The 72,089-nt window shown below is 31.8% G+C and overlaps 2 long non-coding RNA genes across 6 annotated transcripts; one reads left to right on the forward strand and one right to left on the reverse strand.

Annotated features, from left to right (window-relative positions):
* Positions 1–30,505: 30,505 nt before the first annotated feature.
* LOC123916940 lies at positions 30,506–39,462 on the forward strand. Of its 5 annotated transcripts, none has more exons than XR_006812336.1 (10): positions 30,507–30,829; positions 30,971–31,158; positions 31,264–31,415; positions 32,311–35,796; positions 35,938–36,125; positions 36,231–36,382; positions 37,569–37,683; positions 37,821–37,876; positions 38,472–38,549; positions 38,799–38,817. It is a non-coding gene; the product is annotated as an uncharacterized LOC123916940 (long non-coding RNA). The 5 variants fall into 5 exon arrangements; XR_006812332.1 differs by lacking the exon at positions 38,799–38,817 and adding an exon at positions 38,953–39,462 and having other exon boundaries at positions 30,508–30,829; XR_006812335.1 differs by lacking the exon at positions 38,799–38,817 and adding an exon at positions 38,953–39,462 and having other exon boundaries at positions 30,508–30,829; positions 37,569–37,618.
* A 17,121-nt stretch (positions 39,463–56,583) lies between these two features.
* On the reverse strand, positions 56,584–57,399 carry LOC123916941. The gene is made up of 2 exons (XR_006812337.1): positions 57,239–57,399; positions 56,584–56,917 (listed from the first exon to the last, which is right to left on the reverse strand). It is a non-coding gene; the product is annotated as an uncharacterized LOC123916941 (long non-coding RNA).
* Positions 57,400–72,089: the final 14,690 nt, after the last annotated feature.

Here is a 72,089-nt window from a genome sequence, read left to right on the forward strand (position 1 = left end):
GGCGAACCTCACCAGGAAGTCACCTGCTCATGGCGAGCTTTGGCGAGCTTCAGCGAACATGTTCGCTACAGCGAACTCCTGGTCGCTTAGCGAACTACACCAGAAAAATATCTATTCTTGAGTTTCAATAAGGCGGTTTAACACTCAAATCCATCCAAAATACATTATAACATGTTATAAATGCATAACAAGTGATCAATCATGTATATACCATACATATATACATGTATTAACATTCACAAACACCAAAACACATCACACATACAAAATCATGCCAATTTCTTGCAAAATAAGCAAAGTTGCATAAACATGCAAAACCATCACCAAACATATACATATTCCCTCCTAGATGTTCATTAAGCATACTAAGATGAAAAGACATGTTTATGATAAAGAAACTTCACCCAAAACCCAAAGAAATTGGGTGAGAGAGTTCAGGAATGGAGGCTAGACACCTCCCCTCTCTTGGATCACCCAAGCTTATGCTTAACCACTCTAACCTTAGATTGAATGATGATTCTTGACCTCTAAATCTCTTCTCCTTGCTCGTGTTCTTCTCCTTGCTCTCCTAGGGTTTGCTCTTGCTTCTAAGCTCACAAACTCTAACTTCTCATGAAAACAAATTGTGATACTATTCCTTAGTTTGACTTGCTACTTATACCACTCTCTATTGTCATGAACCAAGCCCAATGGCTTAGGCCCATTAAGCCCTATCACACGCCCCAAGCCCACTAACATGGCAAAGGTTTCGCTCACAAACTTATGTTCGCGATAAATAATTATACGTCGCGTAAATAAATATTTAACACTAACCCAAAATATATGCAAATATATAAAATATCGATTTACTAAAAATCGGGTCGTTACATGATCCACTGGTGTGGTTCGATTTGGCTTGCTGAGCCTTCGCTCAGCGAATAGCTCGTTGATGCTCGCTACTGCTCGCCATGAGTCAGTGACTTCCTGGCGTTGTTCGCTTTGGCTCGCTCGCTTTGGCTCGCTGAGCCTTCGCTCAGCGAAGGCCACTAGGACAGCAATTTTTGTTGATGATTGTAAGTGTAATTAGACACTTGTAACATGGTTCAATGGTATTCTTACATGATTGTTGATGCTTGTTGATGCTTATAATGATTTTTAATCATGTATGAAGTTGTAAATGAAGAATATTAAGGTTTTGTTAATCTTAATGATGACGTATGTTGGATAGTGTTCCACATAGTAAATGTCGAGCTTTATGCTAAATAATTGTGAGTGAATTCATGAAAAACATATACATGCATTCATGAATTGTTGTTGTATATTGGATATTCCAATAAAGACGGATATCGGATTATATTTATCCGATAAAGACGAATATTAGAGGTGAGATACTCTAATAAAGACGAAACGGTATCACATGCATTAGATATGTCTAGGGTGACATTGCATGAAGTTGAAGCATTAGAGTGCATTAGGTTATGAGTACATTTATGTGATAAGTGATATGTGACACATGTTTGGATAATTGATAATTGATTGTTGAGTATTCGATTATATGTGTTTTTAAGAACTTATAATTGAATGGTAGATGTTGATGAATATGAATAAATGTATGATATATGCATGATTATTGAAGAAGTGTTTAAGTACCCTTTTACTTGCACTTGTATTTTGATTATGTGATCTAACTCTCATGCTTTGTGTTATGTGCTGGACCGTTGGGGGTTCAGATTCTCAGGTTAAGGATCCCGATCAGAGTTAGAGGGCTTGCTCGTGCTTGTGATAGTGCGCTTTTTGGTGAGGAGTTTAGCGTAGACTACTCCTTAGATATATTTTGTATATCTTTTTGATTGGGTTGTATAGAATTGCTCGGATTAGGTATTTACCGGGTCAGGTTATTCGATTGAATTGTATTAAGCCCGTGATGGTATATTTAACTTTGCTAATCCTATCTTTTATTGTAAACATAATATCCTTGTTGTTGATAATTGTGCTATATATGAGCAATTCTATGCATAATAAAAGGATATTATGTATAACATATGAGCATCATATGTTGTCTGATAAATTTAGCTAGACATAATTATGACAATTAGCAACATAGAGAATAAAATAAAACCAGATAACATATGATGCTCCTACTTGTTGCGCTATTGCCGTTCTCCAATTCCGTTCTTGATGTGTGCGTGATGCCCTGCTCCTTTTGGGCGTCATCTCCTGCGCAGCTGCCCCCTTCTCATTGTGGTGTTGCCTTTAATATATGTCCAACCAATGAAACCTAAACACCTCACTTTTTGGATCCGGGTCAACAAGACTTAAAAGCCCATCATTCCTTTTAATTTGTCCATGATATTAAAATAGTGTACTTCACTTTGGTCAAACACAATTTTTTTTTCTTTGGTCAAACACAATATCTCAATAGCTTCAACAAATAAAAACTACATAAAATATCATATTATTCGATAAAATGCTTAATTGACTTGATAAATCAAAAATCACAATTTATTTAAAAGACTCTAAATTAAACACTAAATTAATAAAATGATATTAAAACTTCATTAAAAAGACTCTAAAAATAACGACGGATGAAGATTCATCACAACCCCAAACTTAATCTGTTGGTTGTCCTCAAGGAACAATGCTTTCTGTAACGACCCAATTTTCATATTATTATTTTTATGTGTTAAAATATTTTATTTAACGTGGCATTTTAATTAAGTTAATAACTAGAGTTATTTATCGAGTACTTTAGTTATTAAGCGAATAGTGAGAGTTAGCGTGTTATTGGGCCAAGCCAATTGGGCTTGAGGCCCAATGGGCCTTGAGTGTGTGTGAGGGGGCGCCCATTAAGGGCAAGGAAGAGAAAGAGAAATTCATTTCTCATGTTCTTTGTGTTCTTGAAGAGAGGAGGAGAGAGAGCTTGAGGAGCTAGGGCGAGAAGAAGAGCTAGGGATTCGAGAGCTTCGTCGTGTTTTCTTCGAATCCAGGTAAGAGAGTAGATTTCATATTCGTGGGTGACTCGAGGAAGGGGAGAATGTCGATTTCTCCTCACCCGAACTTCCTCCACCCCATTTTCGTTTTAGTTTGAATGGATTTTTCGTAATGGAAATCGATTCGTAGGTTCATAACATGTTGTATATGCTTTTACCATGATGTATGAACGATTTAAATAAGTAAAAACGAATTTGTGAGTGTTTGACTCAAGAACTTGTGTTTTTATGTGAGTTTTGTATAAAAGTGACAAATTCTTACTTTTTCGATGATAACGATGTAGATCGGGAAAACTAGCCATCCTTTTATGCTTAAACGATGTAGATCGAATATAAACTTATTTGGGGTTTATAACATGAAAAATGGGATTTTTGGGTGATTTGGTGTAGAAATCGCAAGTTTTGAACTGTCCTGACAGGAGGCATTCGCTACGCCTTCGCTCAGCGAACGTGTGGCGAACAGCTCGCTACATGCTCGCCATGAGCAGGTGATCCTCTGGTGAGCTTCGCTAAGCCTTCGCTACGCCTTCGCTAAGCCTTCGCTATGCCTTCGCTTAGCGAACAGCACTGGACCTGCAACTTTTTGATAGTTGTTTATAAGTGTAATTAGGCACTTGTAACATGGATTTAAGGTATCCTAACATGCAATTAGGTGTTTATAACCATGATTAATTGTATTGTGATGATAGTTATTGATTATATATGTGGAATATGATTGTGTTGATGATGTTTATTTAAATGTCAAAGAAGTATATTAAGGTGTTAATCAACTTAATAAAGAGGGATATTAGAATTATGTTATTCTAATAAAGACGTATATTAAGGTATAGTGTTATCTTAATAAAGAAGTAATGTTGGATAGTGTTCCACATTAGTAAAGGAAGAGCTTAATGCTAATTAAAATGATTGTGAGTGAATTCATGAAAAACATATACATGCATTTATGAATATATGTGATATTGGATATTCCAATAAAGAAGGATATCGGATTATATTTATCCGATAAAGAAGGATATTAGAGGTGAGATACTCTAATAAAGAAGATGGTACCACATGCATTAGAGGTGTCTAGAGGACATAGCATGAATGTGAAGCATTAGATTGCATTAGGGATTATGTGTGCATTTTATTATAAATGATGTTTGACACATACTTGGTAAATGTTGATTGTTAATCCGTATGTCAGGAGCAGAGTCCGTCATGACTATAAAAAGAACAACGCAGGGTCCGTCATGACCATAATCTGAACAGTGTATTTGTGGTGTTATATTACATTAGGAACTTTATGTATATCCCTATTGTATTTGAGTTATGTGATATTTTGTTGATGTGTGTCCGAGATGACGTGAAACTATATGTTTGGTATATAATTGTGGATGATTGATTATGTGATAAATGAAGTATATGCATGATATATGAATATGCATGAATGATGGTGATGTATATGTATAATGTATGATTATGCATGTTTTTATGAAGAAGTGTTTAAGTACCATTTACTTACACTTATATTTTGAGTATGTTATCTAACTCTCTTTTATGTGTTATGTGCTGGACCGTTGGGGGTCCAGATTTTACAGGATTTTGTGTGATCAGTGCATTTTGGCACATATTTTCTAGTATTATAATTTAGCATATTAGTAGTCTTTCTACAATAATATCGAGTTTTTATTATGTTTCTAAGTTTTGGGTCACAATTGAGCCTTAATGAATTTATTTGACCAATTTTCGTATTTAATGACATATTGATCCTTCTCAGTCTGCAGGTCATAACTTGAGCTACGAGTATCGGATTGAGGTGTGCGAATATGCGTTGGAAATACAAGAGAAAGAGCTACAACTTTCATGTTAAGGCCAGAACCCAGTTCGGAGCGCAACGCAGTCAAATATTTACGTTTATGTTCCAGACTTTATGAAAATAATGTAATTTCGGGTCAAACTTATGTTTTTCGACCCGTAGCTTTTTAAGCCCAATTTTCTATGAGTACTTAAGCAAAAACATAGCTAGGGTTTGATTATTCTGATTTCACGCAAAAAAATAAAAAAGAAAGGCTGCTACATTCTCATGGAGAACTAGCAACCCTAGGTTGATCCATTGGTATACGGGAACATCGTTCATGACTTCTTGAGGTTCAATTCTTAATAGTAATTCAGTTTATTTATTTATTGTCTTCTCTTATCAATTCATGCTCTTTATTTATTTATGAAACTCGAATATAGTGATGCTTAATCTCTATTTTGAGTTATATATTGTGAGACTTTTCGGATTGATTCATCGCTTGTATGACTAGTTCGAATAGGAATTGATATAGGTTTTTTCGCGCTCAGCAAAAAAGGGTTGGTCGAAATCTGTCATGATACAAACCGTGTTCTAAGTGACGCTTGTTCACTACTCATGGTTAGTTGAACACATTCTTTGCTTAATCGAATGAATTCGTATAAACTGTTTATCGCTTGTATAATCGGTCTTATAAACCAACCAAGGCATGAATATATAAACAATATTTTATGTGAACCGAGGATAGAATCATAACGAAGTTTTCCTAAAACCAATGGATTGATCGTCTTTTTATCAATTGAATTTCTAATACTACTCTTTCGATCTAAACAAACCCAAAACCCCATATTTAATTGTGTTATTCATTGTTCTTATTTTTACTAATTATTAAATTAGAGGTCCTTGTGAGACGACCAAGGTTAACTACCTTGTTACTACTTTTCTTAATTAAAACTTATTTTGATCACGAAACGACAGTGATCAAATTGGCGCCGTTGCCGGGGATCTCTGATTAGGATTAGTAAAATTTAGAACTAACTAACGTTACTAACACTTTTTGTTTTGTGAGTTTTTGTTGTGTTTCAGGTTCTGACGTTGAATTTTGCAGTGAAGCTGAAAAATAATTAATTTTCGGTTGATATCTTAGATTCTTGCGAAATTTGGTCCACAAATCCGAAAAAAATCAAGGAACAAAACTTTCGTATCTTTGATACGAAAATTGAGGCTGCAATTGCGAAATTCCTTCGTTTAGACCACTTTTTATTTTATTTGAATTTTCCATACATTTAAAAAAATCCCAAAAAATTATATTTAGATTTGTTTGATTTTTAGAAATTTTAGGTGTTATTTTTAATTTTTTTTAGATTTTTTTGATTCGTTTTGTTTATTTTTCTCTTCATTTTATTTAGACAAAAAAAAAACCAATAAAAAAATGGGAGATTCATCGGACCAGTTGGCTTACATCATAAATTGCTTGGATGCAAGAAAACAACAATCTTGCTATCAAAATTATATTCCAACTGTGATGTGTAATATTTGTTCTTCGAGTTTTCATATTAGTGATGATTGTCCTATATTTTTAGATACTTTTTGTGGTGAGACGCAATTTGTAGGTAATTTTCAAGGACAATACTATCAAGAACAAAATTCATATCCTGCTGAGCAGCCTATTTGGTCATATCCACAGTTTCAGCAAATTGATTCATTGGTGGTTGAGCCACAACCTAGTTTGGAAGAATTGATAAAGCAGATGGCTGAACATAATAAGCAAATGGATGAATGGATGCAATCCTCCCTTCAAAGTTTAGCGGTCCAAGTTGAGCAAATAGTCTCCAATGCCCATCTAATTCAAGAGAAGAAGATGTTGCATGATGATGTACAACCTGCTGCACTCTTAGAGGTAATGCAATGTGATACAAGTGTTGATGAAACTCCAGGTGAGCCCATTGAAACAATACTTGTTTCTGTTGATGAACACAAAATAAGCAACATAAATTCAAGTGAATGCATGGAAGAGATCACACCACAAAATTCCTTTGAATATGATATAGATGAATTACATACTTCGCTTGAAGTAGATAAATCTTTTGAAATTTTTTCTTGTGAATGTGGTGTTTGTAATGCTTGTCTTGAGATCAATGCAGCTATTTTAAGTGAAGATATTTTGATGCCGACAACCACTTGTGCAGAAATTCAAGCAAATACAATAACTCTTGTAGTTGGCAGCAAAAATGTGGATTTTAGTCGGAAGAAACCATTGACTATAGAAAAAAAATTGTTGGTGGAGCCTCGGATTAAGCCACGCAACATGCAGTCGTCCTTCACCATTTATGCATCTCTTCCACCTATTTTACCTGACTCACTAGCTAACCGTGGATTGTCTGATTTCCATGCTTTTGTTATTGCAGGTGTACCATATGTGCTGGCTATTCCTCCCAAGCCACCAGATTTTTTACTAATATCTAAGTTCATCTGCTATTTGCTTTTTCCCGTTTCATGTATTCGAAGTGCAGAAAGGCCTCCTCCAAAACCACCAGACATGAAAGCTACACCTTAGCCATCGGGTGTGTTCCTTCCTTTTCTTTATGCTTAATGTTATACATTGCGGACAATGTCTGTTTTAAGTGTGGGGGGGACATTTATTTATTTTATTTTCCTGTCAATTAAAAAAAAATATAATAATAATAAATAAATAAATTTAGCATGCATGCAATTGTTATGAGTAGTTACATGTTTTAGGACTAGAGCAATATAGCTGTAGGATTGGTGAAATTTTTGGAAATTCTCATTTTCATACTTGATATGATGATCTTTGCACCTTAATGCACAATTGCTGAAAAACTTGCAAACTTAGTAGTGGCTTAATAAATCTTTAAAATACACAGTCATCAGCTAAGTTGTCTGAGTATAGAATACGATAAAGAGGTATGATTAGGACTAAGTTTGGGGGAAAATTGAATTACTTGATTGTAGGATCATGGCTAGATTAAATGATGGGATACTACACAATAAAAAAAAAAAATAGAATAAGTTCCTGTGCCCGAAACTGGAGGAACAATAATGAATATGTTGAGTTCCTGTGCCTAAAACTGGAGGAACAAATGCTGTGTAGGGTGCTCTATTCGGAGTAACAGGTTGGACTCATTACAAGTGAGATCCCGTCAGGTGAAAAGGTAGAGTAGCACCTAAAGCATAACTAAAATGAACTTAAGTGGTATCCCTGCGTATAAAAATCAAAAAGCCTGTGAGAACAAGAAAAGAATAGCTTCCCCTCAAGCTGAAATCTAAACTCAAACTCTGAGTTGTAGGAAAGAAAAGGTAGCTTAGTATCCTGACTGTGTATTTTCGAGAAGGATCATGTCATGACTCTGGTTGAAAAGTAATAGGCAGTACACACACACGCAGGGTTGTCGTTGACAGCTGATATACAAGAGTTATGTCAATCTGTGAAATACAGTCCACGGTTGGAAAGCTTGAATCCTAGAATTTGTTGATTGCTTGTGATGATTGTAGCATGCTTTGTTCTAGAGTTTTGCTCAGGAGAGCAAAAGAATAAGTGTGGGGGAATTTGATCAGTGCATTTTGGCACATATTTTCTAGTATTATAATTTAGCATATTAGTAGTCTTTCTACAATAATATCGAGTTTTTATTATGTTTCTAAGTTTTGGGTCACAATTGAGCCTTAATGAATTTATTTGACCAATTTTCGTATTTAATGACATATTGATCCTTCTCAGTCTGCAGGTCATAACTTGAGCTACGAGTATCGGATTGAGGTGTGCGAATATGCGTTGGAAATACAAGAGAAAGAGCTACAACTTTCATGTTAAGGCCAGAACCCAGTTCGGAGCGCAACGCAGTCAAATATTTACGTTTATGTTCCAGACTTTATGAAAATAATGTAATTTCGGGTCAAACTTATGTTTTTCGACCCGTAGCTTTTTAAGCCCAATTTTCTATGAGTACTTAAGCAAAAACATAGCTAGGGTTTGATTATTCTGATTTCACGCAAAAAAATAAAAAAGAAAGGCTGCTACATTCTCATGGAGAACTAGCAACCCTAGGTTGATCCATTGGTATACGGGAACATCGTTCATGACTTCTTGAGGTTCAATTCTTAATAGTAATTCAGTTTATTTATTTATTGTCTTCTCTTATCAATTCATGCTCTTTATTTATTTATGAAACTCGAATATAGTGATGCTTAATCTCTATTTTGAGTTATATATTGTGAGACTTTTCGGATTGATTCATCGCTTGTATGACTAGTTCGAATAGGAATTGATATAGGTTTTTTCGCGCTCAGCAAAAAAGGGTTGGTCGAAATCTGTCATGATACAAACCGTGTTCTAAGTGACGCTTGTTCACTACTCATGGTTAGTTGAACACATTCTTTGCTTAATCGAATGAATTCGTATAAACTGTTTATCGCTTGTATAATCGGTCTTATAAACCAACCAAGGCATGAATATATAAACAATATTTTATGTGAACCGAGGATAGAATCATAACGAAGTTTTCCTAAAACCAATGGATTGATCGTCTTTTTATCAATTGAATTTCTAATACTACTCTTTCGATCTAAACAAACCCAAAACCCCATATTTAATTGTGTTATTCATTGTTCTTATTTTTACTAATTATTAAATTAGAGGTCCTTGTGAGACGACCAAGGTTAACTACCTTGTTACTACTTTTCTTAATTAAAACTTATTTTGATCACGAAACGACAGTGATCATTGTGGTATTCGATGTCGAGTCCTCGGTGAAGCTCCGCTCTGATTGTGACACGGGAAAGGGGTTTTATATATATATAGAGTCTCCTTATCTAGGTTGTTTTGTATAGCTAATAAATACATTAGTTGATTTAACATTTGTATAAACAAGTATTTTTACTAATTAACTACATTAGTATTATTTTGGTAGAGGAGTGTAATACTCGAACCGATATTCAATAAATTAAATGTGATTTTCCGTTGCGTATTTTGAAAAAGATTTCACTAAGGTAGAAATATATAAATAATGGGTTTGGGTGTTACAATTGGTATCAGAGCCCCGTTGTCTTCGGACTGTGTGGGTTATGTGTCGATCAGAGCAGGTCTGTGCAGTCAGACCAAGTGAGTATTGTGAGTCAGTCGTGTTTGTCTAACGATTTTGTTGTGTTTGTTTTGTGAAATCACTTATGTTGTTCATTTAGGAACTATGAGTGGTGTGAATTGGATTAATCGATCCATTGTTTTGTTGAGTAATGGTGTGAGTGCTATACTTCTATGTTTATAATAGTTGTATATGCGTAGAGTTTAACCTTTTTGTGTAGTTTAAACTTGGTTGATTGATGCTTGTTTGCTAATTGTTGACGATCCGGCATGATGTAAAACTGCATGTGATGATCCGGCATGATGTAAAACTGCATGTGACGATCCGGCATGATATAAAACTGCATGTGGTAATGATTTGAAATAATTTTAAAAAAAAACTAATATTATTTCTTGAAGATTTTGGTGAAAATATAGAGTTATTTTCTTTTGAGTAAGTGAAAAATTAAATTTTCAAAATGGTGAGAAGAGTAGGATATTAATGTGTCCTGGTATGTGTTTGTTATATGTTTGTTTATAACATGTGCTAGATGATTACTAGGCATTTGAATTGCTATGCGTTTTATGAGTAAAACATGAAGATCTCATAATTCTATGTCGTGATTGTTGATGCATGATTCTAATTGTGCTTTCAAGTTTATAATGTGTTATATGCTTGAAGTTTTGGATTTTGTGGATTAGTGAGTCGAGAAAACGAGAGTTTAGTGAGCGTAAGTTCAAAACCGTAGCAGAGCACCCAGATTTTTGGATGTGCTCGCTAGGCGAAGAATGAACCTCGCTGAGTCTCGCTAAGTCTTGCTAAGTCCTGTGAATGTTTTTGACTTGTCTCGCCGGGAGCTCGCTAGCTTTTGCTAAGCGAGGGATCCAGACAAGAAATTTATTTTGTTGACGTCTTGTTCTGAGTTGATTGAATGTGAGTATGAATTGTTTCTATGCAATGTTCATTTTTCTTGTGTTGTTGTGATTTCCTAACTTTGAGAAGTGAGGAAAGTATAGGTTACTTGAATGCTTGCATGAAATTGTGTTAGTGTTTAGGTATCGTGGGTTAGGTTTTGTCCCTTGTATGCGACATGCGTGTAAACGATGTCGATACTAGTTTCTTCTTAGGAAGAATATGTTTAGAGACGATAGAACCGTTAGGTGTGAGCATCGGAAGTTCTAGTAGAAGAGTGAGAGTGGGTTTGAGATAAGTGGGGGAGAAGGTTATATCCCTCCGAGATGTTTCGAACGTGAGAAGATTGGATGAGTAGAGATGTTCTTGAAGCGGAATATTCAGGAAGTGGTGACGTTGTTCGAAGTGGAATGGATGGGAACAACAAGTTGTGAGAAACTATTAGAAGAGGAGTTGTCGGACCAAGTGTTTCGCCGTGAGGCGTTAGTGAGATTGGTTAAGTGAGATGAAGAGTATTCGGAATGATTGGAGATCGTGTGTTGCACTAAAAGTATGGAGGCGTGTTTTGTGGACCAAAGTTGAAGTATCTGTTTGATCGAAATGAGTCGAATATGAGGGAGAGGGAGTGATTAAGATTCTTGAGGAGGTGATGATTTTGAAGTAAGTTGTCATCCAAGTGGATCGGATGTTGTACCGGATTCTTGAGTAAGAAGCTTTATGTGAGTCGTGCATATGGTGGTAGGTTGAATTGGTTGAACAATTTGGAGTTCTAAGTCTAGTGTGTGGAATGACTTTCGGAAGCGATTTGAGAAGCTTAGAGAAAGAGATGTGAAGATTAGTGAACCGTTGGTGTTAATTAATCGATGAAGGGAAGTAGGTTTTAAAGTAAATGAGAATGGAATTGAGAAATATCATAATAGGATTGGTATGTTTGTTGAATCGTTGGAAGTAAGGATTGTATGAGTAGTCGAGTTTATTCGAAGGTGGAAGTAGGATAACGATTCAAAGGATTTTGTAAGAGGCTTGTCGAAGAGTGATTGGATTTGGATAATGACCGGACAATTGGTGTCACATGTTGAATGAGAACGTAGAGTCTTGGAAGTTGAGATGAAGCTAAAAGAGAGGTATCATTTTTGAATGATGAAGAATAAGAATGTTAGCCGTTGGAGAACGTGTTGAGAATGAGTAGTAGGAGGTCATGTTGGAAGTGACTTGTGTTAGGTGAGAATTTGCGAAAAGGATTACCGCACTTGTGATAAGTGCCCAATTTTAGTTATAATGTATCATGAATTATGAGCACTTACCAATACTTTTATGAAGAAATCTTGATTAAAACCCCTTTTGGTGTAAAAATAACATTAAATCAAAGAGGAATTGATCCCAAGGCATTTTTGTTAGGAATGGCTAGAAAAGCAGGTTTTGAAGCCTTCGCTCAGCGAAGCCATGGCGAGCTACAGCGAACAAAACCAGTGGGTTAAGGGTCCATGGCGAGCTTCAGCGAGATTCAGCGAGCAGAATAGCAAAATAAACGTTCGCTCAGCGAAAGATAGCGAGAGATGGCGAGCACAACCCGGGAGGAAGGGTCTGTTAGCGAGACATAGCGAGCATTGGCGAACAAAGTGATGAGTCAAGCCTTTTGCTACGTGTCAAGAAACCCCTTGCTTAAGTAACTAGTTCGCTCAGCGAACGTAATTTCGCTTAGCGAACTCCACTGTCCTGAAAATCTATAAATAGAGCTCAGAAGCCATTTTCTTAGATATAGAGTTTTGTAATACTTAAAAAAACAGAAGTAACATTAGTTCTTAGAGTTCTTGAAGGTGGAATCATCATTTTACTTGAGAAATCAAGAGATGTTCTTCATCCCTTGTTCTTGTAAGTTTACTTTTATCATGTCTAGCTAAATTCCTTTGTTGTTGGGATTAGATGTAGTTATTTTGTGAACATGTAGTCAATTTAATCTTAATATATATGTTTTCTTTATCAATCATTATAAGTGTTATCTTGTTTTAATCATCTATTTTTAAAAGAGTTGAACGACATAGACATATATTGTTTGAATCAAGAGTAAAAGATAATCACTTATTAAACTTCAATGTTTAGACATAGATGTCGAGTTTAATAATCACGTCAAATATCAGATCTTAATGCTATTATGTCGATTAATGATTCGAAACATCGAACGTTGATAGATATAATAGATTTCACGGCGTAATCCGGACACGGATACGTTCGATGTGTGATATGTGATAATAATGATTGGTAAATGAAATATATATAGTGAGGTTGATTGATACATGCTAACGAGATAATGAATCTAGTTCCGACAACCTTTTGTTATCAAAAAGTTTAAAAATCCTTTTAACCAATCGCACTTTTATGTTTTCAAAACAAATCTTACAAAAACCCGCACTTAAAATCATGGAAATTGCAAATCAACGTTTGATATCACACTTGTCCCTGTGGATACGATATAACGAAAATACTTGCTTTTGTGCTTTCATCAAATGGCGCCGTTGCCGGGGACTGGCGTTTAGATATTGAAGCATTTCAACAATTTGTATTCTTTTAAGTATTTGTATATATTTGTTTATATTGTATAGTTTTTCTTGTGCTAATCCTTCTTTGCTAGACAAAGAAAATTGTTTTTCTTGTTTGTTGAATCCTTTTTCAGATTCCCTATTAAAAGTAAAACCATGACTGATCGTGGTTATTACAACTTCTATACTCCGGATGAGTATGAATCATATCAACAGTTTCCTCCTTATAATTATGGGCAAACTTCAGAGGCTAAATTGGAGGAGACCATGATTAAATTCATGGAAATGCAGCAACAACAAATGCAACAGATGCAAGACCAGAACCAACAATATCTGAAAAACAGTCTTGCACGGGCCAAAAATTTGGAAAATCAGCTTGTTCAGTTGGCTAAACAGTTAGCCAATAACAATAACCAAGGAGAAACATTTCAAACCAACACACAAACCACTCCTGACGAGAAAGATAATAATCCAATGAAAAATGAGGAAAGTGGAGAGAGTGTGAAAGGTGTTGAAAACAATGAGGAAGAAAGAATGCGCGATGAATGTGGTGAAGAGAAAATAGTGATAGAAATAGAGACACCACACGAGGTAGAACTTCCTCAAGAGTTGCCATGTATTAAGAAGACTAGCACTGTTGATAATAAAGAAGTGATGATGGGTACAGAAGAAATTAAGAGATTACTTGACAAGGAAATATCAATTGAGCAAAAGAGGGAGATGGAGAACAAGGCGGAGATTGACCGGGTCATAAACGGGATATGTGCCTTGTTCAATATGAAGCAATTGGGGAGGATATGGACTCCACAATATCTATATCTAAAGTTCATGGAGTTCCTCCCTAACCGAAGGAAAAAGACGGAGGATGTGCTTTCCGTCTCATTTTGGCCACCCTAACCAAAAAGGCGTCAAGCTAATGACGTAAAAGAAGCGCTTGTTGGGAGGCAACCCAATTTTCTTTCCTTTACTTTTATTTAAAGCATTTTTAGTTTCTTATATGTTATAATAGTTTTTGAACATGTTGTCCAATCACTTTTGAAAACAAAGTCTTTGAATTGGTGTGAATTTCATCTGAAATTCTGTTTTCTGCTATAGTCGCTGAGCGAGACCCTTGCTCGCTAAGCGAACCTATCAGAGCTTTTGGAAATTCTGACAAAAGCCTAGGATTGTATGTTTTACCTTGTTGTAAATGCAGGCATAACTTCATTTTCATGACCTGAGGACAGTCTACACTTGTTGAAGAGGGAGAATAGCAAAAGCAGAAGATGAAAGCACGCCATATACAGTGACATTTTATTATCTCAGTCATTAAATTCATGTTTTATGTTTATTGCAAATGTTGACTGAAATTTTTGTAAACATACATGGTTTAAACTTTTGTGATTGTTACATGTGCATATGAATTGAAGAGTTTAAGTTTGTGATTGATCAAATTCAAATGCATGATTAGAATGACTTTTCGTTTAAATTGCATTGCTTGAGGTCAAATCTTTGTGATTATCTTTGAATGTTAGGATGAATTTGAACTAAGTAGCTTTATTCAATTTGATTTCATTCATTCCTTCTTAACATGATTGATTGATTATGAATCACGTAGACCTAGCCGGGTGAGATTGTGTGAACCTTCCATTATTTATATATTTGAGAGCCGACAATTGTGTTTAACTCTGTTGATTTTAACTGAATCTTGCTATTACTTGATGTATTTGAAGTCATGGAAATGATCAAGGCCTTGTTTATTTTTGAGTGGTAACTACTTAAGCCAAAATAACCTACCTTGTGAGTTAGTGTGATCCTTTGCTACCCCCTTTGAGCTAAAAATTTTGAAAATTTATTTGTTTTGTGAACCCTGAAACCAAGAGAAAAGAAAAACAACTACTCTACACTTGTCTTAGGATAGCAGAGCAAGTGTATTTCAATGAAGGTTTTGTCAAGATTCAAGTTGGGGAGAAGTAGGTTGAAAAATAAATAATGGTTTGAAAAGTAGTGTTGTGGTGATTGAAAATGAAAAGAAAAAAATTTGTGAAAAAAAAAAAAATGAATAAAAGAATTGCATGACACAAATGAAATTCAAAAGAAAAGAGAAAAGAAAGAAATTCTTTGTAAAAAAGTGTCAAAATAAAAGAATCACCACAAATGGAAATATGGGGAAAGTGAAAGGGAGTGAATAAATTTTTGAAAAGTTTATGCTCTCTTATCCTTAAGGCTTTTTGAATCCAAAGAAAAACAATTATTTTTTGTAGCCTAGCCCCATTACAAGCTTAAGAAAGACCTTAGTGATCCATGATTGATAACATGTCTTGTGATTATGTTGAGATGTATGTTTGAATTGATTTGTGTGAACACATTGCTTGGATTGAGAGAAACACTACACCCTTGAGTTGAAACACTTGTGAGAATTGTGATTCTAGTTGATTGTCTTGTTGATTTGGAAAGTTTGAAATCTTACTTGAATTTTGAAACTATTTCACATTCATGCTTTGATTCTTTGATGATTATGAAGGTTTGATTTTGAACTTGCAATAAATTGAATCATGCAAACTTGAAATGATTTAAATCCAAAGTTTTTGATTGATTACAAAGCTTGAATGAACTATGCACAAATGATGTTTGAACCAATGTTTTGAGAGTTTATATTTTGGACTTTTGTTTGAGGACAAACAAAGTTCTAAGTTGGGGAGAGTTGATAAGTGCCAAAAATTGGTAATTTTACATATATATTTTAAGCACTTATCGACTTATTTTAAAAGTAATTTCTTATAAAAAACCAACTAATTGTAAATATTAGTTTTAATGAGAAAATTAGTTATTTTTGCTATTTCTATCTAATTCCAACACTTTTTGTAGGAAAATTTGGATTTAATGGAATTTGGAATGAAGAGATCAAAATTTTGAGTATGAGTTGTTGGCTAAGCGACGTCAAAGCGACAGACAAAAGGACGCAAGCTGTCAGAAGGAGGAACTGTAGCGAGAGATAGCGAGGGATAGCGAGAGATGGTCGCTGAGCGAGCTGTAGCGAGAGCCAGCGAAGCTGTGGCGGTTTAAGAGTACTTCAGAGTGAAGAAACTTGCGTCGCTAAGCGAACAGTTCCGTCGCTAAGCGAAGATCCACTTTTCTGTCACTTATAAAAAGCCACTAGACTTCATTTTTTCTTATCCCATTCACATCCAACCACTCTAAACACTCAAAAACACGTCTAGAAGCAGAGAGAGATCCAAGGAGGCAGATTTAAAGGGATTTGAGGGTGGATCTACAACTTTTGTTGGGAAATCATCATTGATGTTTGTTCATCTCTCTTTTCTTCTTATCTTTTATGAAACTATCATGAAAATGAATAGTTAATCTCTCTTTTGTTGGGATTAGATGTAATTTACTCTATTAGTATGTATTTATCTTGATCATGGTGTTATGTATGATTTTAGATTATCTATTAATGTTGATATTATCTTTGATTTCAATGCTTTACCCTTGGATTTGAATTGTTATAGACATATACCTTTTGAATCCAAAGAACTAGGATGATATCTTTTGAACACTAAATTCTAGTGATAGATTTAGGTTTAATATTCACTTTTTGTATCGGATCTTAATGCTATTGTATTGATTGATCATCCGAGACATCGGAGGTTAATAGGTACAATAGATATCTCGGCGTTATCCGGACACGGAAACGTATGACGAGCGATACGTGATAATATTGGTAGATGACTAAAATCTATATAACTGATTAGGGAAATACAAATGAATGAGTTAATGAAATCTAATCCCAGCAAACTTATCTCTCTGTGATTTTCATCATTTCTCCACCATCACCATATTCTCGTACTTTCTCATAAACAAACTCCGTCAACCACTTTACTTGAAATTATATTAATTGTTGAACGGCATCGATATCGCATCAGTCCCTGTGGAGACGATATAAAAACATACTTACTTTTGTACCTCATCACTTTGTCATTTTAATGTTAATGTCAATTCCTAATGTAAGGACCGGTTGATAGTAAGTGTGGAAAAGTAAGTGTGGAAAAGTGAAGAACTTAAAATTTAAATCCCGATCCCTCCATAAGTTAATGCCTACAACTACTAATTGAGTTGTATTAACACGACAATAAATAAATATATAATAGTTAAATATATTCAATAACAAATAATTAAATACAATATTATATTAATAAAATAAAAAAAAATTAAATACAATATTACATTGTTTATCTTAATAGTAAACGTCTAACTTCATCTCATAAAATTCATCTTAAATTTGGACTTTAGCAAACTAGTATAATAAATATATATAATCAAAATATTAATTAAATCTGGTAGTTCTTTGAAAGTGATGGTGGCTATTAGGCCTTTACTAATTCAACAATGTACAAATATGATAAGTTGATAACTATACTAATCTATCAATATATTAATATGATAATTATATGGATGAGGGAGGGGCCTCAGCCCCTACTTGCCACCCTCTATGTCCGTCCCTGCTCATAGTTATATGTATGTGTGTTAACGTTGCATGGAAATGGTTAGATTTAAAGTTTCATGATTTTTTAAGGAGATTCAATAGAAAAGGAAAACATCATAATAATTTGATCAAACAAAAGTAAAGTTTGACTATAAATGAATTGAAGAATGAATCATTGTAGAAAAATGAGTACAAGTGCTAGCTCACTATAATTTTCACCATGTATCTTAAGTTAAGGCAATAAATGCTATCATGCTGTATTTTGGTGTAAACGTGACATAGACAGAATCTCTGCATCCATTGCTCTTGGATTAGAAATGAGAAACCAAACATAGTGTAAATATCTCTACTACTTATTAGATTCTTTATATTGGAAAAATATTGGAGAATTATGTGTTTCAATATTTATTTCTCTAAATCACAGTAAGTAGGATCTTTCACCCTCAATAGGTACTTTAAATATCTCCACTACTTAGACTCTTTATACAGTATATGCTATAAGACCAATTCTTTTCTTTTTTTTGACAAACTATAAGACCAATTCTTAAAATGACATTTTAGACAAAAAAAACTATTTAAATTAAATTTTTAATTAAATTTTTTATATAAAATATTCCTGTATAAAAAAAACTAACACAAAAACAATGAATATATACACTATAACTTATAAGTTGGTGTGTATCCATCTTTTCCTTAATTATGCGATAAACATCTGTTTAGTGTATTTTCAAATGTTTGGGTAATGTTGATTGAGACTTCCATTCCATGTAACAAAAGCATCCAATTCAAAATTTGGTCAATAAAATCTATTTAAATAAAATCTATGTGGACGTGGTTGATTCTCAAAATATGATAAACAACATCTATTTAAATAAAATTTGTTTAGCGCTTTATGGCAAACAAAGCATAACATTCATTCCAAGAAATAATAGCACATTGTAATTTAATTTTATTTGTTTGCTTATTCTGTTACTTTTTTTATTACTCACATTAACACTAACAAAATACAAAGTATTCTCCATCATCTATACACACACATGATTTTGTGTTCGTGACCTGCATATGAAAGCAAAAGCCTTTTAGCCTCTTGGGATTTCTTCCTCGTTCATTCATCATTCTTGCAAATTTTTTATTTTATATTTCAGTTGGTTTGTTTTACCAAGTTGGACTAATAAAAAGATTTTTCCATCTTAAATCAATCCATTCATATTTTTCAAAGCATGTTTAAAATCCATATACTTGACACAAAGAATATGATTTTGGAGCACTGTAGATTGCAATGAAGTATGCCACGTTGGATCAGATTTGGTGGGCCATGGTGGTATATTTTTGAATTGTATAATTTTTTTATTTTTTTTTGCTAGCTGTATCTTGAAGAAGCTGCGTACGCGTAGACTGGTGCTGCTAGGGTTGGGATTCAGAAAATGCAATGAATCTGGTCGAATCCCATCGTTGTCTTCTTGACTCGTCGAATAGGTTCATATGGGGTGGTTACATCTGGTGGAGGTAGAATCGCGGCTTATTATTTTCCCCCCTAACAACCTTAGAGTGTTTTGAATTTTGAATTCTCTATAATTTTCCCTCCTAATTGAATTTCTATCGATCCACTTGCCTATAAATTGAGGATGGGGAAGGGTTGCGATGCACAGATTGAGAGCAACATGGTTTTGTAGTTTTTTTTTTTTGACAATCAGCAACAGGGTGTAGTTAGGTTTGACGGGATCGTGTATAACTATAAACTAACGGTAGATGGTAAGTTCGATGATGTTGCTGATATATTGCCCGTAATGAAAGTGGTCGTATTAAGGTTAGGGTGCTTCGTCTGTGGAAAATACCTACTTTCCTTAATCCAATTGAATCCAACTCTGTTGAGATGGTTTTGGGGTGATGAGAAGGTAAGTGAATTTTGTTTACTGGATATGATTTGTGTTGATTTTGTGTTATGTATAGATTATGACTTATTGGTTGATTAATTTTTAGGGTGGAAAAATTCATGCCACTGTTAGGAAGTTTCCTGCCTTCCTCAATCCATGTGAGTCTAGCTCTCTTGAGATGGTTTTAGTTGATGAGAAGGTCAGTGTTTTATTACCACTTTTGGAGGAGCCAAAATAGATTCCAGAAGTGTAGAGTTGATTTTGACATATAGAATTGATTCTAATAGAGTTAAGTTGGTGTCTAGAATTTAATCTTCAAATTTCAACTCACTTTTAGCAATAATCTATTTTATACGATCAATTTTAGCAAAATCAATGTTTGCCACCACAGTTCCAAATATACATGTGTTATTGAGTGCTCTGTTGTGTTTTGAATGGTTTTTGAGAAGTGTTCTGTGGCTATATAGAATGTCTATTTTTGGAGGATTTTTGAAGTGATTATTTATATTAGGATGAATTCTTTTAAAGTTGAATGTCGATGTTTCTTTGTTATTAAAAACTAAAAAGTGTTGTTGTTGAGTGTGTTATGTTATGGAGGTTTTTGAGATGTGTTTTGTGTTTATGGTAGAATGATTCCACACAAGACCAAGCGTGGAGAAGCTGCACTTGCTAGATTGAAGGTTTATGAGGGAAATCCTCCTCCATATGGCAAGATCAAGAGGGTGGTTGTTCTTGATGCTTTTAAGTAAAATCCATTTTATTATTTGATTTAAAGTTTTTGATTTTTGTTTCTGTTGTTTAACTCAAATGATTTTATATTGAATTTGAATACTGAATGAGTGAATGAATTTAGGGTGTTGAGGCTTCAAAAGAGACACGAATACTGCTTGCTTGGTTAATTGTCCTCAGAGGTTGGATGGAACTATTATACCATTAAGGTGGGCTTTTATTGTTTTGTTTGAAGTTTTTGTTGGTGTAAGCCCTAGAGGCCAATTATTTATAATTGCATGATACTTGTATTGGATAATTTACTTATTAAATAAAGGCTTTTCTTTATGAGAATTGTAACACCCCAAATTTTATAAACAAATATTTTCTTTATATTATTAATTTAAGTATTTTTATAAAATAAATTTGATGATTTAGTTATATTTTCACAATAGTATACAATATCATGTTAGTCCTAGTTACGTGTCTAAAGTGTGAGAATGTTTAAATAATTATTTTCTTGGAAATGAACTTTGGATAAAGAAAACCTACAGATCTAATCTATTAATTTAATGTAAGCTATGGTTGAAATTTTAGAACTGAGAGTGTAAAAGTATACACCGTTAAAAATAAATAGTTTATAAAAATATGTCGGAAATAAATAGTTTATTCCCGAATTATTTTATGTGTGCTTTGATAGTATATTTATCTTGTGTAGGCTGCTAATTAATATTTTCTCTAGACTATGAATTTAAGAAAAATATTTTTGAGATCACAAAAATATGTAAGTTTGGATAATGTCCTTAATTTTATCATTTCTATTAAAAATAAAAATGAAAAATAAAATAAAATGAACGATTAAAATAAGAGTAATTAAGAGATAAGCATGCATTTAATTTTATGATAAGAACTACACCTATGAAATCAATGTGGCCCCTTTGTTCCTCACAAAATGAAAGTGAAAACGTGGATCTAATATTTACCATGGAGAGGTAGAAGCATGAACCTATAAATAGAACATTAACCTTTTATCAAACCCACACAACTATCACTCTCAAAAGAAGGCAGGAATGTTAAGGTCCGAAACTCTTCCTTCTTCTTAAATTCTTTTATTTTGTTTGTTTGTCCTTTTAAAAAATTAGTCTTTTTCATTCACTTTAAAACTTTCTATTACTTTAATTTCAATAACTTTCAAGTTTAGGTTCTTTTGTTCCTTCTTTCTAAAACTTCTAAAACATTCATGTCACTTATTCACATGTTGGTTATGTCATTAGTGTTCTATTTCTAGCAGTTTTTAGCTTAGACAATTAAATCAATGAAGCTAAAAGTCATTTTCTTTCAAAAACAGGGTGTACTTATTCAATATACTAGTTAGTTACTGGTTGTTTATCTTTATTTGGCTTTGTTTTGATATTGGGCTCGGTCACTACTCTATAATAATTCCCTAAGTTTTAACTAAACAACATTCATTTACTTAATTGTTTAGAAATAAAATAAAATCAAAGATAGAAATCGAAAACATGGTAACAGCACCATATCCTTCTAAACATTTAGATTAGTATTATGATGGGTGGAAAGTGTTTGTTTAAATGATCTGAAGCCATATACATGATTAGAAATGCCATGCGATTTTCTTGTCATGCAATATTGTTCTTGTTAATATTACAATGTCGGCTTCTTGTTCTTGAATAATTTACTTTAACACTTTAATGATGTTAGACTTGTAATTACAATTATAGTTAGTTAAGAGACACTTGTTTCTATAAGTGAATAGGTATCATAGAAGAAGGTGATCGCTGAAGCTAATTTGGAAAGCTTCGAGGTAAGGGGAATCGCTAATAATAAGTTTCGATGAGCACAAGAAATGTGTTACTTGTATATATATTATTAGTTATAACTAGGGGTGTTGTGTACTTTATATAGTAATTTATATTCATTAAGGTATATGCAAAATGTTAAATGATGAGTGATTGATTTTAGTTTGAATATATGCGTGAATAAATCCTCTGCAATATATGATTTTAAAATGTTCATGTGCTTGAGTGTTTATGGTGAAAGTTTGAGGTGATCTCATAAGTTGTATGGTGAGTTTTGAGGATTAATATGTCTAAGTTAGATATTGACAAAGACAAATTAAGTTGAAGAGTTAAATAATTAATCACCTTTGATAGGTGAAGAGCAAAACAGGGTGTTTCTTACAGTACTATAATGTATGTAAGACTGAGGATAGGTTCGGCGTGGTCGCCTCAAGACCTAATGGGGATCACCGGCGTTTTGAACTCCTACCAATAGTCAGAGATAGCCACTCTGACTGGAGGAAATCATATAACCCGACGTGGTGAAACCTGACTGTGCAGGACTATCTATAATAAGGTGTAGCGCTCGGGCCAGAATGGTTGAGACATATTTGATATATGTTGATTTGCAAACGACCATGTTATGGCAGTTGAAACGGCCTTACGCTCATAATAGAGGTCTCCATGGAGTAGGTTGAATAAAGATAATACTAACCAAGTTAGAAGACTAACTTTGAGTGAAGAATTATGATTGGATTTTATATACATTTTAAATGATTAAATTTCGATGTTTGATATATTTGATATATTGGATATATTTGATTATCTTTGTTTTTGACTAATTGTTGAATTGTGATATTGATATAATGTTTTGTGCAATTCATATTTTTGTGACTATTTGACTATACGTGACTATTTGACTACTTGATTCTATTTGATGTAAATACATGATTAGATACTCAGGTATGTATATATACTAGTTAAATAAATGTATATACTTGTATAATATTATCTGTAGCCTTGTGACATCATCACGATGGTAACTTGTGTACGAGTGATTCACCCCTTACAATAGTTAGTGCAGGATATTAAGACCTCAAGTTGAAGTTCATTGAGGAAAGGAAAATGGCATTGTGAGAGACATTAAAATAATGAACGTGAGGTATCTGATTGGTGGTCTAGTTTTATTTTTGCATTCCGAAGAGAAAGATCTCTTTGATATGTATTGATGACGTCATTGGGGTACTCTCTAGATGACATGCATCTTTAGTGTTTGACCAGCTCATGATTGTTTGTGGGTTAGAGTCTTTTGTAGGAATTTATCTTTTATTATTTCATATTGAAAAATTGTAAGACACTTATGTGAAATGGAAATGTTTTATATTTGAAAATTCTTTGAGCAAAATTACTTGATGATTGTTTGATATAAGTGATGCATATTATTTAGGGGCTTACCTTCGATTTAAATAAAGTGTATTTTGAAATTACTTAAAGAAACAAAAAAATAATACTCATATATTAGAGTACATTTCTCACTTATTACTTTCTTTTTAAGAAAAATAAACCAGCATAATTTTATTTGCTTGTATTTAAGCATTTAAATTTGGGTAGAGAACTGTGACGCTCTTCTTTTCAGTCTCTGAAAAGGGGGTGTTACAATTAGTGGTATCAGAGCTGGTCGAGTCTTTCGGGAGTCTTTGGGGAATAGGTTCATTATGCTTTTGTTGTGTCATCTATGTTTGCTTTTGTTATGTGATCTTTGTTTGCTTTTGTGGTGTGATCTATGTTCGAACTTGTTGGATTAATTGTAGTTAAGATAAAAGTGTTTTCATTCTAAGTTTGTATATGGGGTATAAGGATGGTCTAATCGTAATGGAAATTTTGTGAGTCATTTTAGTGCAGATGATGACAACATGGATATATGTCGGAATGATTAGAACTCCTAATGGTTAGTCAATTTTCTTTTTCTAACTAGACTAAGGAACTACATTGAAAGATTTATATACTTTAAATTATTGAGAATATAGTTGGTTGACTAGTATAGATAAATAGATAATAATGAAATCTCATGATTTTATATGCATAACTAGTTCATAGAGAATGAGTAATAATAGAGAATCATAGAAATATCTTAGAATGTTTAGGGAAACATTAGTTTTATATGACTAATAATTATGATAATGTTATGATAGACTTAGAGTAAAGTAATTAAGTCTTGCTTGTTTGAGAATCTTATTGATTGAAATTTTACTTCACTAAGAGAATCAATGGTCATATATGTAGGTAATTATGTAGTTCAGGAATATGTAACATTGTGTTAGCTTATGGCTAGTTGAATAATATGTGAGCATGGAATTTAGTAGACTTTAGCGCGGATGCCAATTTTTAGAAATGGTATTACGATAAGAAAAAAAAAATCATAGTAAATCCTAAAGAAATTTAAGTAATAGTTTGTTAAGGTAAAATTTTAGGGACATGAGATTTTGCTTTGCTAGTCTTTGTTTTGATGGTATAGGATTCCTTATGTTTTTTTTTTTTTAGTTATTAGGCTAACTGCCGCGTTGCTGCATTTTTGTGGTTAGGTAAGTACAAATTGATTGTTTTGGTTTCTAGTATGGTGTATTGGTTTTGCTATGTTTTGTTTGTCATGCTATACTTGCACAATTTTTGTTTCTTGTTGTGTTTCCCCTATTATAGGCACTTATTGTAGTTATGTAGGAATTATTATAAATAAAATTGTGTTGTTTCAAAATTTTAAGAAAATAAATAAATTAAGACTCATAGTTAAAGTTAATTATGTTAAAATTGGAAGAGTGTGTCTATGATCAATTTTACTTTGGAGTAAGTTATGTGAAACAAACTAGTTCTATAGAATGAACCAATACAAGACTATTAGAGTAAATTTTAGAATTGATGAAATATGATTATTTTGATAAGTGAAAATAAAATATATTTTACCATGAGTTTGAGGTATTTGATTGTGGTTTATTTTAGAAAGTTTAATTTTAGTTATTAAGAATATGATTGAATACTTTTAGTTGGAAAATATAGCACACACTTGCTGCAAATATAAATAGATTATCTTTCAAAAGAAAAAGTATGAGTAGATTTTATTTTTTTAGAAAAGAAAAAGTGAGTAGATTTAGGGTTAGTTGTAAGAACTATAGTTGACAAAAGAATTTCTATTGGATAGTATGGTTAAGGGATGATATCTAAGTAAGTATGAAGACTTGAGCTTCAAGTAATGAATTAGTAAATAATAAGTTTTGAGGAGAGTGAAACAATATAAGTGGAGGTTTTAATATCGAAATGGTGTTGTGGTTTAAGTTGAGTGGTTCACTTTGGAATAGTGGAGAATATATAGTAGGTATATATTAATCCTATGAACTTCTTAGAAGAAGAATCTTTATTTTAGTTTTGGATGAAACTTTAGTTTCTACCAAGATAGAATTATAGTATAAGCATGACTAATCTTTTGATATAATTTTAATGGTATAGAAACAGTTTGTGTGGTATATAGAAAAAAAAACATATTAGCCTATACATAAATTGTCCCACCTTGAGTTGGATTTCTACTAGTGTAAGTAAGATTGATTTTTTGGATTTATCGATTCTTAGATTATATACCGAGTTTAGGAAGAAAAAAAAAAGTTGGAGACTGAAAAATATTGATCGGATTATGAATTTTGATTTAGATATTAGAAATTTTCAATACATAGAATTGTGATTAATTTTGCAAGTGTAGAATGAACTTGTGTGGCATCTAAGTTTGAAACTTTAGCTTTATATAACAAAGATAAGAAAGTTTAAAGTATAGTGATTGGATTAGGAATTTTATTTGTAGATTAGAAAATTGCAAGACTTAGAAACGTAGTTAGGATAAGATATGAATAGATATTTTGCGCGGATAAATATGAACCCAAAATTAATTATGGAAATTGAACTTATGAGAATGAATTTTATAAGTAGTATAGACAATAGTTATAGTTAAGTTTTGATTACAATATATGTATTAGGTTTGAAGGACCTATATCTAATGCTAAGAATAATAAATAGTACTATGGTCGCTGATATTCAATGTCAAGAAAGGTAATGGTAATATGATTTTAGTGTTAAGATAAATGATTTTTTAAAGATTATTAATAGTAGACTAGAAATAGTGAAGTCAAATTTTTTATGATAAGTTTACTAGGTAGGTATGGTCGTACTTGAAGTTGGATCTTTTTGGGGTAAGTTTAGATTTTAAATGTGTATAAAAGAAAATTTTTAAGTTTTGATTGTAACTCTAGCAAGGCTATAGAAAATCAAAGGAACATGATATATTAAAAGTTAAGTCTATTATAATTATCAAATGAATTCTTAGAGAAGTATCTATCTTTATTATTATTATTTTTGGGTAAGGAGATTATGTACATACGCTCTTAATTATATAATTTGAAGTAACTAAATTTCTCTAACTATAAGATAGTTGTCATAAATTTCTTTCATACAAATTTCGAGGACGAAATTTTTTTAAGAGGGGTAGTAATGTAACACCCCAAATTTTATAAACAAATATTTTCTTTATATTATTAATTTAAGTATTTTTATAAAATAAATTTGATGATTTAGTTATATTTTCACAATAGTATACAATATCATGTTAGTCCTAGTTACGTGTCTAAAGTGTGAGAATGTTTAAATAATTATTTTCTTGGAAATGAACTTTAGATAAAGAAAACCTACAGATCTAATCTATTAATTTAATGTAAGCTATGGTTGAAATTTTAGAACTGAGAGTGTAAAAGTATACACCGTTAAAAATAAATAGTTTATAAAAATATGTCGGAAATAAATAGTTTATTCCCGAATTATTTTATGTGTGCTTTGATAGTATATTTATCTTGTGTAGGCTGCTAATTAATATTTTCTCTAGACTATGAATTTAAGAAAAATATTTTTGAGATCACAAAAATATGTAAGTTTGGATAATGTCCTTAATTTTATCATTTCTATTAAAAATAAAAATGAAAAATAAAATAAAATGAACGATTAAAATAAGAGTAATTAAGAGATAAGCATGCATTTAATTTTATGATAAGAACTACACCTATGAAATCAATGTGGCCCCTTTGTTCCTCACAAAATGAAAGTGAAAACGTGGATCTAATATTTACCATGGAGAGGTAGAAGCATGAACCTATAAATAGAACATTAACCTTTTATCAAACCCACACAACTATCACTCTCAAAAGAAGGCAGGAATGTTAAGGTCCGAAACTCTTCCTTCTTCTTAAATTCTTTTATTTTGTTTGTTTGTCCTTTTAAAAAATTAGTCTTTTTCATTCACTTTAAAACTTTCTATTACTTTAATTTCAATAACTTTCAAGTTTAGGTTCTTTTGTTCCTTCTTTCTAAAACTTCTAAAACATTCATGTCACTTATTCACATGTTGGTTATGTCATTAGTGTTCTATTTCTAGCAGTTTTTAGCTTAGACAATTAAATCAATGAAGCTAAAAGTCATTTTCTTTCAAAAACAGGGTGTACTTATTCAATATACTAGTTAGTTACTGGTTGTTTATCTTTATTTGGCTTTGTTTTGATATTGGGCTCGGTCACTACTCTATAATAATTCCCTAAGTTTTAACTAAACAACATTCATTTACTTAATTGTTTAGAAATAAAATAAAATCAAAGATAGAAATCGAAAACATGGTAACAGCACCATATCCTTCTAAACATTTAGATTAGTATTATGATGGGTGGAAAGTGTTTGTTTAAATGATCTGAAGCCATATACATGATTAGAAATGCCATGCGATTTTCTTGTCATGCAATATTGTTCTTGTTAATATTACAATGTCGGCTTCTTGTTCTTGAATAATTTACTTTAACACTTTAATGATGTTAGACTTGTAATTACAATTATAGTTAGTTAAGAGACACTTGTTTCTATAAGTGAATAGGTATCATAGAAGAAGGTGATCGCTGAAGCTAATTTGGAAAGCTTCGAGGTAAGGGGAATCGCTAATAATAAGTTTCGATGAGCACAAGAAATGTGTTACTTGTATATATATTATTAGTTATAACTAGGGGTGTTGTGTACTTTATATAGTAATTTATATTCATTAAGGTATATGCAAAATGTTAAATGATGAGTGATTGATTTTAGTTTGAATATATGCGTGAATAAATCCTCTGCAATATATGATTTTAAAATGTTCATGTGCTTGAGTGTTTATGGTGAAAGTTTGAGGTGATCTCATAAGTTGTATGGTGAGTTTTGAGGATTAATATGTCTAAGTTAGATATTGACAAAGACAAATTAAGTTGAAGAGTTAAATAATTAATCACCTTTGATAGGTGAAGAGCAAAACAGGGTGTTTCTTACAGTACTATAATGTATGTAAGACTGAGGATAGGTTCGGCGTGGTCGCCTCAAGACCTAATGGGGATCACCGGCGTTTTGAACTCCTACCAATAGTCAGAGATAGCCACTCTGACTGGAGGAAATCATATAACCCGACGTGGTGAAACCTGACTGTGCAGGACTATCTATAATAAGGTGTAGCGCTCGGGCCAGAATGGTTGAGACATATTTGATATATGTTGATTTGCAAACGACCATGTTATGGCAGTTGAAACGGCCTTACGCTCATAATAGAGGTCTCCATGGAGTAGGTTGAATAAAGATAATACTAACCAAGTTAATTAGAAGACTAACTTTGAGTGAAGAATTATGATTGGATTTTATATACATTTTAAATGATTAAATTTCGATGTTTGATATATTTGATATATTGGATATATTTGATTATCTTTGTTTTTGACTAATTGTTGAATTGTGATATTGATATAATGTTTTGTGCAATTCATATTTTTGTGACTATTTGACTATACGTGACTATTTGACTACTTGATTCTATTTGATGTAAATACATAATTAGATACTCAGGTATGTATATATACTAGTTAAATAAATGTATATACTTGTATAATATTATCTGTAGCCTTGTGACATCATCACGATGGTAACTTGTGTACGAGTGATTCACCCCTTACAATAGTTAGTGCAGGATATTAAGACCTCAAGTTGAAGTTCATTGAGGAAAGGAAAATGGCATTGTGAGAGACATTAAAATAATGAACGTGAGGTATCTGATTGGTGGTCTAGTTTTATTTTTGCATTCCGAAGAGAAAGATCTCTTTGATATGTATTGATGACGTCATTGGGGTACTCTCTAGATGACATGCATCTTTAGTGTTTGACCAGCTCATGATTGTTTGTGGGTTAGAGTCTTTTGTAGGAATTTATCTTTTATTATTTCATATTGAAAAATTGTAAGACACTTATGTGAAATGGAAATGTTTTATATTTGAAAATTCTTTGAGCAAAATTACTTGATGATTGTTTGATATAAGTGATGCATATTATTTAGGGGCTTACCTTCGATTTAAATAAAGTGTATTTTGAAATTACTTAAAGAAACAAAAAAATAATACTCATATATTAGAGTACATTTCTCACTTATTACTTTCTTTTTAAGAAAAATAAACCAGCATAATTTTATTTGCTTGTATTTAAGCATTTAAATTTGGGTAGAGAACTGTGACGCTCTTCTTTTCAGTCTCTGAAAAGGGGGTGTTACAAGAATATTTCTCACTGAGTCAACCACCGACAGGAACTACATGGTAAATCTTTGTTGATCCACTCTCTTTTGTTTCCTGATAATGTGAAGAAAGGAAAAAAAAAACAGGAACTTTCTAAGCAAAATCAGGTTCTCCTTCTCTTTTTTTACTTATCTATTTTACTTTAAGTAAAGCTTATGTGTGAATCGTGTGATAGAGTGATGAACTCATGAACCAATGTTTTAAGTGGCCAAGGTTAATAGCTAAAAATAGATTTCATATCAACATGTGTTCAAATTTGAATCGTGTTATTGTTGTTTGTTGGTGCTCTTCTGTAATGTAATCTAATGATTAGTCATTAGTTTATCATTTTACAATTATTATTACTTTTTTTGTGTAGAAGATGTGACCGGTTTCCCTATTATCACTTCAATTAATTATCTGCACTCTTGCAGTTACATGACAGATTGAATGGGTTAAACTAAGGATGACCAAGCCAAAAAGCGGAAGCTTTAACTGCTTTTATAATGAATTTGTGTAGTAACTATAGTTGAAGTTACAGTTACTGTGCTCTTTCTTTAGATTGTAGTCTTTTATCTTGATTACATCTCATGTAGCAATTTGCAGGGGTCAGCGGATCATCTACTTTATATTTATTTATGTGTACATACATGTCTATGTTTCACTTTGACTAGGATGTTGTAACTTGAACTTTTATTGCCTACCATCTTTGCTTGATCAATTTTTGTAACATCCCAACTTTAATTAATAGTAGAATATTAATTAGAGATAATTATTAGAGACTAATTGGAATAAGTGAGTAGAAGCTATCACACACACCATGATTTGTGGTCTACATGTTATTAAACAAATGCTAAGAAAGAATCAAAGCGGGACCCACACTTTGATTATGAACCACATGACCAAAGCCATATCTCTTCAATTTCATTTTTCATTTGCTGAAAGAGCAGCCAGGAAACAAAGACTCCCTCACCCTCTCTCACGCCTCCCACCCTCATCTCTACCTTTCCATTTATTCAACAATCAAACATGGAAGATTCTTGCATGCAATCCACTCATTAGTTTCTTGGGTCAATTAGAGCAAGGTAAGAACTTGAATCTTTCACTCATCTCCTTTCTCAAACTCACGACAACTCTTTCATGAGAAAATTCACCTTCCATACCCCTCTTGATTGAAGCTGCATGTATGGGTTTTATTGATCATTGGTGTTGTGTTGATTGAGTAGGAACAAAGTATTGATTAAAACCTCAAAGATTCAGAGGTTTGAGTAAAAGGGGTCAAATTGGAAGTTGAGAACTTAGTGGCAAAAATAAGAAGTTCATGGAGATAGAGAAGTTGGGGAAAAGCTTGAAGCTTGGAGTTTCAACACTGAATTCATGCAGAAAGTGTTTGGGATTGGGCTGCACTCAAACGGTAAATTATTTCTCTCTGTAACTCCGTTTGGATTTATTCTGATTGCTATGGAAAGCTGACTCAAATACGGTCGTTATGGTCCCGGTTTCATAATTTATGGACCAGAATTGTGACCAGTAGGTATTTTTGAAGTTGGAACTCTGATGCTGGTATTATGCAGAAAAATCTGCACACGAGTTTGGAGTAGTTTCGTTGCAAATTTCGCTTTTCGACGAGTTTCGGAAATGTCGGTGGTACTGTTCGAGCGTCGATTTCAGGTGGGTTCCCTTAGAAGCTCAACCTTTATGATTAGTTAGTACCTTAGTTGCCCAAAATATATTCATGACAATATTAGTTTAGAAAGAAAGTTAAGTTACTTCCCGTAAATTATGATTTGCATGATAACATTAGGATTTAGGGTGAATTAGTGTATGAGAGGAGCTTAATCCCAAAGTTCTTCTCCATTTTAATCATTTAATCCATTATGGTGTGCACAGCTATTAGAAAGAGGGATTGTAGGCGAATTTATGCATAGTTTACACAAAACAGAATGCTGAATTGGTATCCTCTCTAAGTGAGAATAGCAGATCAGTATCCTGCAGAATCTTTTAAAATGCATATGCTTTCACTCTTTTTAGATCCCTGGCTCTTTTAGATATTTTTTTGTGGATCCTATAAGTACATTAAATAATTAGAATGTTAATTACACGTTAGGTACATGATAACCAGGACAAGTTAGTATTAACCCGGGAGGGAATTCATGGGCAGGATAATAATCAGGATTATTAAGTTAAGTTTAAGAAAGTCAATCAATTATGGTGGTTACTTATGGACCACGTTATGGGATTCGTTAGAATCCAATCATGTTATGATTGTGAGCTTCAGCCGTGTCGATGTACATTATTATCGCAGACGGACATGTCAGGCCTCTGAGACCGGCTCACCTCAGAGTGTCTTTGTTATGAATAAAACGAACAAGATATATAATTTGTGTTACACCTTTATGTATTATGTTATGAAATTATGTTGTGTAAATCATGTTTAGAGATTGACTATCAGGATCAGAGAACTATTAGTTCGTCAGTTGCCCCGGTGTAGACACCAATAGTAATTGGGTAGTAGGAATCCACTGAGACGAAGTGACTGTCTCATCCCCCACTTATTTGATTTCAGATAAACAGGTTGATCAAGATATCATGGTCTACAAGCATGGAGTTCAGATACTTGGATTATGCTAGTTGAGCTGACGTCATGTTATCTTATATTTGTATAAGATTTAGTTTCTTTATGTTTTCAGTTGTTAGCTCAATTTAGTATTAATCTCTTGGATTTTGTAATCCTATTTATGTATTCGGACAATATGTAATGAAAATTTAATGTTTCCCGATTCAATTATGTACACTCTTATCGATATTCTAGATAAATTGACATGGGGTGTTATAATTGGTATCAGAGCAGGTCGATTCAGTATCAGACCTTGCCGCGGATCATTAAAATTCAATCCAAAGTAGTACGGACCCTTTGGAGTCTAGACTGTTTACGCTGAAATCATCGCGTGCTGAGCCCGATCAACTCAGTATCGTGTATGGTAGGCAGGGTATTACGGTTGAGAACCGAAGTGGACCAAGGAGGTCAAGTAGTAAGAAAGAAGTAGAAGCGCATACTCAGATGGAAGTATGAACGGAGACCGTTGGAAGTGGATATCGGAACTGCAGCAGTCGACGCCACAAGAATAAGTTGAGTAACGCCAACAAGTGGCAAGCAGAATTGAGAATAGTACATGGCGTAATACCAGTAGTAATAGGCATATCAAGACATGCACGAACCGGACGCACTCAACTGACGGTAGCAGGTTTAAAGATATGGGGAATTATGGAAACCCGGTATGAAAGTAAGTTTTGACCGGAGTGGAACCGAGACCGAGTATTGAAGTACAAAAATATTGGAAAATTGTTGTAAGTCTGATGGGCGCATAAATACATATGATGGAATTATGAGAACATTACATGCCCCGACAAGATAAGTTCAGCCTTTCAGTTCGTAACTAGTATCCTAGTCAGACCCGTATCAGCCAAGTTTTGTTTGAGTAATGACTGGAATTAATTCTAATACTATCAGTTACCTAAGTCGGCCTATTAAGTGTCATTATCATTGATTCAAGAACGAGTAATGCAGTTTTGTACTAGCATCAAGAAGTCGCCGAAAAATTTTCCGTATTCAAACCTCTCAACTAATAACCCAACATACTCGGTTAAACCTTTTGTGAGAAATTATCAGCTGAGTCATAATGAGAATCAAGTCTGTTCCAGTTCCAGAGATTAGTCAGTTAAGAGAAATCATGAAGTATGAACGTACTGCAATAGAATTATGATCTTCAGTTAGCTACCCTTTCACCTGAACTTTAATTCAGCTAAATTTATCGAATCGATGCGATGCATGATCCATAAGCAATAAACCTTATTAAGTTATGAACATTAAGTTCCCCGAGCCTATCTAATCATGATAAGAGATAAATTATTTTGGTGTTTGGAACCTATCAATTACATTTAGTATAATAATTCAATTAATTTGCGAACCTTTATAATTCCTTAATATCAGTGAATTGGATTCACGGATAGAGTGTTATCCTTATGTAAATCTGACGAAATGTCTTAAGCTTTCCAACTTTGTTGTTAGTAATCAGTTCGGATTCAGGTAAGTTTGTTAAGAGTAATGTGTTATGTTCCTTTTAGAATTATCAGCTATTCTAGTTGACCTGTAAGTTAACATCCTGCAGTGGTCTAAAGTTGAGTGAACCTATCTAGTATGTCTTGTTAGCCTATGAAATTAAACAACATCGTAAGACATCTCGCACGTTTGAGACGTTAATTCAACCAATTCAGTTTATCTTTCTTTTAAGGCCTTATCAAATTCGTTTCAGATAAAATCCAAAACCATCCAGAGACATAAGAAGTGATATTAAGATTAGTATTAATGATACAAACCCTTTAGTTCCATTCGCAGTAACTAGGATTAGACCAACGTAAGTTCACAAATGATTAGCCGAGGACAATCAATAATCTTTTGAACTCTATCAACTATCCTTGTGACTGATTAGTTAACATCATCAAGCAACTCAGAGTTTGGAAACTTAATTAGTAGTAGTATCACCATCTGTAACCCAAGACAATTGTGTTTGACCTTTCCTTAACAATCAGTTTATTTCAGTCCAGTCTCTACTGCAAAACCGCATCCGACAATTATGTCAAAACCCAAACCTTACCTTGATGGTGTTAAGAAATTGTATCAGAAGGGATAGTATTAAGAGATGCCGATGAGATTAACAGAATCATAAGCTATTTCACAAGGAAATTTTTTGAATAGTCGGTATGAAAATTCAAAACTTGAACCCTTAAGATAACTTGTTCACATCAGCCAGTGTCTTATGTTTTGTGTGTACCCCAACCAGGCCAAATACCGACCCAATGAAAGTTTTTTTAAGTAATAGAGTAATTGGCAGGAGCAATAAGGGAAGTAAATACTAGAGAGGACTGAATGTAGCTGAGGTCGGTGAAGTGATAAGAAGTGAAGTGTTGCAGACACGTTAGATGGCGGTAAAGTATTATGTATATGATGGTGTGCCTAACGTCACTAAGCGATGCAAGTGCTACTTGTGATGTCTACGGTACGAGAAGTATTAATAGAAGAAATAACATCGGATAAGATGAGATGATGTGAAACAGTGTCTAAGAAGTTACAACTAAGAATGTAATGATGTGTATAGAGAATGACAGTAAGTAGTCGAATCAGAGTGCGTAGCCGGGGAGTGGTTGAGAATGTAGTCGGCAGATTGACTTGTAGGTCAACAACTCTTTGAGAGAGGAAATCCCTATTCGAAGGAATTGAAAGTGGGGAACCATAAAATGATTAAAGATCGTATAACGAGTAAGTTACGCAAATATTCATGTTTGGACCTGATATTGTTAGTATAGAATACCCTTGAGAGCAAAGATTGTGAAGGTAAAACGGTTCACTTGAGAAGTTTGACGCGGTGAACTAGTTAGATTAAGTATGCTCCGGCATTGAATTGAAAAGTGCAAAAGAAGGAAGGTTGCGCTGTGAGCGTTAAAGTTGAGGAAAAGTAACAGAGGCAGCTAATATAAGATGAGTGTGTACCTAAAAGTTGCATTATGGGCTAAGATTATGAGTTCAACGTCATGGAATAAACGAGTAGAATTTCCGAAAGTATCATAAGTGAACGCCAACGCAGTGAAGAAGTTCTTGAATTTCGCGGACGAAATTCTTTTAAGGGGGATAGATTGTAACATCCCAACTTTAATTAATAGTAGAATATTAATTAGAGATAATTATTAGAGACTAATTGGAATAAGTGAGTAGAAGCTATCACACACACCATGATTTGTGGTCTACATGTTATTAAACAAATGCTAAGAAAGAATCAAAGCGGGACCCACACTTTGATTATGAACCACATGACCAAAGCCATATCTCTTCAATTTCATTTTTCATTTGCTGAAAGAGCAGCCAGGAAACAAAGACTCCCTCACCCTCTCTCACGCCTCCCACCCTCATCTCTACCTTTCCATTTATTCAACAATCAAACATGGAAGATTCTTGCATGCAATCCACTCATTAGTTTCTTGGGTCAATTAGAGCAAGGTAAGAACTTGAATCTTTCACTCATCTCCTTTCTCAAACTCACGACAACTCTTTCATGAGAAAATTCACCTTCCATACCCCTCTTGATTGAAGCTGCATGTATGGGTTTTATTGATCATTGGTGTTGTGTTGATTGAGTAGGAACAAAGTATTGATTAAAACCTCAAAGATTCAGAGGTTTGAGTAAAAGGGGTCAAATTGGAAGTTGAGAACTTAGTGGCAAAAATAAGAAGTTCATGGAGATAGAGAAGTTGGGGAAAAGCTTGAAGCTTGGAGTTTCAACACTGAATTCATGCAGAAAGTGTTTGGGATTGGGCTGCACTCAAACGGTAAATTATTTCTCTCTGTAACTCCGTTTGGATTTATTCTGATTGCTATGGAAAGCTGACTCAAATACGGTCGTTATGGTCCCGGTTTCATAATTTATGGACCAGAATTGTGACCAGTAGGTATTTTTGAAGTTGGAACTCTGATGCTGGTATTATGCAGAAAAATCTGCACACGAGTTTGGAGTAGTTTCGTTGCAAATTTCGCTTTTCGACGAGTTTCGGAAATGTCGGTGGTACTGTTCGAGCGTCGATTTCAGGTGGGTTCCCTTAGAAGCTCAACCTTTATGATTAGTTAGTACCTTAGTTGCCCAAAATATATTCATGACAATATTAGTTTAGAAAGAAAGTTAAGTTACTTCCCGTAAATTATGATTTGCATGATAACATTAGGATTTAGGGTGAATTAGTGTATGAGAGGAGCTTAATCCCAAAGTTCTTCTCCATTTTAATCATTTAATCCATTATGGTGTGCACAGCTATTAGAAAGAGGGATTGTAGGCGAATTTATGCATAGTTTACACAAAACAGAATGCTGAATTGGTATCCTCTCTAAGTGAGAATAGCAGATCAGTATCCTGCAGAATCTTTTAAAATGCATATGCTTTCACTCTTTTTAGATCCCTGGCTCTTTTAGATATTTTTTTGTGGATCCTATAAGTACATTAAATAATTAGAATGTTAATTACACGTTAGGTACATGATAACCAGGACAAGTTAGTATTAACCCGGGAGGGAATTCATGGGCAGGATAATAATCAGGATTATTAAGTTAAGTTTAAGAAAGTCAATCAATTATGGTGGTTACTTATGGACCACGTTATGGGATTCGTTAGAATCCAATCATGTTATGATTGTGAGCTTCAGCCGTGTCGATGTACATTATTATCGCAGACGGACATGTCAGGCCTCTGAGACCGGCTCACCTCAGAGTGTCTTTGTTATGAATAAAACGAACAAGATATATAATTTGTGTTACACCTTTATGTATTATGTTATGAAATTATGTTGTGTAAATCATGTTTAGAGATTGACTATCAGGATCAGAGAACTATTAGTTCGTCAGTTGCCCCGGTGTAGACACCAATAGTAATTGGGTAGTAGGAATCCACTGAGACGAAGTGACTGTCTCATCCCCCACTTATTTGATTTCAGATAAACAGGTTGATCAAGATATCATGGTCTACAAGCATGGAGTTCAGATACTTGGATTATGCTAGTTGAGCTGACGTCATGTTATCTTATATTTGTATAAGATTTAGTTTCTTTATGTTTTCAGTTGTTAGCTCAATTTAGTATTAATCTCTTGGATTTTGTAATCCTATTTATGTATTCGGACAATATGTAATGAAAATTTAATGTTTCCCGATTCAATTATGTACACTCTTATCGATATTCTAGATAAATTGACATGGGGTGTTATAATTTTCATGATCTAATTTGTAGGTTATATCTCATGTCAAAATTTCATATGAAATGTGACTGTTCCAGTGAAGGTAGTGTTGTGGACTGCGATATCTTATATAATACTAGGCAAAGTTTCAAATGGTGTTCCTAGAAGGTTGTTTTGTCTGCTTCCTTAGAATTATTTTGATAGTAGAAACTGATTTGTTGTGACTTTTAATGTACTATGTGTCAAAAGTTTTTATTGGATTAAGTTAAATATGAACTTCCCTTCTCTTTGGATCTGTGATGTAGCTTGTGCCAGCTTTGAATTGCGCTTTGGATTTCCCTGAAGTTTTGTTTCGCATGAGGTATGTTTTGGTATTTGTCACATTTCACATATCTGTAACGATACTTAGTTGAATTGCTTGTTTCTTCTTTTATTTGTTTATGATTTTGTTGAAACTGAGCAATAGTGAATTTGTGCAACCACATGAAATCAAAGGTTCATTTTTTATGTTTCGTCAGTGGATCTGATTGGAAAAATAGAAATAAAAGGTTTTTGATGTTTCGGTTTTGCATTTCTTCACTTGACTTGAGATGTAACATCCTTATAAATACATATTTTGGGTTTTTCTTGCATATCAAAATTCATGAAATAATGATTGTTTCTTTCTCTGTTAGCGTTTAAAGTGTTGAGATAAGTGGTTTTGTTTTATTTGTCATTTGCTCATTTTTTACACTACTTCAGTTCGCCTCTTTCTCTGTTAGTGTTTAAAGTGTTGAGATTTTAGCTTCTTCGTTGATGATACTTTTATTAGGATATGTTCTCATTTTCTTTTGTTATTTTTTTAAAATGAACGTTTTTTGGAAGGGCATAAGATGTACTTTTTCCATCTGGGCGCTAGCTTCCTCTTTATCGTGAGTGTAATCCTAATATTTTGTCCATGAACTTGGTGATTCCAGGCATGACGCATGTGGTCTTTAGTATGGATATTATGGAGGAGCAGATTGCTACATGATGATTTTTGTTGCAAGAACAAGGTTGGTCTTTTTCTTCATTCTCTTTTTTGTGATTTATATTTTATTTTTTTTGTGTTTTCTCTCATTTTTTTATGTTCAGATGTATTTAATTTCATAATTTCATAATATATCTACATAATTACATTTGGAGTCTTTATCAAGTTTTGATCTCTGTGATATGTGTACCTCAAAATACATGAAGATTGTTCATTTTCGACTTTTGCTACTCTCATCACTTGTATGACTCATGACCCAATTATCTTTTGTAAGAAACTACTAATGAAGAAGTTGTTCTGATTGTTTCTACCCAGTTTGTTGATGGAGAAATGAGAAAAAATATCTCCTTTTTAACTGTATATGTTTGTCTGGTTGGATTGAATTTAATAGTGGATGGTGCTTGTATAACTTCTTTATTTTTATGCAGGTGACTTATTCAAACAAAGTTGCTAATAAATATGAAAATAGCAGTCCAGCTCCATATGACTCTTGCTTCCAATGTGAAAAAAGAAATACAAAGAATAGCATGTCAACATATGCTGTGAAGTTTGTATATGCTAGGAGGAATGAATGAAATCTCTATCTGTTGGAATAGGATGCATGTATTTAAGTGGTTGAACAAGTAGTCTCCTTGGACTTGCGGTTCAATTGTTACCACTCTTTTGTGAATAATATCTGTGGAGAATGGTGCTATTTCTCTTTTGATTGTGTGGCTATAGTTTTTTATTGGTATTTTTGGGTTTGGTTCAGATGAAAATGTTAATGGAGTCATGTTATTAAAGTTGTTTGAAGAGGATGACATTGTTGAAAATGAAGTTGATGCAGAGGAAAATAGTGGGTGTTTTGTTTTTTTCAAGACTGTGGTGTTTATGAGATATCGGTTTCATGTCCTATCTATGGAATTTATAGCCATTCTCTTGAGTGTATTTGGTAGACATATTTATTAGTGTTGGTTTGTTGTGCTTTTGGGCTAGAGAATAAAAATCATCAACTATTTTTTAAATCTATAATGGACCATTGTTAAAAAAAAAAATCTAATGGGCCGTGCGACAGCACGGGTTAAAAACTAGTAGTATAACAAAGTTTTTGCATAAAACTTTATAATTGTTTAAAATGAAAAGAATTAAATATAAATTTTTGAAATTTCAAAAGATAAAAGTAGTAAAAATTTCGATTTGAAAATCAAATTTTGAATTATTTTTCTCCGATATACTTATTATAATGTGTGGTCAAGTTTGATAGAACTTTAGTCTCATTTAGGATTGTATTATAACATAAGTTAGATTTTTTTTGTTAAGCTCCATTTGGTCCGTAAGTTTCATAAAATTACTTCTACTAATAAAAAACATCGCATGTATATTTCGGTCGGCGAATTTAATTTAATTGGTAGGGACATTCATGTATATTCTGGTCGGTAAACTTAATTTAATTTAGGTTTAAATAATGTAGTTTTAGTCCTGCTATTTTTAGTTTTTTTTATGTTTTGGTCCTCTTATTTTAAAATTCCACTTTTTGCTCCTCATATTTTCGTTTTTTGTTTTGCAATTTTGGTCCCCCCATCACCACTTTAGTTCAATTTTGGTGATGTGCCCAATTCACTTGTGATGTGGCGGATGCCACGGGGACACAAAATTTCCAATGAAATTATTCTTTATTTTAATTTCAATAAAATATATTACAAAATATTTTTATTAATAAAAATAATTAATTAAAACATATTAAAAAGTATACTAGTATTATGTAATGTGTTTTAATCCTAAATCCCTAAAATACATTTCCTCCAATTCTCAAAACATGAAACAAATCTAGTTTTTTAGAAACCTACGATAATCATTGAAAACCATGATAATTAGAATAAACCATGATAATTATAATAAGTTGATAAGACACTACAACATTTATCGTCTCTAGGAACAGTTGAAAAGTGTTGTCAGAACTATGAAAATCGTTGCCTAAAAGAATAGGGGACGTTTTTTGGGCGTCTTTTATGCGAGCGTTACCTATTGTTTTGGGCGACGTTTATTTTACACTTTCTGGACACACTTTTCATAAACAATACAAAGAAAGCATTTGTTGTCCTTGTAAAGTTTTCTCTACACCGTTTTAGATTTCTCACAATTCATGAAAATTTTAAACCAAATAAATAGCTACACCATGATGCCATTTTTTGTAGGATCAAAATTCGGTGTTGTGATTAGAATATGACAAATCTTGTAGAGTTACAAAGTTCTTTAACTAGCTGCTTCAGAATATGTATGATATTATGTTTTTAACTTTCAACTTCCTATTCCTTATTATATTCATCTGAATCATGCATGGCCAATTATCTCATATATCTGAGAAGGGAAAAAAATGCATAAGCAGATTCATGGTTACCAAAAGTTTGATTAAAGTATACCATGTATATATGATTCTTAAAGTTGTGGAATTGACATGTAATTAAAATCTGCATATTCCACAAAGGAAGAAACAAATTTTCATCTTTTTTTCTTGGAATCCAATCTACATATTCTTTCTATCTTTGTATCCACAAAATAAACAAAGATAGTAAATTTAAAGTTACCCAAAATCTACTCATTCATCCACTCATAAAAGGTGTGTGAGGTCCTGGGCAAGCAGGGTCCGAGCCTAGGACCTCCAAAATATTGGGTGTCATACCCCAATTTTTGACCTAAGATCCCACCTCATATTCTCATGCATCATTAATAAAAAAAATAATAAAATACAAGATATCTTGTTGTGCTTGCCTCTTTGGTAAGACATGGTTTTGAATCAAGAAAGTCAAGAAAAGGTTCCAAAAATCAAAGACTAGGGTTTTGAAATTTTTCTAAGTATAGAAAATTTCATGTTCATGGAGCCAACTTTTCAAGATCATATCTTCTTCCTCAAGTATCATAAATTTGCAAGCAACAACTCTTTGGAAAGATATCATGGCATATTGAAATGTGGTAAGATGATTTGAAGTCAAAAGGATCTTTACAATGCTTAAAGTTGATGACCAAAGTTGATTCTCCAAGTTGTTGATAATCTCAACACTTAGAAAAAATTTGTAAGTTTTTTTTTTACCTTATCAAGTGCATGACTTTGCAAGCTTATAACTTCCAATCCAAGCATCCATTTTGAGCAAACAAGAGCTTCATTTTAATATTTCATATGATACTAATTCATGGTGAAGAGTTTGGATTCAGAAGAGTTCCTGAATGGCTTATAACAACAAGGAAACATGAGATGTCAAATTGTAAAAACTGTCAAAAACACTTTGAATTTTTTGTAAGTGTCAAACAGCTTAAACTTTGAATTTTGGTGGCCAGTTTTCTCTATGATCCCAATGTTTCCCGCCCAAAAATTTGTAGACAAGCAAAGTAGTTTTCATATCTTAATCAAATTTTCTTCATACACGGTAAACTGACATCAAACCTCTAATTATCTACTTAATATATTCAAATATCTTATTGCATGGATCAATTCGTTGATGATAAAGAATTGTTTTTTTATCTCCTAGCTTTTATTAGGACTCTATATAAAAATTAAGGGATGGCTCTCGGTTTTGTTTAAGAAAAATGCTTAATGGCAAGACATAATATGTCCTAAAAAACGCACGATGCCATTAAGCGCACAATTATGTGATGTGATAGCAAATTGTTTTTAAAATTTTCCTTTTGTCCTTATCTTTTTTGTACATGAATAAAACTGCCTGTAATTTTTTTTATATCAAATTTTTTTTATCAAATAATCTAATAAGAATTTCAATGTGAATAAACAGGTGTAGTCAGGTTCGAACTTCAATCTTACATTTTACATGCAATATTTCTACTAACTGATACATGCAATATTTCTATTAACCAAGTTATTATTATACTCACGGAGACAAAAAAAGATTATAAAAATTTTCACCACTGTTTAACGGTGTTTAATTTCATTCGAAGAATATGTTGGCGTTATTTTAATCATCCAACAGATAAATAAGTTGTCTTTCAATTATTATAGTAATTTTAATATATATTTTTTAAGTCAGAATATGTAGATTTAAAAAAAAAAAAAAAAAAAAACCCAACAGCCATCCTCTTAATTTTCATTGGTGATAAAGATATTTGTATAAGAAAAGCTAAGAGATAAAAAACAATTATTTATCACCAATGCATTGATCAAAGTAATAAGATATATTTGAGTTTGTTAAATAGAAGGTCAGAGGTTCAATATCGGTCTACTAACATATGAAGAAAATTTTCGAGCAAAAAATAGTTATCTTTAAACATCAGTGACATTTCATACTTATATTAATATTCACACATTAAAATTAATTCCAACCCATTAAAGTTCACACTAAGAGAATGCTTCTTCAAAAACAAACTAACAACAATAAAACAAAATAAAATTAGTAAAATTCACACTAACCATCTTGTTTTGTGGAACTGTAAAGATCATTCAATATATTAACAAGTGAATGGGATATTATTTGTTTATGAAAAGGGGTTTTTGTTGTGTTACTAATAAGTACGAAATGTTCAATGTCGTTTAAAAATAACTATTCCCCGCCCAAAAAATTATAGGCAAGCAAAGTAGTTTTCATCTCTCAATCAAAACAGAAACATACATCAAACCTCTAATTATCTACTTAATATATTCAAATATCTTAATGTACGACAATAAAGAACTGTGTTTTATCTCCTAACTTTTCTTAGGACTCTATAAAAATTAAGGGGATGACTCTCGGTTTTATTTAACTCACAAAGCTACATATTCTAACTTTTAAAAAAAATAAAATTACTTTCTTCATGGCTTTTGGTTTATTTTAGAAAAGCCTTCTCATTTTTTTGTCCTCCATATTATTGATGTTTATATATCACAAGTGTATGATTTTACTAGTATATAAGTTTGGATGAGCTAGGGGTAAGTTTAGTAAAATGTAGTGGACGATAATTTTACTGAAACTTTAAAATATAACTTTTATCAAAATTATATGCAATTCTACGAATATCATTATGGATTCAAACAAACAATAAATATTTTATATTTATTAGATTTATATTTATTAGAGTATGTATATGTTCAGTAAATAGTATAATATCAAATTATGAATCAAGCAATGAAACATTATTTCAAAGATTTCTAGAATATTGATCACTGCAAATGTTCTTTTACTTTAATTTTTTTTTTTGCTTAAATACAGTTTTGGTCCCCCTATTTTTAATATTTTGAAGTTTTAGTCCCCCTATTTGGAAAATCAACTTTTTGATCCCCCTATTTCAATTTTTTATTACTTTTAATCCCCCACCCTATTTTTGAGTCAATTTTGATGACGTGGCCAAGTCACCTATGACATGGCAGATGCCACATGGATACAACAATTATACATGTAATTATTCTTTATTTTAATTTTAATAAAACACGTTAAAAAATATTTTATTAATAAAATAATTAATTTAATTAAATTATATGTTACATATAAAAATTGAATCCTGCTTCAAAAATAAAATAAAATTGAATCTGTGAATTTCAAATTGAATCCATCTTTCCCAAAACCAATATCCTCCCCTCCATGTTCTCCCTAATCAATCCATACTTCTCCATCCATCAATTAAGTTTTTCCTCCATAAGCATTCACATATAAAAAGCTATCGTAAAAAAAAAATGTGTCTATCATGTTCCTATTGAGGAACAAAGAGATTGTTCTTTACCCAGATTATCATGGCAGAACTTGACAAATTTTAATTCAAGTACAATGATTCTCTCATATAGGAGCAAAATATAAAAAATCCATCTTTATAAAGGAAACACAAATTATTAAGAAGTTTTAATTTGTTAATTTGGTCAAAAGAGTAAAACCAAAAACGTATGAAAACATTGGAATAGAGATATAAACTCAATGAGGGAGAATAATATTTTTTTGCAGCAAGAAGAATGAAATTAATTTAACTAGGGGCACAAGATATGTCAGGCGAATAGGGAGATTATTAGTTCGTAAAAGATGGATTTCATTTGGGATTTAGGTTTTTTTTTCTTACAGTATAAGGATTATTTTTTTTTTTAACAAATATTATAATTAAATTTATTATTTTATCAATAAAAATATATTGTAATATATTTTATTGAAATTAAAATAAAAAATAATGACATGTAATTGTTGTGTCCGTGTGGCATTTGCCATGTCACAAGAGAGTTGCCCACATCATCAAAATTGACTCAAAAGTAGGGTGAGGGATCAAAAAATTTAAAAAATTGAAATAGTGGGACCAAAAAATTGGTTTCTAAAATAGGGGGACTAAAACTTTAAAATATTAAAAATAGACCGAAACTTCATTTAAGTCTTTTTTCTTTTGAAAAAAGAACATTTTCTTTAAAAGAGTAAACCTCATAACATTTTCTTTTTGAATCAAGTAAACCTCATATGATCACTATAGCAACATTCTTGGCTATTCATACTCACTATGAGTTGGCATTTCATCACTAGCTAGCATTTCTTTCTCACGTTGATTATCTCATATTAGTTGATTTACTCATTAAGTAATACTACAATATATCATATTATTACTTATAATTATTTACAATTATTATTTAAAAAATAATATGGTATATTCTCTTTACCTGTTTTATATAATTTTGAACAAATTGAGAATCTTAAGCAAAAAAATGATTCATAGATAACAATTAAGAAATTTCAATTTATAATTTTGCTTACCGAAAAATTAGGAAATTTATTCAATATGTAAAACTTTTACCATAAATATTTTGTGGATGAATTAAGAAAGGGGTAAAATTAATTTTGCTTATCAAAAAAAAAAAAAGGGTAAAATTGGATTTTTCTATAAAACTTGGGTACATTTACAATGGTCCTGTTTGTACTGTTTTTCAATTAGAATCTGACATGTGTACAACTAATCCACATCATATCCTAATGTACTCATCACACCGCACAAACATGGATCCATTCTTGAATCTGAAATAATGTTTACAAAAACGAAAATTGCTCTTTAGGCCCCCAAAAAAAATCCCAAAATACCCCTGAATATGGGACTGAATTCTACTATCCAATTAACTTCGGAACTTAACTTCCAAAAACGCTTCAGATCGGAATTTATCTTCCGAACCATGTTGGTATGTTTCTGAACAAAACGCTGAAAATTGCAACCTTTACAATTCATTAAAACACAAGCAAAGTAAACAAACTTGAAATATATGGTTGTTGTTGGGGAGTATAAGTAGGCTTTTTCTAATGTGAAAGAGTAAGGAATATCTTGCACGGTGCACAACATGTTTTCAAGAGTTGGATTTATAGACCCACCACATCTTATTGTATGTCATCAATACTTAATTTTTATTTTTACTTTTCTTTCTCTTTCTTCTCAACCCAACATAAAAATCTCTCTCCTTTCACAACCAAGGTGCGATATTTCATCAAAAAGTCTTATTCACCATTGCCCACGAGTCTTTCACAGTAGGCATCGCCAGTATAAGTAAGAAAAAAGGGAGTGATTTTTCTTACAACTTTTGGCACTGTTTTTTTCAAGGGGTCCCCTGATTTGATTCGGTGTATGTAGTAGGAGTATTTGGCTTCTTGCATTTGTCTATTTTCTAAACTATGTATTCTGTTTAATTGCTTCTCAAATTTTATACAAACTTAAAATGGATCAATATTGAACATGAGATTAGTAAAAAAAACAAAAAATATATTGAACATGAGATATTGAGTGCATAATTTTCTATTACGCATTTCAAAATTTTCGGGCGATAACATCATTCAATATATTAAGTATTAACAAATGAATGGGCTTATAAAAAAAGAAGTGAATGGAATATTATTTTTTTATGAAAAAATATTTTTGTTGTGTTGTGTTACTAATAAGTACGAAATGTTCACTGTCGTTTAAAAATAATTATTTCCCGCCCAAAAAATTGTAAGCAAGCACAGTAGTTTTCATCTCTCAATCAAATTTTCTTCATACACACAGTAAACAGACATCAAACCTCCAATTATCTACTTAATATATTCAAATATCTTATTGCATGGATCAATTCGTTGGCGATAAAGATGTGTTTTTTATCTCCTAGTTTTTCTTAGGACTCTATAAAAATTCAGGGGATGACTCTCAGTTTTATTTAACTCACAAAGCTACAAATTCTGACTTTTAAAAAAAATATTAAAAGTATTTTTGTCAAAAAAATAAATTAAAATTACTTTCTTCATGGCTTTTAGTTTATTTTAGACAAGTCTTCTCATCAGGGCCGGTTCCGAGATTTTGGAGGCCCAAGACAAATAACAAAAATGGACCCTTAATAAAAAAATTGAAAAAAGAACATCATTTATTTAAATTGTAAATAGTATCAAAAATAGTCATAACTAATATAAAGAAAATGTCATTCGACAGTGTTGAAATTAAATCGATAAATATAAAAAATTAAGCGATATATCATTAAAAATGGACCGATAATTTTTAAAAAAGAGTAATCTTTTATTTAAAATGTAAACATCAACAATGTAAAAAAATAATCACTTTCAAATCAATAATAACAAAATACAACTTCAAGTTAATATCATTAAAAATTGATAGTGTTTGAACCCACTTGGGTTGGTTCATTGGTATTAGTTTGGGACTTGGGAATGTGCTTCTCTTGAGGTCTGAGGTTCGATTCTCTCTGGCTGATAGTGTTTTTAATAAAAATTGCAACTTAATTTCAAAAATTAATTCTTTATCTTAAAAAAATAATAAAATGTACTTTTTTTAAGAAAAAAGTAAAATAGTGAAGTTATTTTTAAGTTATAGAGTGATTTTATTTATTGAAAAAACTCACAATTTTGAAAAAGGAAATATTTTTAAAAATAGCTTATGAAATGTTCATCATAAATGAAGTAAAAAAAAAGTGCTCAAACCAATGTATCACATCATGTATGGTAATTAAAAACACATGATGTGTCATATTCATTAAGTGATGTGGCAACGCGTCATTGAATGTATGTGTAAAAAACTTTTACACCGACGATGCACAACAATTAAACTCTTATATTATATGGGCACAAGCCCAAATAATTATTTTTTAGGCACACTCGTAACATGCAAAAAAAATATTAAAGAGAAAATAAATTAAATATATTAATTGATGTGACAAATTTATTTTTCAAATAATTTTTTTAACTTTTGTGTGTGCGCCTAAATTAAGTGCCTAAATGCTTGTGGCTAGGGAAGACTTCCTCATGTATAATACCATCATGCATTAAAGTATATATGGAAATAATAATAAGAATAATACTAGTGCACGCACATGTCGTGCAAAACAAACGACATTATTGCTGTCGTACCATCATGTATGCATTAAAGTATATATGGAAACCATCATGCTTGTAGGGAAGACTTCCTCATTGCTGTCGTACCATTTAGTATCACTGATGTTTGGATGAGCTAGCGGTAAGTTTAGTAAAATTGTGGTGGTACGGTAATTTTACTGTAACTTTAAAATATAACTTTTATCAAAATTATAGTGGTTCGATGCAAATATCATTATGGTTCAAACAAATAATAAATATTTATTAGAGAAGTCAGGATCCGTCGACACCAAATCTAAATTGTATATTATTTTTAATCAGACGGTCCACAAATATTTATTAAACTTAACCCACTTGAGTTGGTGCATTGGTATTGACTTGGGACCTAGGAGTTTGCTCCTCTTGAGGTCTGAGGTTCGATTCTCTCTGGCGCCAATTTGGATGGGCTAATTTAGCTTCTTCAAAAAAAATATTTATTAAACTTAATTTGTGTGATCTTTTCTTCCTTGATACATCCGATTAGCGCACTTATTTTCTGCTCCATGGAATCATCGAAACACAACAAAAAGGGAAAAGGCCAACGATGAAATCATTGTTTCTTTACACCTATCTCAAATTATCAAGTACGTACATAACCACCTCCTTAACAATAAACTACTCTTGATTTTTGTATACATCAGTGAATCACCGATGAATTGGCTTACAAACTCAATTTAATTTAAAGGATTTTCTATTATTTTTTAAAAGAAAGGGTAAAATATAAACCTGATTTTTATACACGCCTATATAGAATTAGATATATATGCACTTGATTGAAGCAATTGTTCAATGATAACTGAAATACCAAAAATCAATTCTAACACTAAAATCACACCGATCTAGACAAACCTATCTAAATTCTAAATTCACCATTTGTTAATGAAGATGTCGAAAGAAAATTGGTGGTGGAAGTGCAAGTATCGAAGGTTTAAAAAAATAATTTTTCTGGAAACAAAGAATGTGTAGTATAAAGGTATAAGATTAGGGTGTTCACTACATTACTTTAAAGAATTATTATTAGCCTTTGATTAAAAATAATATACAATTCAGATTTGGTGTCAAAGTAATCGTTGACACAGATGTCAACGGATCCTAAATCAATTTATCAGTAAATAGTAGTATAATATCAAATTATTAATCAAGCAATGAAACATTATTTCAAAGATTTCTCGAATATTGATCACTGCAAATGTTCTTTTACTTTAAAAATTATATTTCTTTTTTTTCCTTTTTTTTCCTTTTTTTTTTTCTTTTGAAAAAAGAACATTTTCTTTAAAAGAGTAAACCTCATAACTTTTTTTTTTTGAATCAAGTAAACCTCATATTACAGCTGTCGAAATGGGCTAGCCCGAATGGGACGGCCCGCCAAGCCCGATTTTTTCCCGGGCTCAGGTCTTAAAAATCCTAGCCCAAATTATTTTCCGGGCTTTTTAGCCCGGCCCAATAAAAGCCCGATTAAAATATGGGCTAGCCCGAATGGGCCACAGGCGGCCCGCAAGCCCGAAAAAATTAAAATAAAAAATTAAAATTAAAAATAAAAATAAATATAAATAATTTGTTTTGGATGATTTGAACTTAGTTCGTAACATAAATTATAAAACACCGTCCGCTATTTATGTAGCGGATGAGTAAAAATAAGACACCTGAGAAACTCGTAGGTAGCGGATAAGTTAAAATAGGGCGCACGAGAAACTCGTATGTGGCCGATGAGTAAAAATAGGGTGTGCGAGAAACTCGTAAGTAGCGGATGAGTAACAATAGGGCGCGCAAGAAACTTATAAGTAGCGGATGACTAAATATAGGGTGCGCGAAAAAGTCGTAGGTAGCGGATGAGTAAAAATATGACGCGCAAGAAACTCGTAAGTAGAGGATAAGTAAACATACGGCGCGCGAGAATTATTATATTTTAATATATATATATATAAGTAACGGATGAGTAAAAATAGGACACGGGAAAATTATTGATCATATTTATAATGTTGAGTTTGAGCACTAAATGTAAAATAAAAAATAAAAAATAAAAAATAAAAAAATAAACCGGGCGGCCCGAAAGCCCGACAACCCGTACCGGGCCGGGCTCGGGCACTATTTTTTGTAGCTATTTTTTATCCGGGCTTTTTAGCCCGGCCCAATGAAGCCCGAAGCCCGACCGGGCCGCCCGTTTTGACAGCTCTGCCTCATATGATCACCAGCAACATTTTTGGCTATTCATACTCACGATGAATTGGCATTTCATCACTAGCATTTCTTTCTCACATTGATTATCTCATATTAGTCAACTTACTCATTAAGTAATACACCTCACAATTAATACTACAACATCTCATATTATTATTTGTAAATGTTTACAATTATTATTTAAAAAATAATATGGTATATTGTCTTTACCCCTTTTATATAATTTTGAACAAATTGAGAATCTTAAGCAAAAATAAAAATAAAAATCATAGATAACAATTAGGAAATTGCAATTTTTAATTTTGATTAACGAAAATATAGGAAATTTATTCAATATATAAAACTTTTACCATAAATATTTTGTGGGTGAATTAACAACATCTTTGGTCCAGCAGTTGGCTATTGTTATTTTTGCAAAATTGTAGCCAACATTCAAAACCTAACACGTTTCTTGAGTTGCACAAATTTCAATAGCTCTATATTTTAGAAATGTGTATTAGTTACTATAGTGTATTAGACTTGCCATGCTAAATATATATGAGTTCTTGTTAGCTTGTGCACCGGCCACAAGGTGAGGTCGTGACAAAGTTGAGTTATATTCTTTGATTTTTAGTTGCTTATGAAAACTTCTAAGGGGTGTTGCTCAAAAACTCTAATATTCCTCATTCCTCGATATGTGGACATTGAAGTAGCATCTCCTTGGAAGCCTATGGAGACTTAACAGATCTTATCAGAGTTTTAGAAAACATGTTCAGCTAATTATATGTAAGAATTGAGAATAATTTTATTTTGAGTACCAAAGTTTTTAAGTTTAAATAAGTTATTTGTATCTAAAACATTATCAAATTTTGTTTTTTGTCCTATAAAGAGTTGTTGTATATTTGTATCCATGCAAAAAATTTATGCACGCAATTTTAATCTATATTGTTAAATTGATTTGTATTTTTGTCGATTTGTATTTTGTATTTCGTTTCTTGAGCCTTATGTGCTTTGCAAATAGCAATATAGTAACCTCATGGTTTAAACTATATTCAGAGAATTCTTTTTGGGGCACATGAGATCTTAATTGGTGTTGGATCCACCATGTAAAATTGCAGTGATATATTCACCATGATGTAATCTTTTTCTTATTTAGTCATTGATTTCCTATATGTAGTTTTCATTGTACTATTATACTTGCGAGATTGAGATCTCAAAGTCTATATTTATTTTTTTTGAAATGGCAAAATTTATTCAAGTCTCCAAGCAGTACAAGAGAAGGCAGACAAATTATTGTACTAGCATTGTAGTGATAGTGGATGGCAAAATGAAAAGAAGTAATGCAAAAAGTGATAAAGTTTGCTATGCAATTTGAAAAGGCTTTGGGTTCAAAATAGGAAATAGATGTAAACGGATACCAACTCCATGCAGGCCATAAATGCAACCATTCATCATGCACAATAGAAAACAAAAATAAATTATACTTTATTACTTCTATTATAAAAACAAGAACCCAACATAGAAAACAAGAAAATAACACTAGTAGTACCAAAAAAAAATAAAATCATTTCAAGAACTAAAAAGTTGTACTACTAATTTGTTAAAGGTGTATGAACAATAGTTAGAATCACATAAACATGAAGAAAAAGATAAATTAGCAGAATTGCAAAGACAAAAGAGATTAAAAAGTCCTTCAAAGTTTTGTGAGGTAAGTAAGAACGGTTAATACAAAAAGGTTTAGAAGTTTTGTGGATTAAAAGTTGTGACGTGAAATATTTAGAAGATTAAAATTTGCTGAAATATTTTATAGAGACAAAAAATATAATTTGATATATTTAAAGGTACCAAAAACTTATTTACGCCCATTTATTTATAGTGTATTAATTATTTAGGAAAAATATTTTGTATACGTAGACGAAATGCTAAAGTCAACATATAAACTCACACTCAAAAATGAGAGAGCCAGCGTTTGAACCCTGATCATGACGCCCGACCTAATATTTCACATATTTTTATTAGTTGAGTTAGGACTTGTTAACCTAAAATACCTAATTTTAATATCTAAAAAAAATAGTTTTGTCATTTGTTAAAAAAATATTAAAAATTTGACATATTTTTGTCAGTTAGTTAGGATTAATGAAGCTAAAATAACTAATTTTAATATTTATTTTTTAAAATTATTTTTAAGCATCGTAATTTAAAATTTGTAGAATAGCTTTATTATTTAATAAAATAATGTGTACTCATGACTATTCACAACCTTCAATAAAAAATGTATTATATATGTTCCACAAAAAATTGTCCGCTATATTCTTTAGTAGAACTGTGTCTAAAACGATGCCGATCCTAATAAATACACATTTGCAACCATAAAATAAAACAAGGTGAAATTTTTTAAACAGAAAATGCTTTCCCAAATAAAAGATACCACCAATGGTAAATATACTATAAGTGAGCATAAAAAATATACCAACTGAACCATAAATAATTATATTGAATGATAAACAGAGTTACAAAGGAGGCAAAACTCCAATCCTTGTACATTATTTAAAAAACCAAAATTAAAAATCTATTTAATGGAGAAAAGTGGTACAACGCTTTAATGGAGTCAAAGGAGAGCTCCCATTTTGAAAAGAAGCAACAGCATCACAGATCACTTTGATGTCATATATGCCTGACTTCCAAAAAGCAAGTTTCCATCGAAATCTTCCAACAGCTATGATTCTCAAGCTCAAACTTCCATCGGTATGAGCTCGAGTCAAATCAGGATCGACTGAAGGTGGGACACTAACACCTTTCCCGCTTAAAGTAGAAGAGAAGAAATTCATTTCTCGTTCTCCTTGACTGCACGGTGGCGCAGTTGATTCCGCTATCTTTTCATCGTTGTAACTTGCATAAATTTGAAATTTGTTATAATTTATGCATACTCTTCTATTTGGATTTATGGAAAGTAAATTTATTATTATTTCTGAGTCCAGGATTGTTCCAGAAAGGCTCAATCTATGGATGCTAATTTTTGTTAACATGAATTGAGGTTTGGATGGTTTATAAGCAAAGATTAGATAAACAACAAAGATGAGCACTAAAAGGGATACAAGGAGTGCTGCTAAAATAATGAAAAAACGCTTCCAAATTGACATTGTGAGTAATTTTAAAAAAAAAAAATGAAGGAGTAAGAAATAATAGAGGAGACAGAGAGTAATTTAAAAACTTGAAACCTCCTTCATTTTCGTTGAAGAAAAGACATTCCCTTTGGCAAATCTTGGATATATGTTTTTGAAGTTGAAATGCTTGTCAACACTGTTGATTTGTCACAAAATTCCTTTATAAGTTTCAATAAACATCACTAATTTAAACAATCTTGTGAAGTAAAACCCAAAGTGCTTTGTACAAGTGAAATTAATGGAAATAAGAAAAGAAAATTTTGGGAGATTTGATGAGAAGTTGAAAAAGGGTACAAGAAGAAAGGCAGAGGAACTAAGAAAAGAAAGGAAGAGAGAAAAATAAATGAAGTAGGAGGAAGAAAAATAAAGGAAGTAGGAGGAAAATAAATGAAGTAGGAGGAAGAAAAATAAATGAAGTAGGAGGCCTGAGTTACTGTTGTTGTCAAAACAACGTTTGATTTGAGACACATATGCAATTTTTTTTAATAGCATATGTATGCAATAATATATATTGTTATCGACCAGGCTTATGACTCAATCGCCGAGGAAATCCTCCTCTTGAACCTTTATAAATTAGATAAATTTATAAATAAAGTTCTTTTAAGATTAAAGTTTTTTTTTTTACAATAAACTGAGGATCGATCCCAGCACCTATAACATACTACTCAAACCCCTCACCACTAGACCAAACCTAGTGGCTTGAGACTTATTTAATTAAAGTTATGCTTATTTATAAGCATAACTTTAAATCATCTTTTGTTCAATATGAGACTTTTAACACTAAACCATAAACTCATATAAAATAGATAACGAAAAGTTAAATTTAGATTAAGAGAGATCTACCATTATATTTAGTACACCATTATTCCAGCTTTTGATTAGCTAGATTCTTGCTTACCATAGTTTTGCTATTTCTATTCAATATCTCTTCCAAAAACAAAACAATGAAGACATGTAATTTAATTATATATAGATTTTTTTTTTATAAGCAACATTATATATAGATATAATGAGGGACACCATCTCCCTGTGTTTGTTTTTTGGTCAGGTAGCCTAGTGGCTTGAAATTCCACCTTTAAAGATGGATAAGTGGAGTGTCCAGGGTTCGAACCCTGGCTCCTGCATATAAAATGCTGATGTCCCAACCAATTGAGCTAAGCTCATGGGGACATCTCCCTGTGTTTGTTAATGTTTATAATTTGTGGATATGCAATTTCTATTATCAACTAATTATAATATTTGTCGTAATTTTGTCTACCTCAAGAATTAACTTTTTTTTTTTAACTAAACCTCATGAATTAACTTATGAAAAATCATTTGAATTTTTTCTTTGATTTTGAATTTTTACATGTCTTGGCATTTTCAAAATTTCAAAAATATTTATTTTGCTAAAAAATTTACCGTGAGCCGAATACTACTCATTTAAGTGCAAATTTAAAGACTCGGTGAGATAATATGACATAACTCTTTCAAGATCAAAGTTTCACAATACCAATCGTTAGTTAGTTAGTTAGTTAGTTTAGTCGTAGGGAGAATCACAGTTCAATTTCCCAGCCTGCAACTACGACCGAGAGGGGCTGAACTGAAACAATCCCCAAAATTCATTAGACGGTCCAATAGACCGAATATCAATAGTGAAAATAAAACTAAAAAAAATATTACACAATTGTCTGTATTTTGGGTGATAAAAGTATAAATATTCTAGAAAACGGATACTTTTCAAATGAATATTTTGCCGTAAAGTAATTAATTACACAAATTTTAGTTAACATCAACAAAGATATTGAGCTAAAGTGATAATAAATTTTTCTTTGAACAAATCGTTCGAAAGAACTCGAGTTCGATTCCTGTTAGAAACAATTTTTAATTAAGATTTACTTATTTTGAAGTTGAATTCTTGATTACCGATGCTCCCTTCCTTTAAAAATCAGAGGGTTAAAAATTAGTTAAAGTCAAATCATTTCAAGCCAATGTTTGTTCAAGTCCTCAATGAAATTATCTATTCTCAAACTTACTTGACTTTGACTGATCTTCGAATTTCCAAAGCTTCGTTCTCTTAAAAGCTAGAGAATCAAGAGAAAACAAGTAATTAATCAGAAGTAAGTGTCTTTTAACGTTAAAAAAACTATTGGTTGTTTACAAATAGAACTATTGTTTTTAATCAAGAATACATCAGCTGGGATGATTTTTTTTTTGTCAGGTGATTTAGTGGCTACACTACATGGATCTACTCAGAAAATTCTTTGATATTTTTGCTTAAAACTACACTAAATTGGACTAGACCGAAAGAAAAATGAGTTAGCTCAGACTCAGGGCGTGAAAGAAATTAAATAGAAAAGAAAGGTTGTTACTTCACTCGGTCAATGAGGATAAACCATTGTATCTCACTTTTTACACCTCACTTCAAGCTTAAACATCCGTCTATGATCAGCTTCCTTTCTCGGTATCGTGAGTCTAAACTCATTAATACAGCAGAGACGACCAAAAGTTGAAGTGACATCTTTGACATGCCGAGGTGCGTAATGCAGGAAGTGACATCTTTACCGAAAGTTGAAGTAATTCCCCCAGCCATCCCCAGTTTAGAGATTTTGTCAACGAGGTCATGCTCTTTGAGAGAATCATTTTGATATGTTAAAGTACCTTAACAAATATCTACTAATCCGATATTATTGGATGTTTGTAAGAAACTATGTTTTTGTCATATATTTAGTTGTTAGAATTTCACCATTTAAGATACATAAGTGTATATAACAAAGTACAAATTTCATTCCTACACATTACATACAATATCCTTACCAACTAAGTTATGAGCATGAACGCACGGTACTTGTAAGAAAAGTTTTACATGCATCACAAATGCCAAGATATGCATTGAAAAATAATCATAAACTATTAGTTACTATATCTATTTTTTTTTATTACGTTAATATCTTCATTGTCATTATGCAACATCAGCAAATAAAATTATGTATTAAAATCTACTTTTTTAACATCTTTATATTTTTTGAATTTTCATCCAAGTGTTAATCATCATGTTGATCAGAAAAACTTTATGTAGATGTTAGCATAGTTTGAAGTCGTTGAAAGGATACTTTAGAATGGGGAGAAAAAATGTTGAATTCATTTATAGAAACAATTCAAACAAAACAAGAGTAGAGGGGACACTCCAAACGAAACCACCCTCTACAAACTATGGTCGATTTTTACGGTGGATTTCGTGGAAGCGCAATTCTCTCTGCAAACAAGAAATCCTAAATTCACACAACAAATTTGAGCCGTCGAAAAAAAATTAAATGGTTGACATTTAAAACAAAATTTCGTGATCTAAATCTTCTAATTTTTTAAGGGCTGAGATCACCCTTGGAGTCATTTTGACCGCTCATAATCCAATTCCGTTTTTATTTCTCTTTTACATCAAAAGATGGAAAGTTAAATAGAATAAAAATGAAAAATGTCACCTATATATAGGCTAAATCATTACACTGCACACGAGTCAAAAGAGTGTATCCAAACACCACAACACAAACAAAAAAGAAGATTGAAAGTTGAAAAACATAGAGCTGATAGTGATGCCATAGAGCAAAGTTTGGTACATCAATAGTGGAATGTTCATACAACTGAGACTCAACTAAATATCTCTTATAAAAGCTCTTTTCCACTAACCATGACAATATATAGATTGTAAAATGAAGATTCTACTTAGACTTAATTCTCTTCTCAACTTCCTCCATACTTTGAATATCTTCTGAAACTTGCAAATGCGGTATACAGACCTGTTATCGCATTCATATACTTTCATTTAGTTACAAAATAAGGATAATAATTACATTCATTCTACGGTTAAATATATTTTTAGTTCCTACTAAATTTACTTTCCTTTTTTTTTGTCTTTGTACCCATTTTAGTCCCTACAAAGTACAAAACTCCGTGCTTTTAGTCCCTACAAAACATTTAGTTTGTAACTTGTAGGGACTAAAACGTGAATACAGGACGAAAAACAAAATTCAAGATAATTGTAGGGACTAAAAAGTGAGTAAAGGACCCGAAACATATTCATTCATTCTATTCCAAGAAGACACGGAAATTCAATTTACCAATAGAGAAGGCATGCTGAAATACACAGTATCACATTTCTCTGAGCTTTGTATGTCTGAGTAAAAAAAAAAATCAATAGTCAATGAATCAACAATGTAGAATATTTTAAGGAGATGAAATACAGCATTTTCTCATCTTCATTAAAGGAAACTCAAACACAGTGTGATGAATATATATGACATACTGGGATAGCGCAAATAGAGTTTCACATTGTATGATTGAAGCAATGTTATCAATCGCATACTGCAGAAAATAGCGGGTTGTTTGAATACCACTGCGTAACAGTGCTATAGCACCGATATTTGAAAACATTAGGTACTAAATAGTGTATTGCAGAATGATAGAATTGATAAGGAGTATGTAAGTAAGAACATGGAGGTGCAGCAGGGAATCATTAGCACTAGTGTTGTAACTAACTTAGTGAGTAAAGCATGACTAGAGACACGTGGCATGAGAAGAAAGAGAAAGGGGATCTGATGGTTATAAGAGGAAAAAATGTTCGGTAGGAAATTAGGCAATGATTTGAGTAGTCACTCTACTTGGGAGATTCTAAGTGTTTCTTTTTTCTTTTTGGGTTACGTTGCTACCAATATGGGCCCTAAGAACATACTCAAAATTCTTCACAGTCACATCACATGGCTTGAATGTATGGCAAAAGTAGGTGTTGATAAAGACTGCACCATATTTTGTTGGTAACCTTTTGTTATCAATCTTTAATGAACTTTGGATATATAATTATGGTCCAAGTTGATAAAGTGTAATCATATTTAATGAACTTTCATTTAATTTGTTTGTCTTTTTTAAAGAACAATCATTGAGTATTGACAATCATTAGAATTGTGAGTCGGGTGATAACAAGAACACATTGTGGCATCACCTCATCAATGAAAAAGATGTATCAACAAGATGGTAAAAGTAGGATGCCGTAAGCTTCTAGTAGGTTGGTAACACTTTGGGGTGATAACAAGATGGTGATGGTCCAATACGTTAAATAAGTTTTAGTTTAAAAAAAAAGAAGAAGAAAAGTTAAATAAGTTTTTCACTTTTATAAATAAATTATATAGTATTACGTTTTTAATATCTCTACAACTTTTCTTTAAAGATAAATAGTACATTTTATAAATCTATAAATATTTTAAGTCAATATTTATTGTCCTTACTTTAACATTAACTTATATGTATTCTTTAAAATTTTAAATATGAATTTTAAGTATTATATGAAATGCAAAATGAATGAAAAGCTTCTTCTCTTCTAAGTTCTAATCCATTTTAAAATTTTAACTCAAAATGAATTTTAAGTATTATGAAATTTTAACTCATATCGTTCTCTCATTTTGCTCCCTCTAAACAATTTAGAGGAACGTACTAAATAAATATCTGTTTCTCACACACTCTGTTTTCTTCCAAACTTAACTCAACTCAACTAAACTTAATAAATACCTGTATTAAGATCACACCGCAATTGCGGTGTGATGCGGTTGCGGTGGCTACCGCATCAGCAATACTGTGGCCACAATTGCGGATGCGGACCACAATTTAAAACCTTGATACTAATTCCCTCAATGCTAAGAAAACACATTAATGGCAAAAACCAAACGAGGCAAGTGTGTGTTGTGTAGGTATAATAAGCCACTATAAATAAATACCTGTTTCTCATTTTCTTCCAAACTTAACTCAACTCAACTCAACTCAACAATGGCACAAAAACAAATCACCCTCATCTTCTTCTTCTTTTTCGTATCAGTTAGCACTAGTGTTGTAACTAACTTAGTGAGTAAAGCATGACTAGAGACAGGTGGCATGAGAAGAAAGAGAAAGGGGATCTGATGGTTATAAGAGGAAAGAATATTCGGTAGGAAATTAGGCAATGATTTGAGTAGTCACTCTACTTAGGAAATTAGGCAATGATTTGAGTAGTCAGTCTTAGCTATAGTGTCATGATTTGTCTTATAACTCCATATTAAATCCAAATATTGTTAGGAATTTGATCATATCATAGTGTCACGATTTGTGCCAAACTTGCTCTCTTTTTTATAACGTGTGCCAACATTAATGGCAAAAACCAAACGAGGCAAGTGTGTGTTGTGTAGGTATAATAAGCCACTATGAAAACCTGTTTCTCACACACTCTGTTTTCTTCCAAACTTAACTCAACTCAACTCAACTCAACAATGGCACAAAAACAAATCACCCTCGTCTTCTTCTTCTTCTTCTTCTTCTTCTTCTTTTTCTTATCAGTTCCACTCTCCTCCTAACCCCTCAATGTCACAACCATTATTACAAACTCTGAAGATTTAGCAATAGCAACCAATCTCATTTCCACTCTCGGCATTGATGCCGAATTAGAATCACAATCCAATTTCACCCTATTCCTACCCACTGATACAGCATTCCACAACCTATCACCTTCAATTTCACACACATTTAACTCACTTTTACCCTTTCAAAAATACAATCTGATCAAAGCACATATGATCCGTGCATACTACACTCCAAACAATCTTCAATCTATTAACTTGCAACAACAACAAACTCTCACAAGTGAAGCCACAGGGTCTGATGTCTATCTGCTCAACATTTCGACCATCAACAGTTCGGTGGTCGAAATTGAGACTCCCATCGTTCACCACTCCATCGTTCACCACTCTCAATTTCGACCACTGAACTGTTGATGGTCGAAATGTTGAGCAGATAGACATCAGACCCTGTGGCTTCACTTGTGAGAGTTTGTTGTTGTTGCAAGCTAATAGATTGAAGATTGTTTGGAGTGTAGTAAGCACGGATGATATGTGCTTTGATCAGATTGTATTTTTGAAAGGGTAAAAGTGAGTTAAATGTGTGTGAAATTGAAGGTGATAGGTTGTGGAATGCTGTATCAGTGGGTAGGAATAGGGTGAAATTGGATTGTGATTCTAATTCGGCATCAATGCCGAGAGTGGAAATGAGATTGGTTGCTATTGCTAAATCTTCAGAGTTTGTAATAATGGTTGTGACATTGAGGGGTAAGGAGGAGAGTGGAACTGATAAGAAAAAGAAGAAGAACACTGTTTCCAAAAAACTGTTTGGCATTCACAAGCTGCAATATGATGATGCTCCTCCTTCAGAATTGGGTCCCCAGCTCCCAAACGACTCTGCCTCGGACAAGTTTTCTTTTCCTTTAGTTGTTTGTTTCATGATCTTCTTTATCATATGTATTTACTAGTTTCATAAATTTGTAACTTTTCGATTTATTTATGGATATCTCATTTAGAGTTTTCTGGTAGTATATACTTTGCATTATGTAAAGCTACTTAGAAATTTTTTGTGTTACTTAAACAAATTACTCTCATTTGATCAAGCAAATTAAGATTAAAGCAGCACCTACTTTTTTTAATCTGTACTTCAATATATATTTTGTATGATTGAACTTCCAGGTTGTGCTAGCAACATGCCACAAAATATAATAAGTTTTCAAGGATGGTTCATTCTATAAAGAATTTATGTTCAGAAGTAAAACACACCACAAACTTGTTACATACCAAATACTTCTTATTTAGCAATATGCTATACTTCTTTTCTTTTTTGACAGACACGTGAAAATTTATTTAATTTATTTATTGTGCTTACATTAAAATTTAAATAAAACTCTATCATTTCTTAGACAAATTTGAACCTAATGGAACCAAACTTCCATATTCTTTATCGATTTAATTTTGCTCAAGTTTCATATAAGGAAATTGAATCAACCATTTTTTATACACCTTAATTAAAACCATTTTTAATTACTTATTTTTTTTATAATTTTTTTATTAGTAACTTATTTTCTCTATATAATTATTAATTAAATTTTAATTATTAAACAAAGGTCTTGACTCCGCCATGAAAACGCAAGCAAAGTTAAGATCACAATAATAAAGTTTGTGGTCCTAATTAACTAATCCAAAGCTCAGCAGAAATATTTCTTTTGTAAAGAAATACTATGAGAAACTAAAGTGTTTGTAGTTTCTTATAAGGGTATATATGTCATCTTTGTATCATAATAATGTAGCTTGGTTTGGCTATATACAAATACATAGAGATGAGACAGGGTCGGTACTGACTAAAAATGTAAAAAATTTAATAAATAATCCTCTATTTAAATTGTATAGAAAAATAGTCCAAGCCTTTTATTCAAACCATCATATAATTGTCTATATAAAAAAAAAAACATCATATTGCTTATTACTCCTTTTCTAATATATATGTGTAATATTATAATTTAAGTCTAGTTCTTTTTCTCTTTTTGAAATCTAAGCACACAAAAAATGAATGTCGAAAAATACATATGTCCCACTTAATTAGTACTAGTAATTGTACATCCTTGTGCAGCTGTTAAAAAAGACTTTATAAATTATTCTTTTCTCTCCTTACTCTAGCTAGGGACAAATATAAATGGGAAAGGATTCTTTTCGGTGAAATTTTTCTCATGTATTCATCGTGACCCTTAAATACACTATCTCTCTTCTTTTAATATTAAAATCTTTATTTTGGATGATGGGGTTTTTACTGGACCTCTCATGTCATTGGAGAGGATCCAGTCCCAATATAAATAAATATAGGTTGGTATGTATTCTCATTCAAATTTTCACAACCCTTATCAAATTGAGTCTTCTGGCCACGAGAAAAGATTCGGGTTTTGGGTATAATTATGATTAATTCTTGTAATCCAATCGGAAACTCTTTATAAAATTACTTTTTGATATAATGCAACAGAGGAGCTGCTCTCTCCCCCAGACTAGGTCATCGTTGGACTGAACTGGATAACGAACATACTGTTCTTTCTTCTCCTTTATCATTTTATCGGTTGTTATTATTATTGCTTATTCCTCTTGTTATTGGTCCACACATCAAATTCTTTTATTGATGTGATTTACGATGAATTCACAACAATTTCAATCTTAGAAACTGAACACAATCCCAAATCCATTATTCAACTTCAACTTGTAACTAAATAAGTAGTGTATGGATCATATTGACATATACCAGCCCATTCCTTTTGGACCACTAAAGTAAAAAATGTGAAAGCAAAGTGATTACTTTTATATAATGTTTGCTCTAATTTATATAATAAAAATTACCAATAATAGTGGCTATATAGCTTATGATGGGATTTCTTCTGAAATGGTTGAGGTAAACCTTTTTCTTTCGCTAGTTTTGGTGGGTTTGTTTGTTCAATTACTACAATCTAGAAAATGTTGTCTAGGGACTCTGAATCATGAGACTGAAAATGGCCTGAATAAAGGCAATGAACTAATTGAGTTGTATATTAGTGGTATATATATATATATTTTTCTAAGTGAGAGGTGAGTTTTATCTAAAGTTATTTAGAAAATGAAAGTTAAATATTTATAAGTAAGAGAACGATAAATTTGAGAGAATCATGAACCTAATTGGTTTGCATATTAGTTGTTAATGGAATTTTTTTGGGTCAAGTAGTCTAGTGGTTAAAAAAATCCACCTTTTTTTTTTTTGAAACAAGAAAACTTTTATTCCATTCAAAAAATAAGTCTGTACAAGGTGATCACAACTGATCCAACCACTCAAAGGGGACAAGCAAAAACATACAGAGAGGCTAATTCTAGATTAGCAAATGAGCAATGTGCTCCCTAAGCTTAGCATTCCTCCAACCTCTATAAACTATAGTATTGATAATGTCTTCATCTATGTTTGTGTTATATACTTTGTTGCCAAAACAAACATCATTCCTATATTTCCATAAGGCATAAATTGTTTCAGCAGCTGCACTCTTCACGAGTTGTGCTTTCCACCCTTTACCTTTACTATGTTTCGTAATCCATCTCAATTCAGCACTCCATTCCATAGCGACATGATCAACCTGCAACCATCTAAGGACTTTTTGCCAAATATGTTTCAGTTTAGCGCAGCCAAAAAATAGATGATTAATGGTTTCCTCTTGGGTGCAGAAACAGCATTGTAAGTTCACAGTCAGGCCAATTTTAAGGAGCCTATCTTTTGTTGCCAACCTGCTGTGACAAGCCAACCAAAAAATGAAAACTGCTCTAGGCCGAGCAATATTCTGGTACATAACTGTTTTCCAGTCTACTAAGGGGTAGTCCTCCCTCAACACCTTGTAAACTTTCCTAGTGATAGTCTTCCCCTTCATATGTTCCCACCCTTGGATATTTTGGAGCACCTCCCTTTGTTTTAAGATAGCTTTGAGAATCCAAGAACATGAGGGTTTTACCGGCATAGTCATCAACTGGTCATGTTTGATATAATAGCTATGGATCCAACGTATCCAAAGGCTGTCAGCCTTATTGTGAAATCCACCTTAAATGTAAATAACTAGAATGTCCGGAGTTCGAACATTGGCTTCTGCACATATAATGTGATGTCCCTACCAACTGAGCTAAGTTCACGGGACATGGTTAATGAAATTTTATTTGGCAAACAAAATTATTATTTACGGTAAATAAATTATTTTATTTTTATTAAATTAGATAATTAAATCATCTAATCTAATATACACTTCCTATTTTTTGAATGTTTAATGACTCTCATTCCTACCTCAAAAAAAAGTAACTCACCTTCCAAAAATTTTTTTCATCAAGACTCACCTTCCAAATTTTTATGAATGTAATAGTGCACCGTCAAAAAAAATAAAGTAATATTGCAATGAAAAATAAATAATACGAAAGACATGTGAGATAAAGATGAGTAATATTGGAATAATAATGCATATTTTCTTCGCACATGAGAAACAAAAATTGGGTGTAGAACCCACAAATAAATAATGTTATTTGAAGACTTATGAGTTTTGTCATGGTAGACTAGATGAGATAAAGCTTTTTAGTTTTTTATGAAGATTTTGTGTTGTGGTATAGGTTTCCATTAGTTCCTATCAAGAATAGAATATTGTTTCCATTGATGAGACTTGATTGTGATGATGGGTGGCAATGACATTACTTTGCCATTCTCATGTTTCTTTCTTTACTTTGCCATTTTAATGTTAATTAATGTCAATTCCTAATGTAAGGACCGGTTGATAGTAATCTGACTTAATAATAATAATGTGCCTAACTTAAGTCATTATTATAATTTTATTTTATCATAAAAGTTGCTTGCTATCCACTCATAAAAGGTGTGAGTCCATAAAATCTATTTATGTTATGAATGGACATGGGACCCGGGTATTTGTTTTGAGCGCTGTTGAGCATAAAAGCTGATTTTTGAGTGTTGGTGGGTTGTGGTTTGTTTTTAGGTGATCTCTCCTGCTTGTTTTCCATGTTCTACTTAGCATCTCCAATTTATGGTACACTATAACTTATATGTTGGCGTGTATCCATCTTTTCCTTAATTATGCGATAAACATCTCTTTAGTGTATTTTCAAATGTTTGGGTAATGTTGGTTGAGACTTTCCATTCCATCTAACAAAAGCATCCAATTCAAAATATGGTCAATAATTGACGGTAGTCCAACCCTCAAGTTTTCATTTTTGCATGTGGGTGATTATCAAAATACGATAAACATCGTCTATTTAAATAAAATTTGTTTCAGTATTTTATAGCAAACAAAGCATAACATTCGTTCCAAATCCAAATTTACCTGAACTATGAAAACAGAGAAATAAAATGTCACATGATAACTAGTCCATAAATAAGAGGACAAAAGAAGATGGAAATTAACTAACAAAGCCAAGTGGAATGATAAACTAAGAAAGAATGATGGTTGTTTCTACTTTAATTTTTCTATATACAATATTTAATATTTGGTTGTTATTATATGCATATTTTTGTTATATTATATGCATACGACTTAAATACGTCGTATAAGAATTCATTGAGATCCCATGTGCCTCCAACAAGAGATTTATTGACTTACAAGGAAAAAACAAAGATATAAAAATTCTCTGATATAGTTTAATTTTCATAATTAATAATAATTATCATCAAATTAATTATCATTTGTTATTGAAGTTAACTACTTCTCATATAAATGGTCCAGATCGGTTTTCATTAGATTGTTTACAAACAAGTTGGTTTCCTTTGTATTAATGCATTATGCATAGGATTCTCTCATATAGGGACGGATCCAGAAACTTATTTAATGGGGGGCCGAAAATTAAAATAATAAATAAATTATTTATTTTTTGGTCAAATAGTCTAGTGATTAGATTCATACACCTTAAGTGCTTAAGTAAGTGTGGAAAAGTGAAGAACCTAAAATTTAAATATCGATCCCTCCATAAGTTAATGTCTAAAGCTACTAATTGAGTTGTATTAACACGACAATAAATAAATATATAATAGTTAAATATATTCAATAACAAATAATTAAATACAATATTATATTTAGTAAAAAAAATATATAATAATTAAATACAATATTACATTGTTTATCTTAATAGTAAACGTCTAACTTCATCTCATAAAATTCATCTTAAATTTGGACTTTAGCAAACTAGTATAATAAATATATATAATCAAAATATTAATTAAATCTGGTAGTTCTTTGAAAGTGATGGTGGCTATTAGGCCTTTACTAATTCAACAATGTATGAATATGATAAGTTGATAACTATACTAATCTATCAATATATTAATATGATAATTATATGGATGAGGGAGAGGCCTCAGCCCCTGCTTGCCACCCTCTATGTCCGTCCATGCTCATGGTTATATGTATGTGTGTTAACACATTGCATGGAAATGGTTAGATTTGAAGTTTCATGATTTTTTAAGGAGATTCAATAGAAAAGGAAAACATCATAATAATTTGATCAAACAAAAGTAAAGTTTGACTATAGATGAATTGAAGAATGAATCATTGTAGAAAAATGAGTACAAGTGCTAGCTCGCTATAATTTTCACCATGTATCCTAAGTTAAGGCAATAAATACTATCATGCTGTATTTTGGTGTAAACGTGACATAGACAGAATCTCTACATCCATTGCTCTTGGATTAGAAATGAGAAACCAAACATAGTGTAAATATCTACACTACTTATTAGATTCTTTATATTGGAAAAATTGGAGAATTATGTGTTTCAATATTTATTTCTCTAAATCACAGTAAGTAGGATCTTTCACCCTCAATAGGTACTTTAAATATCTCCACTACTTAGACTCTTTATATAGTATATGCTATAAGACCAATTATTTTCTTTTTTTTGACAAACTATAAGACCAATTCTTAAAATGACATTTTAGAAAAAAAAACTATTTAAATTAATTTTTTAATTAATTTTTTTATATAAAATATTCCTGTATAAAAAAAACTAACACAAAAACAATGAATATATACACTATAACTTATAAGTTGGTGTGTATCCATTTTTTCCTTAATTATGCGATAAACATCTCTTTAGTGTATTTTCAAATGTTTGGGTAATGTTGATTGGGACTTCCATTTCAAATATTCTGGTCGGTAAACTTAATTTAATTTAGGTTTAAATAATGTAGTTTTAGTCATGCTATTTTTAGATTTTTTATGTTTTGGTCCCCTTATTTTAAAATTCCACTTTTTGCCCCTCCTATTTTTGTTTTTTTTTGCAATTTTGGTCCCCCATCCCCACTTTAGTTCAATTTTGGTGATGTGCCCAATTCACTTGTGATGTGGTGGATGCCACGTGGACACAAAATTTCCAATGTAATTATTCTTTATTTTAATTTCAATAAAATATATTACAAAATATTTTTATTAATAAAAATAATTAATTAAAACATATTAAAAAGTATACTAGTATTATGTAATGTGTTTCAATCCTAAATCTCTAAAATACATTTCCTCTAATTCTCAAAACATGAAACAAATCTAGTTTTTTAGAAACCTACGATAATCATTGAAAACCATGATAATTAGAATTAACCCTGATAATTATAATAAGTTGATAAGACACTACAACATTTATCGTCTCTAGGAACAGTTGAAAAGTGTTGCCATAACTATGAAAATCGTTGCCTAAAAGAACAGGGGACGTTTTTTGGGCGTCTTTTATGCGAGTGTTACCTATTGTTTTGGGCGACGTTTTTTTACACTTTCTGGACACACTTTTCATAAACAATACAAAGAAAGCATTTGTTGTCCTTGTGAAGTTTTCTCTACACCGTTTAGATTTCTCACAATTCATGAAAATTTTAAACCAGATAAATAGCTACACCATGATGCCATTTTTTGTAGGATCAAAATTCGGTGTTGTGATTAGAATATGACAAATCTTGTAGAGTTACAAAGTTCTTTAACTAGCTGCTTCAAAATATGTATGATATTAAGTTTTTAACTTTCAACTTCCTATTCCTTATTATATTCATCTGAATCATGCATGGCCAAGTATCTCATATATCTGAGAGGGAAAAAAATGCATAAGCAGATTCATGGTTACCAAAAGTTTGATTAAAGTATACCATGTATTTATGATTCTTAAAGTTGTGGAATTGACATGTAATTAAAATCTGCAAATTCCACAAAGGAAGAAACAAATTTTCATCTTTTTTTCTTGGAATCCAATCTACATATTCTTTCTATCTTTGTATCCACAAAATAAACAAAGATAGTAAATTTAAAGTTACCCAAAATCTACTCATTCATCCACTCATAAAAGGTGTGTGAGGTCCTGGGCTAGCAGGGCTCGAGTTCAGGACCTCCAAAATATTGGGGCCTCAATATTTTTTTATCGCCCATCAAATCAAAGTAATTGTTATATATTTGTTCAGATGATAACAATACAAGAGAAAGCAAATGACTCAGTGGCCTGCGGATTGCAGTTAAGTTTTTAGGATGATGTGTCTTCTGTTAAATGCCTAACTTAAGTCATTATTATAATTTAACTATAATTTGGAAATTCCTCTCAGACATTAACCACACTAACCTTTTTCACCTAAATTGTACTAAGCACCGATAATAGGACAAATCTTGGAGAATATGTATGATAATAATGTGCCTAACTTAAGCCATTATTATAATTTTATCATTGTTTGTCATCCACTCATAAAAGGTGTGCAAGTCCATAAAATCCATTTATCAACTCCATACCAATTTAGACGCACAAGATGAAAATATAAGAAAGTGAGAAAGTTTTTGCTTTTCTTTGTCGAGTGTTGTTTGGGAGAGTGTTGCTATAATGAGAATTTACGTAAGGAAGTGAACAAGTTGATGAAAGAAAAAGAGAATATATGATTGTGGAAATAAGCTGATTGGAGTGGTTAAAGTTGATTACTTATGTAATGTGTTGTACCTAAGGTTAAATTAAACTTTTACTTTTATATATTTTATTTTTCTTCTTTTTGTTACTTACATTTTTTGTTTGCTTTTAGGTTTGGGATTCTTATATTGGTTTAATGGGTAATGTGATGTGATTTGTGGAGTTCTACACCTAAATAAAACATTGTTTGAGCATTTTAAGCGAAATTTAAATGGAGAGAAAGAAACCAAACAAAACATAAGTATGTACAAATTGAATTCAACCCCAACCTACTTTTAGTTCATGTGAGCTTTCGTATACTTAGTGTAACACTACAAATTAAACAAAAAAACCATTAAATAACCGTAAATACTAACTCAACTGACAATGTTGATATTATTAGTTAAGACATTTTAACTCGATTTATTTTAAAATAGTCAAAGTCAATAATTAGTTGTTAATGTGAGTATTTTTCTCCTTTAAAGGAACCTGAACCCAAGACCTTTTAAGGGGAATAAATAGTACTACTTTATTTATTTTAGGGGAATAAATAACAAGTCATTGAGTGAATATTGTTCAAGATTCAAATATTGTCAATTATTTAATTGCTAAAGCTTATATACAATTTATTCTTCCTTATGTAAAAATCTACTAAACCGAAGGTGTGGTTATATTAATTTATCATTGTTATTATAAGAAAAGGTACTATATGTATTTCGATTCAAAAAAGTACCAAGAATTTGTTAGTTCTTATGTGTAATGATGGTATTTTCCGGCAAAAGTGTTGTTTTGCTTACAGATTTTTATTGCTCTGCAAATTAATTTGTATTCGGTGGCTGATTGAATTCTCGATTAATAATAACACAGTAACAAGTATAATTTTTTTTTTTTGACACAGTTGCATGAATGGTTGCATTTATGGCTGCATTGAATTGATTTCCCACATATCTACTTTTTCCTACTTTTTCCTATCAGGACAATACTTTGGCATATGTCGGATCTATTGTTACAATGTTAAGTTGTTTTTTTTTTAGTGTATTAATTATAGTGTATTAATTATTTAGGAAAAATATTTTTTATACGTAGACGAAATGCTAAAGTCAACATATAAACTCACACTCAAAAATGAGAGAGCCAGCGTTTAAACTCTGATCATGACGCCCGACCTAATATTTCACATATTTTTGTTAGTTGAGTTAGGACTTGTTAACCTAAAATACGTAATTTTAATATCTAAAAAAAATAGTTTTGTCATTTGTTAAAAAAATATTAAAAATTTCGACATATTTTTGTCGGTTAGTTAGAATTAATGAACCTAAAATAACTAATTTTAATATTTATTTTTTAAAATTATTTTTAAGCATCGTAATTTAAAATTTGTAGAATAGCTTTATTATTTAATAAAATAATGTGTACTCATGACTATTCACAACCTTCAATAAAAAATGTATTATATATGTTCCACAAAAAATTGTCCGCTATATTCTTAATAAATACACATTTGCAACCAGAAAATAAAACAAGGTGAAATTTTTTAAACAGAAAATGCTTTCCCAAATAAAAGATACCACCAATGGTAAATATACTATAAGTGAGCATAAAAAATATACCAACTGAGCCATAAATAATTATATTGAATGATAAACAGAGTTACAAAGGAGGCAAAACTCCAATCCTTCTACTTTATTTAAAAAACCAAAATTAAAAATCTATTTATAGTAAGAAGATTGAAAGTGAAGTGGGTAAGAAGTGTTAGTAGTTGAAAGGTTGCTATAGAGTAGTATTAGAAGCTTGGTTAAAAGAAAGTTAGAATAATTATGTGATGAAGGAAATAATATGGACTAAGAGCTTATAGGAGAAAATGTTATTGATTTCTTGGATTGCTCAATTACATGGTTGAAGTGCCTATTTATAGGCTTTATACACATTACTAGATAATTCTAGATAACTTATACATATTAATTACTAGATAATACAATAGTCTAGAAATTTTTAGCTTTACAATGTAACAAGTATATCTTCTAGAAATTTTCATCACATTTCAACAAGAAGATTGAAAGTGGGTTTTCGATCATCTACTTTTAAACATTTTTTGCGTGTGTAATATCCGAGACTCAATCACAAAAATCAGTCCTGAAATACCAATTTCAGGCTAAGAAAGAATTTCCCGATTGAATGCAATTTTGAAACTAATTGAATGCATATATATATATATATATATATATATATATATATATATATATATATATATATATATACACGCATAAAGTGAGTTAACATTTGTAATTCCAATTTAAAATATGTAGCTTAAATAAGTTTTGGTCTCTACAAATATTTATAATTTTGTATATGTATTGTTTATATTATATAAAAAAATTCAACAATTTTAAATTTATCGTATATTTTTTTGTTACAACTTATAATCTATACTTTTAATTAAACTTCATGTGTACTTTCTGTTGGTACGGATGGCTGGAAAACAAAAATAACCAGAGGCCTATAATCATTAAATATTGCACAACTCTCCCAGAATACAACCGATTCTTCTCAACAATGAACATGCTGAGGCCATCAATACACGAAATCAACAAGGTTAGCAAGTCAGACACTTCACATAATGAAAAAAGGCTTAAGAATTGGAACTTATAATAATATACTGATATTTTGTCAAAACCAATTGTTTGTACGGTCAAATATTTTGATACATGATAATCTTGCATCTATCACACAATTATAAGCAGTAGGCTGAAAAAATTAACGTTGCAAACCACTAATCCTATTAATTAGGATTGGCTAACAGCCATAGCTAGTAATACAATTCATTTGAGTTAAAGTAACAATAAAAGAAAAACGTGCATGACTAACTCAAGTCAACAAGAAACTAAATAAAATTATTTCTCAAATTGACACGGTAAGCATGAATGGTTGCATTTTCCCACATATCTACCTTTTCCTATTTTGAACCCCCAAGCTTTTTCAGTTTGCAAAGCAAAATTTCTCACTTTTTGCCAACTTCTTTTCACTTTGAATATGCACTATCAGGACAATACTTTTTTAAGAGATTTATGTTGTTTTTTTAGAAGGAGCAAAAATGTTGCTGCTCATGAACTAGATATGTAGGTGCCAAATCATGGGTGGCAAAGATTTTTTGTATTGAATCTTCTAGTTCTAGTTAAATGAAATTAATAATGTATTTTATTATTTTACATTTGAGATTAGAAAGGAATCAACCATTATTCCAGCATTTGTTTAGTTGTTCTTTTAGTAACAATTTTCTGTGTTTACATTTATTTAAGACCTAAATATAGCACTAAAAAATCAGATGCATTAAAGACAAACCCCGTACACTTCAACAAAACTTCTATCACTTGGAATTCTCTTGGAAGACAATATTAATTTACCTAATAAACTCAACAGATATTCGGCGACGACAGATCTTCAACAGAATTAATATGTTATTTATGTTGTTTTTGGTGTTTTAGGGTTTGATTAATGTATGTGTTTTATGATTTTTAGTTTTGCAAATCTGTTCGGATTTTGGAGAGAAATGTTTCATCCGGTGTTTTGGATTTGCCTCAAAGGAATGATTCAATTGTTCCTTTTGCTGCAACTATCTTTGCTCCGGGTGGTTGTCGTTTTAATGTTTTTTGTTGATAGTTGAAGAATTTTTTTTTCATTTTTTGGGTTTTT

This window comes from Trifolium pratense, linkage group LG3, assembly GCF_020283565.1.
Source record: "Trifolium pratense cultivar HEN17-A07 linkage group LG3, ARS_RC_1.1, whole genome shotgun sequence".
Classification (NCBI taxonomy): Eukaryota; Viridiplantae; Streptophyta; class Magnoliopsida; order Fabales; family Fabaceae; genus Trifolium; species Trifolium pratense.